General features: G+C 41.1%; 6 protein-coding genes across 6 annotated transcripts in view; 3 read left to right on the top strand and 3 right to left on the bottom strand. All coding sequences in view use genetic code 11, as the record gives it.

Moving 5' to 3' along the window:
- Positions 1-9,669, bottom strand: part of EGR_04279 (hypothetical protein) — a gene marked incomplete at both ends in the record, with an annotated part of 13,880 nt that extends 4,211 nt beyond the window's left edge. Inside the window, 7 exons of the mRNA XM_024493528.1 lie at positions 2-131; positions 1,061-1,248; positions 7,555-7,632; positions 8,635-8,675; positions 9,024-9,126; positions 9,274-9,460; positions 9,592-9,669. Of these exons, the coding sequence (XP_024352036.1) occupies positions 2-131; positions 1,061-1,248; positions 7,555-7,632; positions 8,635-8,675; positions 9,024-9,126; positions 9,274-9,460; positions 9,592-9,669 (805 nt within the window). The remainder of the gene's footprint in view (position 1; positions 132-1,060; positions 1,249-7,554; positions 7,633-8,634; positions 8,676-9,023; positions 9,127-9,273; positions 9,461-9,591) is intronic.
- Positions 9,670-15,271: 5,602 nt separating this feature from the next.
- On the top strand, positions 15,272-17,070 carry EGR_04278 (hypothetical protein; the record flags this gene model as incomplete). Its single annotated transcript, XM_024493527.1, has 2 exons — positions 15,272-15,337; positions 16,999-17,070. The coding sequence occupies 2 exons, from the start codon at positions 15,272-15,274 to the stop codon at positions 17,068-17,070; spliced, it is 138 nt and encodes a 45-aa protein (XP_024352035.1).
- A 4,338-nt stretch (positions 17,071-21,408) lies between these two features.
- EGR_04277 (Serine/threonine-protein kinase B-raf) lies at positions 21,409-33,764 on the top strand (the record flags this gene model as incomplete). The annotated part of the gene is made up of 9 exons (XM_024493526.1): positions 21,409-21,477; positions 21,560-22,302; positions 23,632-23,992; positions 24,489-24,653; positions 26,020-26,210; positions 26,937-27,113; positions 29,783-29,936; positions 32,099-32,365; positions 33,540-33,764. The coding sequence occupies 9 exons, from the start codon at positions 21,409-21,411 to the stop codon at positions 33,762-33,764; spliced, it is 2,352 nt and encodes a 783-aa protein (XP_024352034.1).
- Positions 33,765-35,771: 2,007 nt separating this feature from the next.
- Positions 35,772-40,039, bottom strand: EGR_04276 (Multiple inositol polyphosphate phosphatase; the record flags this gene model as incomplete). Its single annotated transcript, XM_024493525.1, has 8 exons — positions 35,772-35,968; positions 36,470-36,759; positions 37,852-37,976; positions 38,543-38,676; positions 38,730-38,931; positions 39,104-39,314; positions 39,348-39,634; positions 40,031-40,039. The coding sequence occupies 8 exons, from the start codon at positions 40,037-40,039 to the stop codon at positions 35,772-35,774; spliced, it is 1,455 nt and encodes a 484-aa protein (XP_024352033.1).
- A 1,275-nt stretch (positions 40,040-41,314) lies between these two features.
- Positions 41,315-46,650, top strand: EGR_04275 (Band 4.1-like protein; the record flags this gene model as incomplete). The annotated part of the gene is made up of 5 exons (XM_024493524.1): positions 41,315-41,471; positions 41,584-41,710; positions 42,495-42,567; positions 44,775-45,210; positions 46,553-46,650. 5 exons carry the CDS (start codon positions 41,315-41,317, stop codon positions 46,648-46,650), a joined length of 891 nt encoding a protein of 296 aa, XP_024352032.1.
- A 9,798-nt stretch (positions 46,651-56,448) lies between these two features.
- Positions 56,449-69,841, bottom strand: EGR_04274 (E3 ubiquitin-protein ligase RNF19A; the record flags this gene model as incomplete). Its single annotated transcript, XM_024493523.1, has 9 exons — positions 56,449-56,771; positions 57,797-57,890; positions 58,371-58,533; positions 59,982-60,123; positions 61,543-61,595; positions 63,279-63,326; positions 65,752-66,231; positions 68,731-69,301; positions 69,814-69,841. 9 exons carry the CDS (start codon positions 69,839-69,841, stop codon positions 56,449-56,451), a joined length of 1,902 nt encoding a protein of 633 aa, XP_024352031.1.
- Between the last annotated feature and the right edge of the window lie 2,248 nt (positions 69,842-72,089).

Here is a 72,089-nt window from a genome sequence, read left to right as displayed (position 1 = left end):
CATTTTTTGAACTCGCATTTGTCGACTTTGTCGATGGATATGGATGTCCCGATGCCCTGATATACAGGGCTGATGATGAAGAGCTTTTTATTTTCGATTGGGAAATGAATTGAATTGGGTAATAAATTATGCTATGGAAAGAAAGGAGTACGGCTAGGAGTTTCTTCACGAATTCTCAGGTAGCATGATTAATGCACGGTGTTGAGAGAGGGAATGTGTCCAGAAGTGAAGCGAGAATTTGATAAGCGGTAACCAGAACACACGTACTTGGTGTCAGAAATTTGCACTGGCTGTATATATGACTGAGGTTGTGGAGGGTAACCACTCTACTGCTGTCGATCACGGTTGACCGCCTTGAAGTTGGGAGGTATCTTCAGAAATTTAGGTTTGATGATATCTTCCCTTTCCACTAGGAACTAACTTGGAATTGAGCAACACAGTCTGCAGAATCATGCGGTTTTCAAGGATAGATGGAAAGTTAACTCGTAATTTGTCTATCTAGTAATGAGGGCAACTATTTGCTAATTCGTTCAGGCAAACGCCAAATGAGTGACGAAAGAGACTCCTACGCTCCGTCTACAGCCAGTTTAATTTTGTTTAATCGTAAACATTGTTAAGGGAGAGCAAAATACGCGTTCCTGCTCACCATTCAGTCAGTCATTTCTAACAAAAACCAGTCAGCGATCAAATGGAGACTAACAATTTCAGCCTGATTTGTTCACTGGGTGTGTGTATTACCTGGATGTCCGTGCCGCTTTCTACAGCAGGTTTCGTAGAACAGCCTACCGAGCAAGCCTCTCCTTCGCGTATCATTTTCGTAAAAGTCGACCAATGGTGAAACGGGCCAACTTAACCAGCATTAGTAGGACATGCTGCAGTCCGATATGTTGCTACTCTTGTCCATTTCCTAATCACCTCACTCTACACCTTAGCAATTGGTGGAAGGGAACAAAAGATAAATTGAGGAAATGTATTTCTCAAAATGTAGATACGCAAATTAGCTGCAGCCAACTGTGTCCTTTCACTAAGATCTAATGGGCTTCCAATTAGTTTTCCGAACCTCCAAAGCATGAATGCACGAGATTATGTACAATTTGTAAAAAGATTCCATGAATTTAAGATTTGGCTGATGTGACTGTGCAATTCCGGTTGTTTCTGCTTCTACACAATCTCTAGCCAAATGCAGAAAACTGTTACTTTCACTAAGTAAATGAATGATTTGAGGAAGATAGTCGAAGCGGAAATTCACTGAAGGCAAAATGCATAATGAAACTTTCTAATGACCTGTTTTCTAGTGTCCCAGCTGATAAATATTCCTTTGCAACTGTAAACTGCCGTCAGAGTTATTTTGAAAGCGGATTGGAGAGGAGGTGCAATTACAAGTACCATAATGGGCTCCACAGCTACAGTAGCTCCCTAACAACGTTTAGACATTCATATTGCTCGTGTGCATTTCTATGATTTAAACCTCCACGGATCCTACCTCTGCCATTTCTTGAACAACAAAGTAGTGGATGGAAGCAAATGCACTACTTGCGCTATAGCAACATACCCAACCTTAGTGGAAGGCAAGACCTATTGTGCTCATGGCTGACGGAAAGCATACTTGCCACTAATTTAGTGAAATAACCTTGGTTTAAAGAAATTAATTTGCTAGCCTTTAAGTCTCTTCCTCAACACTCTTCACCACTTCGTCCTCAGACGAAATATACATTACAGTATAGCTACAGCCTACAGTCAATCCGAAGGCTTTAAATAAATACTAAATATAGAAGCGAAGACAAATTGGAAATTTCGTCTTAATGCAGTAAGGAGAGGATACATCATTGTGATGTGCATGACTTAACGCTTAAGCACGGAAAACTCGGAGCGGATTACAGTGGAATAGCAAAACACAACAACGCTGTCGTAGATGCGCTAATTATGTTTAATATCACATAGCAAAGTCTTACCTTTGCCTTCCAACTACTCCATCACCCACATATGTAAAAACATAATAACAGCCAGTTTCCACAGAGTCCGCAGATTTGCTTTTTTATAACAGCCAATCTTTCTCCAATAGTCCGAATCACGAAATAGCATATTGCATAATGGTGTAGGGGTACTGCTCCACGGAACTGGCCTCTGTGTAGATGTCGCCCTCAAAATACTTGGCACACTGAGTTGCATGCTCCATTCCCAGAAAATGAAGGTCCGATATGCCAACTTCACTTCTTTGTCCCCTTGTCAGTATGATTTCGCGGTTTAATTGCCCGCCTTTTCTCTCGATTGGACAGAATCGCTATTCCAGTGCGTATTTCAAGGGTTCACACACTCCACACTGTCGGTCTTAACAACTGTCAAAATGGGTAGCAAGGTGAGTGGCGGGAGCACGTTGAGGCAGCTTATGGTTCACTCCTCCTGTACATTTCTCAATATGTCGATACACCTTGTGAATGTTGGGGCAGTGTGGATCGGTACGGGTTCTGGGTGATGTCCGCACTGTGAGACACCACTTAGCGTACAATAGGCGTCGAAGTTGTTCGCAAAGTATTTGCGTTCGCGTAATGCCACCGAGACTCCCACCAGTATCGCCAATTCTAGGAATCATTCGAGATGTGCCTTTATGCTGGAAAGAATGGAAAGCTTAGCTTGTATCAGTAGTTAAAGGGAAAGATAACAATTGGAGCCTTTATGGGTCTGCCAAAACACTCCGAATCGTAGGGCATCCAGAAAGATTCATAAGAATTTTTCTCAAATTTACCTCCTCCTTCTAACACAACTTTAAACCTCCTTCAACTCCCACTCCACCTAACTCATTCTCCAGCAAACAAACTGTTCTGGAGTTCCATTTTATCAATCATCGCCAATCCCTCCTTCTTTTTTAATGCTCATCAGCCATTGTTCACTTGCACTTTTACCTCAGTGCCAAGCGACAGGTAACATGATTGGATGATTAATGACTCATGTCACAGACCACATTAGTCGTAGACTAGACTAGACTACACGATGAAGTAGTTTGCTAATGACCACATTTTGCTTTAGTTTAGTCTTTTATATTCTAGAACTCACAATGAACTTTTTTTTCTTCCTTCATGGAACTCCAGTTTATTCCAAGCTACCCTGCAACGAATACACTTCCTCCTACACCAGCAACTCCTCCATTTGTCCCCTTGAAATTGAAGGTGGGCAACTTGATCCCAGTTCCTACTGTGCGATATATCGTCTGCACTTCGTAGTCAAGCTGAACTGCTACCTGCTCACCTCATTTATGGCTCTCCACAGAAACAGGCAAGAATGTGTACTTCCGTCGTTAACCCTTTTTTACTGTTTTTACTATGTCTGTCTGTCCATCTCTTCGTCTCTGAGTGTGTGTTTGTCCGAGTTCATGTGTCATTGCCCATTTCGGTTCCATGTCCATTTAAACAAGCGATTTAAGTAATGTCCCGCACAAACGGATAAAATTGTGCTCCTTTCTTCTCAATTCACATCACTGTTTTGTTGTGGTCACTGTGTGCGCATGTGTGCAGGTACATTCATCTCATCCTCTTCTCGTACCTAGACCTTCTAGTCGAATAGGTAGACAGCTTTAAATTGCACCGAGTAAGACTTTTTTCTGTCCGCTTGTCTTTTGAGTGCTTGCCTAGTATTTTGGTGCATTCATTTTACCTCACCACTTTGTCAAAACTCCACCATCCACCCACCTTTCCTCTTCCCTTCCGTTAGTCACCCTTCTCTTTCGTTTCCGATTGACTTGACCTCCTCATGTTGGGAACGATGAAGTGCCGAAAACTGGAAAGGCGTGCAACTCAATTAAAAACATTGAAGAAATAAAAGCTGAATGGTGGCACACTCGATAGGACGATGCATCGAAATGACAAATAACCCCGCGACAGATGAAGATGAACCGTCTCGAATGCAAAGCGCAGAGTTCTGTCAAACAGGGCGATGCAATGACAAGATCAACAGATAAACTTATAGTACTCCGAACCTAGCAGCTCCTCTCATGAGGCTGTATGTATCCTAAGGAAAAAAAAGAGCAACGAGCATACGGTAGAAATAGACGCAACAAATTACGATGTAAGCGATTGCGAAGGTAAAGGCGAAAGCTCGTATATTCACAAAAGTCTGGACGGCATGGCAATTATCTTTCTAGTAAAGGGGCTTCGCATTAATGCTCTCCCTTTTAGCCACTTCTTCATAAACATTGCAAATAGGTCCCAACTATAATTAGCACCATTAACTTTAATAGATGTAACCAACTTCTTATACCACAGTCTGGCTGTTGGAGGAGTATCATAGCGTGTATACGCCTCCAGATCACAACCAATACGGCTGACACATCCATTTTTCGTAGTCTCTTTGTTTTATACAATCCCGTTCTTTTCTTTGGCTTAACCATATACAACACATCAAATCATGTTTTTGTCATGATCAACATTGAAATTCACCTAAGAGGATACTTAGGATACACTTTGGAGGATTGCACTTCATCACGAAAATCACTTTACTTAGGCATGAAAAGCCATTTGAGTGTTAAAGATAGGCCACATACACACATTTCATTCGTGATTCTTCAAAAGTGGTAAATGCATTTTCTTCCAAAAGTTCAATAATGTACGCATTTTAAGAAAGCAGAACATTTGGCACAGGGAAAGGTGTTGGTGTGGTTGGATGGACAAAGGTTAGATGCATGCATGATGAAAGGATAGATGGAAAAGAGTGCTTATTTTCCTGATGCCACTTGATAGACCTCCTTCACTCATTCTACAGGTGGCTGCAGTAACCATTGCCCTGTCACAAATTAGGACAGGATTTACTAATATTTTTCAAAATGCTTAATTCTACAACTCACACTCAACGATGAAACCACTTCCAGCATATATAGAAAGCTTGTCATTGCACAACTCAACCAATTTTATCACAAGTGACTGCGGTAAATAAATGCCATCGTCTCCTCAACCACTGAATTTCTCCGTCGTCATTTTGACAGTGCCATCAAATACCAGAACCTGGAATACTTCACTGCCTCTGCGGCAAATGCTAGAGGGACTGTAATTTAGCAGAAAATAATCAAGCATTTACTTGTAATTCGGTCCAAATAAATTTACCTACGTCATACCAACAATCCTTACCATTGGTGCACAGGCATTCTTAAGACTTCATTGTTCACTAACAGTATCCATTGCTACAATTAATTTTATCTGCAAAGAAACGTATTGCAGTGCCTGATCTCATCCACAAAGCCGACCTTTGCCGAAAATTGCACGCAAAACCGCCATTCCACCACTTACAGTGCCAAAGTTGCAAATGCCTAAATGATTTATGTAAATTCGTCTTTGTGTTTAAATCAATGATATCTGGGCACGACTTAAAGTTAGTTGAGATTTATGCAATGTGGCAGCATGTACTAACAAGCAAGAAGTCAAGACATCAAGGGCCACATGGGATCTCCTGTAATCTATCTTCGATTCCCTCTATCATGAGATTGGATACTCGTTTCTATCTCACAGAGATGCAGCGACGCTGACTTTCAACGTCTCTTTCTTTCCTATCAGCCATCACAAGTGATCAGGTGGACTAAAATCAGCCGTGGTAGAGAAACAAGCATAAAACGCTCAATCTCCACATAGAAGGAGGACCATTTTTTTGTACCTCAACACAGTGACTTATGTGGGATTCTTACATAAGCAGTTCCTTGCTAGGTGAACTATTACTGCATCAAGTTAATGCATACATACTTCAATGTCGGTAGAGGCAGAAGCCCGCAGATTTCCATTTTTCAGATGCCCCTTTTATGCGGATTGCCACACAATCAATGGAGTGGGAACCAGAGACTATTAGGCCTTCCGTGACCTAGTCAGCAGTCTCATTTCATCTCAGCGTCTTTTCTCTTTAACTACTAAGATGTGAAGATTCAGCTAGAGATTCTGCTTCCGAAACAAGCACGCACATCACACAATAGCGTCTAATGTGCAGGCTGGAATGGAAAGGGCGGAACTCGACTAGGCCTTGTCACCGAGGAGCACGAGAGTGGGTTGAGGCACATCTGCAGCTTTGCGTTCCTCCTTGGTTGTGGCCATCGGGGTGGCATTGCTGTGACTAGCATAGCACTATTTCATCACATCCCTCCTCACATCCTTCACGTTGTGCCGAACCCCTCCACACGGCGTTGTATCGCACTACGCCACACAGTGCACGTACACACACATCTTCACCACGTCGCACCCTTCCTCTACCTCTCCCTCCAATTCTGCTTATAACTTTACTCCTCTTATGCCGACTTTAGTCTGTCTCACTGCCTGGGAGTCAATCCGTTTGACTGCTTGCATGACCAAATCTCTATACTTCTGAAGGCCCTTTTGTTTTCCCGTCGATTCGTCTCCTTCTCTCTCCTTCTTTTTTTCACCCTGTATCCATCCGCTGGCTAGCTGTTTCACTGAATGGCTGCAGATGATAGCAGTAAGCCTCTGGTGAATGGTGCAGATCGACATATTGCCGTGACGTACTGTCAGCTTTTCAGAAGCAGGTGGCTGTTGAGAGTTTGATAACTTGACTTTTAAGCGGCACAAATGTGAGTGTGAGATGCAACACTGCCATCCACGTGAATTGATTAGTTATGTCCATTTCTTCGATGTGACTTCGTAATTTGCAGTTCCACTGAAACGACTAATTGTAAGCTAACTGCCTCAACTTCCATAAGTCGTTATAAATATTTCTGTCAGACAGATAGACCTTAGTGGCGGATGTATTAAGCCGTGTTTTTGCAGCTGCTATCTTGAGTGCCACCTGTGGCTTCCATTAGTGGGGATTTGCTATAAGACAGGTCCTCTTCACTGAGCTATTCTTTTAGTTAACCTCATTACCGCTGGTGGCCAATAGAACATGTGCGTGTGAATGGTCCTAAATTTGTTCAATGGGAGGTGTTGAGCCCCACTTTGGAATATTTGGATCTTTGTCTTCCCAACTATTTGTCTCCACAATGTTTCGCTTGCTTAATTTGAGACCCAGGTTATTTTGTCGATGTACTTCGGATTGCCGCAAGCCGTTGCTTGCTGCTTCATTAGAGAATAGGTTTGGGTGGGCTCTGATTCTTTACAAGAGGTTGTTTATGTAATCCGTCGTTAGCATCTTATACTTGAATGTTTCGATTCGAGTTTGAAGGGGGAGCAAGCCTATGGATTCTAAAAAATGTTCTTATGCTACTTGTTTAAAGATCCTACACGATGCATTCTAAAAAAATGTCTTTAACATTGACAAAATGAATTGATGTACCTCTGGTCTACTGTTTTGGAGGCGGGAGTACTATTATTGTAGTGGTGCCATTGGAACGATGTGCATATGTCCCTTTTGGTAAAAGACTGACTTCCTGAATCTATCCCTTAAATGTTTTGTCAAATTTGGTTGTGGGCTTTGTTCTGCCGTTCTCGCTTTATCGCTTCTATTTTGGTTCCTAGGTAGAAATAAACAAGGCGATATTATTTGGGGGGAGGGACAATTGTGGAATGCTAGTGTGCTACTCTCCATTAGATTAGATGCTAAAAGAGTGATTAGTTTCCACTGACTTTGCAGTACCCGAGGAATTTAAAATGTTGCATTGTGAAAGCTTCCTAATAATAATATTTGAACCCATTTTATCAGGCGCAGCATTGTCTGTTTGTGATGTAAAATAACATTTCCTTGGTCACATTATCTCAAAACTATGCTAAAGCGCAAATAATTTCTCTTTGGATGTAGTAATTTCTTTCATGATAGGTTTCGGCTTTTGAATCGTATGAATAGAGTTACAATTTCTCAGACCACCAGAAAGTTAGTGCTAACCTAACGAGTACCCTGTGGCCTAAACCTAAAGGCAGGGGTGTTCAAATGGGATTTTAACCTATTAGTAACAATTAGTAAACCATTTGTAAATTTATTTGGGTAAAAACATTAATGGTATTATGCAATCGCTTCCCTCTGTAGCTAAATGGTCCCTTTTTCCGAATGGTTGCGATCTGCATCCCTTGATGGGGATAGAATTTACTATGAGTTTGAGCGATTGGCAAGTCATAAAGTCTTCTTACAGGCAACATGTGGCGAGATAGATTTATCCACATTTTTACTTTGTAAGGTGTTCGGGGTGTCCACATTCTATTCGTCTCTTAAGCTAGGGGAACATTTACCGTCAAGACACTGTTCCGTGAGTTGCGGTTATTTCGATTGGGAAAGTTTGTTCAGTTGTCTTCTCATTTGACTGCATTGTTACTGATTCCTCTAGATCACCAGTCTAACCACGTTTCAAGTTATAATAAAATGACAATTACTTAAAATTAGTTGCTAACACGAGTTACTCGGACAAATTTTTACACTGATTTTCGACACGAGGCAGATTCAGAACCAGACTTCCCTATTATGAAGAAAGTATATATTGTCACGCACACAACTGAAGTAAGAATTCTTGATTCTCAATCCCTTTTGTGAATGCCTTCTTTAGACATAATGTCTATGAATTAGTAAATTTGCTTCTGAGGCAGCTTGGTTGTTGAATTAGCCGCAACTACAAACTAGCATCCTTTTCAACGAGACAGTAACTTGCAATTTCTTCTCAAGTCATCTTTTTTTGCTTCAAAGGCAAACAAGCAAACGTGGGAGTATCCACTCATTTGTCTACCTCACCTTTATTACCAAGCATTCTGTACGATTTTGCACTTGATGATCTAATACCTAGAAAAGCTAATGACCAGTGCCTTGGCAATTGTGGATAAGGCATTACGAAAGATGAGAATGATGTGGTGCCCTCATCTTTATCTCTACTCACCACTCTCCCTCCTTCCCTCCCTCTTCCCTTCTTTCTCTCGCTTTTCCAACAGATCGGTTTTGCGGTATGCAGTACGAGTCATGAAATGTGAAATCTTGCGTTGCGCTGTATATAGGGGGTGTGAAGAGATCCTTCCTCCAGCTTCTTGACTAGTTCTAAGCGTTTTCGCAGGAGATGTAGTGTTGCTGTCACATAGCGGATCGGTCCCGAGTAGGTAAAGCTCAGTCGTAATTACCGTTTGGCCTACATCAAGTGAACTGTTGGGTCTCTCGTTATTACAAACAGCGTGGAAATATGTTTGCTCAACGGTGGAATGCAAGGGTCATTTTTATTGGATGTTTGGTGCCAAGCTGAAAAATGGAAATCAAACAAGCTGCAATTGCATCAGCTACCTTCAGCAGACACTATGCGGGTTCAAGCATGGTGAGAGGGTAGTGGAGAATCTTTTGAACGGCATCGTGCCAATAGAATGGACAACACATTTTTGTGCTTTTTACCCCGTGGATAAACAACTGCACGCATTTTATAAGCCTCTACGACTAAAAGTGAAACACTGCAGTTGCCTCTGCTGAAAACTGCTCTTGAAAGTTTATCCGCGAAACACTTAATGCTCGAGCAACATAAAATAGTGAGATTAAAAGTTGAGGTTAGTATTTTTAGCTCAAGTAAATAGCTAATAACGATCTATGAAGAGATGGTAGCCAGAAGGATTTTTGACCTCTTGGCCATTTGCCTATTTGATCCAACAAACAGACAGAATTGGAGTTTCTTGACAATCGTTGCCACGCAATTTGCTTGCTGTGTATCTTACTCACTGTCAGGAACTCATTTGTAAAGTATGAATACTGCATTTTTCTTAAGTATTTTAAACCAAACGTTTTGTGCATTTGCATTGGTCACTTGTGCATCATCTACTCCACTGAGTTAAGCTATGTGCTCTTAGGGAAACACGCAGTTCAACTTCACATTCTTTATCCGATTAGGGGCACTTTACTTAACTCTTCATCAAGACCGGTTTTTATGTGCTTCTTCTTCATCTGGCTCGTGGACCTCATCCCATTTCCAAACAGTAGTGTAGCTGGATTACACTGTGACGCCATCTGATGGGTTAAGTGCTGAGCTGTATGCTGTGATTTAAGTGGTGTGTTGGAAGGGTGACTGTGGTCAAACTTGAATGCACGTTTGCATAGCTAAGAAAAGGATACAATTTGTGAATACTTTGGTGATAAATGCAAATTATTCCGGCATTGTTCTACAGCCTCAGTAGCATTATGACGGCTCTCAGTCTTAAACCAAGCTCAAAAATAAATTTTGATGCTTTGTAGGTGAGCTTGAATTCGCTATGTGAGGCAAAATTCAAATGCTTAATGCAGTTGTGACATAAATGAGTACGACGTAGCTAGTGAATAACAGGGAGATTATTAGGGCAAAACTTAAATTTAAAACAGATGTCCATTTAAGCAAATGGATCCTATGCGCCTAAACTGGACACTGACGTGGCATTGACAGATCAGCAAACAAAGCATTTACTTGCATTTCCATATCACTTGATGTGCTCTTTTACTACTGCTAGTGTAAAACGGATATTCTGTGAAGCAGAAGTAGTGCATGTGTTCACTTGAATGCTTCTATGAGACAGTTTGATAAAAACACGTAAAAATGAGCAGTTCCGCAATTTTCTCATAATAGTCGACTCTTTCAACTACACAGTCAGTCAATCGCAGCAGTGGTCACATTTCTTAAAACTGACAATATTATATCTGAACAAAGACATTTTTGCGTCTCCTTAAATTGCTATGAAACACCTGTTGTTGCTATCATCTATGCGGTACTATTACCTAAGGATTATAAATATGAAGCGATGTGTGTAAGAAAAAGGAGGGCAGAGTGCAGAGCACTGAACGTCATATGAACACCATAACCGTACAGAACAACTTTGGTTTTGGGAAATGTGATATGAAACAATGGGAAAATGCAACTTGAGGAATGGATCACTTTTCCACCAACTTTGTGTTCCAAAGTGGGTCAGAATGCACTTCAACTCACTTACTCCTTTCACTCTGATACCCGAAAAGCTATGTCAAATAAGCAGTCAGAACTTATTTATCGGAAATATTTCAGTAATATCTCCTCAACGTCTGCAATTCCTAAGTGCTAAGTACTTTATGCACATAAGGGTGGCTTGCACACAAAATGTCGAACTTCATTTTGGTGTATACAGCATTGTCTACCAATTTAATCATCGTGGAATAGGTATGTATTCAAATTTACCATTAAATTTATTTATTTCCTGTGGAAAGTTTGCGGGTCTCTAAGTTCTCTTGCACAGTTAGTTTCTTCTGAATCATGCTAATTTCCACTTGCTCCATTGTGAAATTCCTTCGGTGTGGTAGTTTTATTGAAAGGTGACAGTAGGCCTGCCTTATGAGTCCAGACGTTTACTCACCTTCCCGCATCCAGTCAGCAGTAACGACCAGACTTTTATTAACATCATACCAACGGAAAGTATTGCATTTATCCCTGTTCGAAGAGCAGTGCCAACCTAAATATATGCGAATGCTCTGATCACATAGAAGGCAGTCTACACATTAGAAAAAGGAGGATAGAATGGAAGCAGCACATGCTCATGGGCAAGTGATGAACAATTGTACGCAAGTGCTGATTTGCCAGCATTGCTGGAAACAAGTTACACACCCCAAAATTGACTTTTTTCACCTTGAACACCGAATTGAATTTCTGTGTGTGCGAGTCCATCATGAAATCGAGAAAGTGGAAGTGATATCTTCAAGTCAATTTCATTTGTACGCAAAACATTTGATAACTATGCTTCCCGACTATACATTCCATCAACATTCAAGTAAATGAAGGACTTGGATTTTATATCATCCACATGGACCACACTGACCATAAGAAAATGTCGTTTTTCCCTATATGGTCTTCTCAGAATTTACGCTAATCACCTTTAGCTGGCTTCAACAAATACAATTTGGCACAAAGTGTGCTGTCGCAAATAGTGAATTTTCAGCCCATATTTCCAAAGCCTCCTGTTTTGATACGTCACACAGAGAGGTAGTATTACTTCCCATAACTACGCAGTGTTTTCCTATAGCGAAAAGCCAAGGTTTGTTCTATTCATCTTACCTTGTGCAAGCAGATGTTGTGCCTTTGATAAAGCTTCCAACAAAATTTATGATGCTCATTCACTGGTGAAACCGAAATGTTCCTTTATTAGAAGAGGCAAATTGTTAATGATGAAGGCTGAACTCAGGGAAGGGGAGCCATCAAAGATCTACCCACATTTATTCATTTGGTAGGCACTACCCCAGACTTCATCTTCAAGGCAACAATCGCCATTTTATACTTATTTCGGACCCCTTACCGTCTTTTAGCAATACCTTTATCACCTCTGATCAATCAAAAACATTCAAAGCGTGGACGCACTTGACTTGAGGCCAGAAGATGTCATGATTGGCCATGCATTATACATGGCGATCCAAAAGAAAAATGATAAGTGTGATGTAGATTCAGATCTCCAAGTAGCACTCGAGGAATCGGTTTTTATCATGTTGCAAAAGTATGGTTGCCTATGCAAATGCGTCAAGCATACGGTTTCTTTGGGGAAAAGAAAGTGCATTGATGGTGATGATCTCCTGGCATTTTAACAGTCCGAGGACCCCAAAACAGTAGATCTTCTTCTATTAAGAGGATATGGTAAAGTATGTAAATTTCACCGTTGTGGTTATACAGGTGCTCATATCATTTACGAGAGTAAAAGCAACTTTCGTAGGGACTGTACTTGCAGCTATTAGGAATTAAAAGGGCCTTTTTTTGCTTCAAAAATGAACTTATGTAAGAGAATCGTTGAAGAAGTACATGAAGTGCCACTATAAATATTAAAATGGTACTACTTATTTCAGATTGCACAACCAGTGAACAAGGCAAATGCAAGTGGGTTTCGCTTCTAATGTCTTATTTTGTAGATTTCCTGTCATTAAAACAGGCAACTTTCTTTTTATCTCGCCGCTTTGATAGTACCTAGTCACGAAATCTACAACGGATAAAAATTTATTGCTTCCAATCACGTATAGAGGCATCTCCTCACTTGAAGAGTTATGTTGACCTGCAACTGCACATGGAATATGGGCTGCCACTTTACGTCTACAAAAGTATTATAACACGAAAGAACTTTTCATTGTTTTGTCTTGCATGCTAACTGTCGAGTATGCGTTCATGCTAGTCTGGCAGCACATTATATTAGGAAAATAGCTGACCATTAATACCACTTCCAATGTTATACCTGGCAAAAGCTGCCTACATTGAAAGGTTAAACTTATTATTGATGCGTGCATAAGGTTATGACACATGGTAACAATCAACTAGAAATGAAGCCAAAATGGAGGAATGAACATGTATTCGCTCAAAAGGAGACAAAGAAAAGAACGGCGACAATTCTTAGCATGGTCCACATTTGTGGCTAGCGAAATGTCTTGTATGTATTCATATGCGCCCCAGTTTGACCTCGTCACTGTGGTTGGCTGATTTTGTGAAACCACAGTTATAACTGTGAACGGGAGACCTTTACCGTCGGATAACTCTCAATCGTGTTTATGCCAACAATGTGTAGGTGTAAGTCTGATGCTTACAGTAAGTTCTTGCAAGTTTAGTGCTTTCCTGCTTGGCAGAAACAACCAAGTGTTCATCGCAATTTTGACTCCAGTAAGTGTGCATGTTCCTGTGGTTGTCCTTGAAGACTGGTTTTCATAGAGTTGGAGATATTGTTAATGGACGTTTGGATTGTCTTCACATTACTTGGAAGGTAGGACTATCTGGGACAAGTGAATCGCAATGAATGACTGAAGGATTACTAGACCCTGGAACACCTGCACATTAGTAGTGCCATTTTAACCAATGCAGATCTGCAATCCATTGTATTCCGGTAGTCTGACCGACAAGGCACTTCAGAACACCTCCAAGGTCATTCAAATTCACCTGAGTATGTCCATGTGATTAAAAGCATTTACACAGAGAAATTACTTTTTTGCTTTTACCGTGATAACTTAAAGGACAAATTATTTCTCCTCAGACACGCGTGACACTAGGATGATGGTAAACAGGACGTGTAGCCTACATCAGAAGAAGTTGCAACACTAACATATATAGGGATGTAGGCATAAAATAACTAGACGTCTGCTAAAAATAATGTGGTGAGACTTGCAGCAAATATATGTATATATAATTAAGTCTATGAGCAAACTTACTACATGGAAGTAATTATTCAAATATCAAGCGACTGAGTCAGCTTTTCCAAATATTTGTATTTTACAAGGCCTGCAGTGATACAGACTTTCAAAGGTAAGACACGTTCCCATTTTTGAGATATGTCAGGCAAAACGGGTCGTTTGTGAAAAGTTTTGGAACAGGGGATTAATCAGATATCAAATGCTTTAGAGGAGCGAATATTTCCAATAATTTATTCCAATGGAACAACCACTCATCAATTTTGTTTTATCTATTCCAGTTAATTTATCAGCTTCATTTGCACAGATTTTGCATGATGTTAAAGCAGCATACTTCGCTCTACACTTTTTACGTCCAAAGGGCTTATTTTTTTAATTTATTTGATGTCTCTATTTTCAGGTGCTTTAGCTCTACTTCAGCCATCTTTGCACCACTGCTGGTATCCACACCATTGCCCATGCAACCATTTAAACCCCAAGCGTAACAAATGCATGTGGACTGCATACAAGCAACCGTAGTGGGAATTTTGTCTTTTCTCAAACCCATCAGCATTTTGTATGCTAAAAGTATATGTCAAATATATTTAAACTGTATCTCATTTTATGTACCATATGCGCGGTACTAACAGTAACATTGATGTTGTTCGCTTCCCTCCAAAAGCAACATGTTTCGAAGTGAATGGAAAGCGTGTATGCACTTAGAATGTTATTTGGAATTCATACTACTACCAATGGAGGATGCCTTCATCCGATCAGTCTACTCGTTCTTAGGAAAGGGATAAACACCGAACCTACTACACTAAGACAGTCTTGTAATGGGAGTAGCTCACATAGAATTATGGAAAGATTTTTGCTCTCTGCAATGCTGACAAACTAACTTGAAGCAGCAGATTCACAATCCAATCCTACAAAAGCACCATTTATTCGAGATGAATGATAAAAGGGTTGACAGTGTTTGGGTAGTGTCCAAAATGAACTGCAACATGGAAGGCACTCTGCTAAATAAGACCGCATTATCATCGCTTAAAATCAGAGAAAGAATTAAAAAGGCTAATCCATATACCTACATGGGGATTGTTCCCGAATGTTGCAGGAATTGTGAGGCAATAACAAGGTGATTCGTAGCAAGAACGGAGGTCGTGTTTTCACCTTTCTGTCATCCTATAAAGAGTGTGTCTGATGTTCACGAAGACCTGTTTTAGTGAGTGGATCTAGTCATGTTGTGATCCGATGGATTTGGCTTTCTGTGCCTGGCGCCATGTTCAACGGGAGTGCTGCTCATGCTTTTGAGGTCCGACACTCTGGGGATTCAGAGACAGATCAGGTCTCAGCATTGTGCCTACAACTACCTCTTTGTATTTTATGTGTCCACCTATGTCTCTGCACAAAATTGGTGTTTCATTCAAAGCTACAATGCACTGTTTTGTAAACGAACTCGTTGAGATCATCAGTCTAACCGTTATAATCCCTCTTTCTGCTGGCAGTGTGTTTGAGCACAACCAATGTTTTCCAACTTACTAGAAGGTATTGCTAAGTTGTTACAAAGATGTTTGTAATATAATAATCTCTCGGCTCATATTTGTGAAGTTCGTTTTTGAGTTTAGTATATTAATGTTCTTTGAATGCACCCTCTGAGAAATAAGAATTAATTGAAATGCTGCTTAAGAATTTGGGCTGCAAGGCAGGGTTTTTGTCAACTATGGACATACAGCAATTCAGTGATCAGGTTATCCTGTCAGTAATGGCATGTGGTGATTTTTCACTATCAACACGCTCGGCTTTACTAATCCCAAAAGATAATCGGCCATCAAAGCTTACAAGTCGCAGTATCCTAGTAGGACATAAACACTTGCCCTTCCAAAGTAACCGGTTTAACATGCTTTCTAGAATAGAGAAATGGGCTTAATCAAGACTAGAAATATTTTAAACCTGTCCTTTTATTCAATGTGATTTGGTACGACCATCTATAATTCACGGGTAAGGGTCACGTGTCATACATTTATAATGCCAAGCTGAAGTAGGCAATGTCAAGCGGCGCAGGTGTGTCGTGTCGGTTGCGAACAAGGTAAAGGTCACAAAATTTCCCTCCTGCTGCGTAGGAGACTGTATTAACAATAAGAATGAAATAAACAAATTTGTAAGTAAAAGTTAAGATTTGACGTGGACTTGTTATGGGAAAAATTGTGTATTTATCTGGCAGCTTGCTTGATGCTATGGGGTAAGGTGGCACAGTTGAGAATCTAACCAGATTGTGTGAAATAGAGCTCATTCTAATCCCATCAATCAGCATTAAATTGTGATCTATTGTCCATTTTGGTTACCAAGTAATGTTAAGCATTCCAAAGTTCCCTGCTTGCGCATACGTCGACGAAAAAGTTGGATGACAGTCCGGGTAGGCGACTCTAAACAGATATACAATTGAATTATGTACCTGAATAGCCTAGATGTTTAGTCTTCAGGTGGATCCAATGTACATCGGTCTACATGCAGGAGTATTTTTTCGCCTTTAACACTGCTCGTTCCCTTATACCACAATAGCTCCTTTTACCTGTCTTTTGGATGGTTTGCTATGCACAGCACCTGTTGGAATCCAAGTTTCCTGACTTTGAGGAAAGCTATGAACTTGGATGCTGTGGCGCTGTCTCTCCTTTAGCTGTCCTTTTGAACCCCTAAGACTCATCACTTTGAGGAAAGAATGAGCTGAGGCATTGTATGATGGTCAATGTGCGTGTAGAACAGACGTTGGAGGGGATGTCAATGTGCAGCATGATTGACAAATGCTTTGAAGGCTGGATGCGCTTAGCATATTACAGGGAAAACGAAGCAAACGCTTCTGACCAGGCCTGGAGGATTGTTATTAAATGCAGAAAGAGCTGGGAAGAGCTCAATTGGAAGGAAATTAGGAGTCCTGCTTACGAAAATTTTATTAGTAGTCTTGTTTTGAATGGGTCTACTACTGCTGCGGTTATTTATTTTGGTCTTTAGAGTGGTTCGACTGATGGATTGCCCACCCATATTCAAAATTTCACTCCACCACTTTTGGCAACTACTATGTAGATAGCTCACTAGTGGTTGAAAGCACATGAGAAAAGTTATTTCAATCACGAAAAGTAGATGATTGGCATGCTATAGGAGTCATGCTGTAATCCCTTGGTCGAGGCAACTGCAGCCTCGGTGAGCCCTGTCTGCCTTGATAAGACCACATGCAGTGTAATCCTCGACTGCACTGACAATTAATGGTAAGGTTAACTAATTGATCAGTCTTAGAACTGACTCTTCTCCTAAGATTAATAACCTATTTATTTTAGTTTTGCTTGAAGGATGTTTGTAGCAGCAATTTTGTCTGCAAAACTATCTCCTACCTCCAGTGATGGCAATCGTGATTAGCGATGGCGCAATGGATTTTCACGGCCCACTACCCACTTGGGCTCTACATGCAACTAGTGTAACCTGAAAATTTTGGTGTTATTTCCGGTAAGTGACAATATTCTCTCCACAGCACTGTGTAGCCTTATGCAATTTAGGCACTTATTTGGAAGCCACTAACCTGTCTTGACAGGACTTGACATTTACAAATCGACTATTTTGGCAATAGATGCACTGCAAGTCACTCTAATTGCAGCATTAATTGTAACCAGTTTGACTTATTCAACTGCAACGACGCAATCAGTGGGAATTGCCAAACTGTTGATTTCTCATTGAACAAGACCTACTAATTCAGCAACAGATTGTCAATTCTGTAAAAAAAGCAATTCATTCTGCGCCTTCTATTTATCTTTGGTGTTGAATCATGAGGCCTGTACGTGTGCTTATGAAGAATTGTACCGATGGGTAGAACTGCCAAACATCGCAATTAGCGTCTTCATAACGAACAATTTCCCAATACAAACACTACTGATCGTGGGTCTTCCTTACACCAGGCTTGAAAGAGGGAGCTTCAACATATGCTCGTCGGTAGATTAATAGCTATCACCTTACCAACCAGCATCTGCACTGCTTTTGCATCTCAGGCTAACGAGAATGAAGCCTTTGCACAGTCAGTTCTTAATTCGACTGACCGGGAAAAGTGTACACAAATAAATGAAGTTGTGAATTTTTCTACATCACGCAAATGGTCATTAATGAATTTATTAACGCTTACAGAACTGGCGAATTGTTAGCCTCCTGTATTCGGATCGTAATCGGTTAATTATTCGTTTAACTCTCGATTTTGGTACTGACACTTTGGGGCTCCACCATCGTGTTTCCTTTAGGCGGCAGCCTTTGGGCCGTAACGGAAACTACCAAGCCCTTCTGTAGGTCGACATTGCTGTATTATGTCTTCTTTTGTCTTCAGGGAAGTCCCGGGGCCTTACAATAGTGGAAAAGTAAAGCCAGCTCGGTCTTTTTAAACAACTATCCCGATTTCTACTGCTGAGTGATAAACCCTTAGTGAAGTGGAAGAAGTGCATATGCTGAGTAGGGCATCTGTGATGTCTCATAACAGAAGGACCGAAATTGACCTCTGCCCTTAACATTTACCCCAGTTCCGTGTTCTGCGGAGTGCTTTTAGCAGCTGAGGTGGCGTCAACCTTGAACTATTTGGAAAAGTCCGCTACGGAGCTGTCTACCGTTCCTGCACGAAGAAATCAGCTATGTGAACTCGCGATACCACCACTTTTCTACTAGCTTGATGGAACTCAGATAGATGTGGCTGTGCAGCTCTGAAGTGAGAACAAAGTGGCAAGAAAGAATGGGCACGAAATTTTTTCCCCAAGGAATGATTTTAAATCCCGTCTTGTGTTACATAACTCTGCGCTCCTACGACTAGTGATGGACACGCCTGTTGGCCAACACATTCTCCGTCCCCAATTTAGTTATCTTACAAGATGGAAGTCCAGATCCACTGGAATTTGCCAGGGGAGATAAGTGATGTTGCAGTCAGATATCTTCTCGCTTGCATGCAAATTCGATGATCGGTGCGTTAGGCTAGTGAATGCTCTTCTTGCAGCACTGATTACGTTGGGATGGCTGACAAGCGAGGTTTGCCAAGGGAGGTATTGAGGATGATGCTTAAAAATAGAAGGTGAATCATGTAATGCGTTAACTGTTTGGCCAACTCTAGGTTTTGGCATAGCACCACTTAGAGTCCCCCCATTGTACGTCATGCGGGTGGCCTGACCTTCAGGCTGTGCCAGTAAGGCCCCTAAGCCCTTCTATAAGTCAACAATACATACTCTTCCGGAATATTCTGTCTTCTTTCGTCTTCAGGGGAGTCTCGGGGTGCTAAATTGATCACCCCAAAACGAGCGGAAGAAAACAATGAAGATCGTGGCCAAGATACCTTAAGAACGAATCCTTAATAATTTATCCGATGCATTGTATGGGTCTCTTTTTTTGCTAAGGGGCATTTTTGTATTCCGTGATTGGAAAAAATCATGAAGTTTTTAATCTCAAGGTGATATATGGGACGCGATACCTGTTTGCCATTTGGCCAGACATCATCGACAGTAGCCATCATAGTCGATAATAAAAGTTTCCTAAGAAGAGGTTTATTGTTCAGTATTTACCTTCTTTGACCTAAAAAAATTAAAGACCTGATGTTTTTAAGACATACCTAATGTCGTGGCGAAAAAGCCCAATCGGTTTATTTGAAATTTAAAAGCAAGAATTCGTATTTTAAAACTAGTAAGTGCTTAACAAGTACTAGCATTTGATCCTAATGGGATGTTTTAATATAACTGTGAAAATATCGGTCCAGTGCCAGTGTCTGGCGAGTCCATCCATATCAATGACGTTCCTGTTGAAAACAGCTATAAAAGTCTGAGAACTCAGAAAACGGTTCCTCTCGCTCCCTCCGATTGGCCCATGTCACGCAAAAATGTACTATATGTGCCCCGACAATAACTCTAAGGGCAAGGTCAATCCATTCTTATAACCACAGTCAATGCAAACCACTGAGGAATATGCAGGCAGTGTCCGTCAACTAGCCTCCTACTTCCCTTCATCCACGTCTACGGATCATCTGGTTGGATGCTCAACATGGTCCAGCCCACTTGGGGATAAAACTTAATTCATAACAAAACCCTTCAATTCATTCTACAGAGAATATAAGGCATATTAGGGGCCAGGTTTTGTCTACGTCAAAACAATGTGAAACGGTAATACCTGGGAAAGAACGGTTTCCCTCATAAATTAATTTAATCTCAACTATGTACTCGACGGGCGCCTTCTGATGCAGAATTACCTTATTGTTCTTAAGGAATATTGTTAAAAGTGGTGTGATGAGTGCCTGTTGGGGTGATTTGGTATTTCGCCTATCTAGTTATTTAATTACGCGGGCATCCGAGTCTCCACGACGTGCAATTTCACCTGGGAATACAATCCTCTGGCCTAGTAAATGTCCTTACACTCCGTTGTTAAGTTGGGTTATTGAGACTTCTGGGGAGTTCCATGGCATTCCAATTCTATAAAAAAGTTAGCATTTAAAGACAGCTTGTGAAAAATTGCAACTTGAGCCCTATTATTAATTATTTTTCGTCATAATGCCCTTTTACAAAACCAGCGCAAGGGGCTTTTTAAAATCCACTTATTTTCTTATGTGCTAATCTTGCCACTGTGTATGCGAGAAGAAGTGGAGCGACAATGGTTGCAAGTATGAGATTTGGTCTGTCAAAAATCCCCTAGGTAAAACTTTACTAATACACACCAGCTTTATGTGTGTTTCCAATAATCCCGAAAAAACTTGCCATGCCACATTATTTCTGCTCTGTTCTGTTATGATAAACCAATGAGCAATGTTAAACTTGGGCAGTTGACTTTTATAAAGGTCGTTTGAAAGCGCGTCTAATGATTTGGTTGCTCTGGCTTGTCTTAGCATGTAGATGTGAGTTCCAGTTCATTTTGTCTGCATAATTGCTGCATTGGCGACATCCTATGCTTTAAAAGATTATTACCCTCAATTGCCTTCTCTTTTGTGGCCATACACATCAGACCTCATCAATGTTCGGCATTTTCACGCTGTTTTGTGCACACTACCCAAGATTATGCACCATCTTATTTGGACACGGACTTTTATTTGGATTTGTTAACAGGATATTAATACTGTTTTGCTATCAAAAGTTTTTTGCCTTTCGGAACCATCTTTTTTGCCGAGATTGCGTAGGAATTGGGATGACCCACCCTTTTTGCTGACCTTCTGGTCAATCCATAACTTTTCCTTAGTAGTTTACGAATTCTTGCTGGCCTTTTAATGTTTTATTCATAAGTGCACCTTTTTGGTATTTACTTGGACTGACCACATCTATGCACATCCGTTTGTGTGCCTACTTTTCTAGTTAACCGCGCGTCTCAAACAGTCTGAAGTAGTTCCAAGTGGAAATTGTTGATGTATCCCTCTTCTTTTTGTGCTAAATGATGGATCGACAAAGTTTTGACATTAATCTTAGCGCTATGGAGAAAAACTGTGATATGCTAAAAACGAAGGTTAGTTTTTCTACTCTCTCCCATCGCCAAATAAAGTGTTCTTTATCCCAACCCCCCCCCCCCCCCACTTTTCGTCCTTCAGATTGCTAACTTCCGCCTCATAAGCGACGTTCTGCAAGACAAGACGTACCAACTGTTGAATATCATTCGCAAAAAGGAGGATTTTTTCGGCATATTCACCCGTGAATATGATGAGGTCTCCAATGACATTAACTCCGTCCAAGCGGTTATCGAAATGTACTCCACCGAGTTAGAAGAGCTTGAGGCTGCAATTGACGAATGTAAGCGGGAGAACAGTGCGGCAGGCGCTTCTCGAGGTAAAAGCGGCCCGCACCAACCCAATAATGGCGATTCTACCACCCTAAGTCCACCACAACGTCGGCTGCCAATTCAGAAGTGCCAGCTGAGGGCACACCTTCCAGATAACCAGTTCACCGTGGTTGAGGTGCGTCCAGGACAGACGATACGTCAGGTGTTAGAGAAGAAGCTTTCCCATCGATGCTATCGCACTGAGGATCTCTCTGTCTATAGCGTCGGCTCAGGGAATCTTGTGTTGTGGGACGACGATGCAGCTGGAGTAGCTCTGGTCTCAGGGGACCTGGTTGTGGAGTTTAACGATGAGCAGACCCATCGGCGTCCAAAGCATGAGTTTCAGCGCAGAAGGTTCTTTGAGACTCAAATCTGCAGCATCTGTCAGAAGTTTGTCTTCTTTGGAATTACTTGCAAAATTTGCGGCTTGGCGTTTCATCAGAGGTGCGTTTCGCGGTTGGAGAAGCACCACTTGCAACCTACTGAAGAGGATAATTTCATTGAAATTCAGCGACTGTGAGTTCACTTTACTTCACTTGTGTTGACCTGTGCTACCTCGATCTCATTGATATAGCACGCTTTGAAAGCTTTTGTGAAATCTAAATTTGGACTGGTCTCATCTTGCTTCCGCCTAGTAAATTATCCTTCTGGTTCATTTTTCATTAAATCTTCCAGTTTTAGCCGTAAATTACTTGAATTCGTTTTGCCTAGGCGCATTGGGGTCCCTCAGAAATTTCGTTCAGTTCTCTAAGAGAAGACGTCCCACGTTCTCAGGTTTATAAAGTATGTGGAGTGTTGTGAAAATGCCAGTGCTAATTTCACTGCTTTGTTGGCTTACGAAAGCGTTTCCACTTTCATCATCATTTGAAAAAATGTTGCTGCAAGGAAAGATAGGACTTAACTTAACAACCGAAATCTGTCAGTGAAGGTGAGAATGCGTTAATTTAATGGCACCCTAACAATGCCATTTATAGTACAGAGCCCCGACCTCCAAGCTAATCCGATCTCCTCCTCATATCTAGCATAAGCTAACATTACCTGCCAGGTCTAGGCATTAAAAGAATTCTACTAAACATGATGTAAAAAACAGCTTTTGTTCGTCTCTCACCGACTGCCTATGCAATCTGTCACCAAGCTAATGAAACTGTTACTTTTATTTCGGGTGCACGATTTTCAACTAACCCTACTGCCACTTCAATAAATTTTTACCGGAGCCCTGGAGGAACATCGATTGTCACTACCCAGATACCCTATTGTTCTAATTTGGCACTACTTGATACTAATCTTGTTTCGCCCTTTTTAATTTGATCCTCTCCCGTCAGCTAACTGTAACATATTCGTGACGCTCGGGCTCAGGTGAGAAAGCCGGAACCTTAAGTACATGAGGAGATGGTAATAATCATGTTAAAATGTCAGCAAAATCCAGGCTTTTCTACAAGAACAATGCTCCTCTTTCAAACGGCATCGTGTAGTCGATGTCATGTAAAAAAGATATCAGGTGTTTACGTAGTCAGTATTTGTTAAGGAAAAAAGTTAACTGGTTTTCTTTGCGTTGTATGGACAATTCTCCTCGTTTTTTTACCAAATCTGTCATCGAAATATCCTTGAGCATTACTTTTATCGGCCTTATGAAATTATCCAAAACACCATTTTCATTAACATCCACCACGTCTACATCAATTATTGCCAGGCTAACAACCCTCGTTTTTTAGTATTTCATGTAATACACTAATGGGTCAAAGCATAACCTTTTACGCTCAATTACTCAGTAACTTGTTTGCATCACTTCACATTAGAAAGCGCCTCATCTCTTTACTTGTCCTTCCCTTTCTTCTTTTCCTTTAGCCTAAAGTGTAGCGGCCAGCGCAGTTCCAATTGGTTGGCAGTTCAGAACGGCTCGAGCGGTGCAATTTCCACCACAGGATCGACAACACCCACAACTGCGCAGGTCTGTGTCTACGAGGCGGCCACGGTGGCAGCGGCGGTGGTGGCTGCGGCTGCTGCGGCGGCAGCAGAGCAGCGAGGAAGCGGATCGGAGGCGGATCGCGGTGTCCGTGATGCAGTCACGGCTAGAATGCCCTCGGCCCATCTACTTACTGCTGTTACCCGTGAGCGCTCCTCCTCCAGTCCCAATGTCTGCCATCACATCAATCCCCAACAGCTACCCTCTTTCTCCAACCTTATTCCCTGGGCGGGTTCGGTTAAGGTATGTTCTAAAAATGGGGTGATTTTTGTCCCCTAATCAGTTTAACGATTAGGGCTAGGGCATCGTATCGTATCTTTGTAACGGTACTGGCTTACAAGATAAAATTACCTCCTTTTTTCTGAACAAAGGGGAAATTGATGCTTCGCAGACTCACGTAATTTATATTTTGGCATCATGGAAGAGGCTAACTTTTCATAAATTTTGATATAGTGTTTATTGTTTGTGGTCGAATCCCTTTACTGTTGACGATTTAAAGCACTTTCCAGGTCAAAATATTTAATGCTAAGTTATCATTTATTGGCAAAAAATGCAGTAATGACGATGGACACTTTCTGCTTGCTGTTGATAAACGGTTTTTGGTGCAAACGTTCGCCACCTGATCCATAGCCCTACCTCTTCAGTCCTCCAAAAATCTTGGAAAATTGTCTTCCTGTTGTATCTAAGTTTCACTGGTGCTGAGGAATGCGATTTCATGAAATTGTTGTCGACATTACAGTCCCACGATGGTAACCAGCCTTCTAATCCCTCCAATGCTGCCGTCGGTGGTGGTGACTCAAGTGAATTCAAGAGCCCTCTTCCATCCAATCTGGAGACAGAAGATCGTTTAAAATCGGCGACTGACGGGGGTGATGGAACCGCCTCTACACTTCGGCAACGCCAAGTAATATCTGAGCTACTTTTGTGCTACTGAAAGGAATTAAGTAAATGTGGTAGTGTTATGTGACTGCGATAGTAGCTAGGTTATCACAACGCTTTCAGTATGTGCGTCAATCCCAGTTAAGTGCCCTTTTATTAGCTTGATTTTCTGTAATAATAGGATAGGAGTCAAGAGATCACTTCATTGACGACTTGTGATAGGGCAAAAACCAATGGTTGAAGACTTTTCTGCCTAAAATTTATTGGCACTTGAGGCAAATGTCGTCTCGCTGATTATTCAACTGCAGTTTTGCATGCATCTGCTTTCGCCACAGTTCAAGATCCTTATCATTTAGCCCCCATGTGACTCATTTTCATGGTTCGATTTATCTTAACATAATTTACCCAACTGTTGGATGACGCCCTATATTAGTTGAGCACTGGCTGATTCACCGTTTCACTATTCAACTTCAAAATCCGCATTTTTCTTAATGAAAAATGAGTGGTGCCAAATGCAAACATCAGAGGTATTGGCATTCTAAAATTAGTGGTTAGAATTGGTTGGTTCATATTTTGAGAATATAATGTTTTAAACTTCACCTTCAAACTGACAAGCCTTAATAGCAGTAGAAATTTTAATATTTACGTTGGATATGTTAGATCCTGAGATGATATATTCGGGGATGGCAAGTTCGTTAGCCCTAGTGTTAGGACCTGCCTTCCAACGTGCACAAAAGGGCCGCTTTTCCTTATTCTCTGTCGATTCTCGTAGGAACCATTTATTGGTTGTTATGTCAGATCAATTGGATTCGTCAGCATCAGTATTGAAATTAGAGTTTTTCACATTTCATTCAGCTTTCGCTGTCGGCTGTGACTTCCCAGCGTGTTATCACACTGCCAACAACTTTGTCGCATCATTGGAAGACTAATGAATTCGACTGTTAATCATGTTGGGTATTGTTCATCAACAATAACGGGTCGCGAAAATTTTGTGCTTATTTTCGTGCAGTCTATCCCTTAATCCAGTCACTAACACATAGCTAATACGGTTCCAAACAACGTGCTAGGTGTTTTTAAATAAAGGTAATGCATCTGTCAAGACAAAGGGAAGCGCTCTCAGACATCAATCTACATGCTTATAATATAGCGTTCGAGTTATCCGTAAAGAGGCTACAAAGCGCACGAATCGAGAAATTTTGCCAATTGCAGAAGGGGTGAATAGCCATTGGCTCAGTCTACATGAATGGTTTTGTCTACTACCAGTGCGGAAACTGAATCGCAGAATATTTGAACAACCCGTGTAGTCAAATCTACTAATAAAGGCGACATTATTTTTCCAGACTAAACTATGGAATTGAAACTAATTTTTGCTTTCTTGTCTTGCATCTCAGCGCCTTGACTCCAGTGACAAGTGGGAGATTCCCGCAGAGGAGATCCAGAGGGGTCCACGCATCGGATCGGGCTCTTTTGGCACGGTTTTCAAGGGCTACTGGCACGGGGATGTTGCCATCAAGGAGCTCAATGTTGTTGATCCTACTGCAACCCAGTTAAAGGCGTTCAAGAATGAGGTTAATGTTCTCAGGTGCGATTCCTTTTGCTAGCCTACTTCCGTCTCCACTTTGTCTGCAGTGTCAATTCCGCTCAATTTTGCTTATTGAATCTTGCTTTTATGTTATTTCGACTTGGTACTTGTGAGGAGCCCGTCAAATACACACTGCTTCTCAGATTCATGATTCTTTGCAAAAATAGTGAAGAGAACCCATTTCTTAGATCAAATGGGATTGAAGAAGATCTTGAATTGTCTAAACAATCGTATGCTTCCAGCAACTACCCTCCTGGGCTAGTCATCGCAACAGCTTTGGAGTGAATCGGCTACAAATGGGCTTCCATTACGTCAAGGAGACTTCATGTAGAGTTCACGAGTTATACTGAAGAACCCGCCTTGATAGGTATATCTTCAATATTGTGTTTTGCTTTAGTGTGTTCGCAATTTGGCCGATTGTCGAAGGATTCAATCTGGTAGTCCACTGGCGATTCTTGCTCTCTTGACACTGCGCAGCCTTCTGTCTGAATTCTTCTGCACTTATCGTAATCTCTTGGGTTATAAAATGAGCATAATTTCAATAAATCTTCTATTATGCGTCTCCACCGCTTTATTTGAGGGTGAATCTTTTAGGTACTACCGCAGAGAAGGGCTGAAAAGCTGTCAGAATTGATGATATAGCCCGAGTTCTGTATTACAATCGTAGAGGGTGGATTGTGGGTCACTAAATGTGCCATTCCAGTACCTTCAGCAATTTTTTTTCAGAAAAACAAGTCATGCCAATATTCTCCTCTTCATGGGCGTCGTCTCGAAGCCGCGATTAGCCATCATCACGCAGTGGTGCGAGGGCTCTAGTCTCTACAAACACATTCATGTGCACGAACGTCACTTCGATGTGGAGGAGATGGTCGATGTTGCTCGTCAAACCACTCAGGGCATGGAGTAAGTTGTTTTGAGCAGTTATGCAGCACTAACAACAATCATGGAATTCTGACTCTTCTTGTACAGTTTCTAGGTATTATTTGTAAAGGTATTACATCTTCTATTTTGCGTTGTTGAATGGCCTGCAGCAATGGAAGAATTTGCCCAAAGCATGCCGATTCCAGCCTAAATATATATGTAAGTCGTGTAGAATAGTTCCACAGTAGCAATCCACATCCGAGGCTCCTGGAGTTTAGTTCTTCCAAGGCATCTAAGTCCTCTCTAAAATGACTTTAAATTCTCCGTTTGGCGTGAGTCGTACCTAGTGTTTTCTCACCACTAGCAATGAAATTGTACTGTTCAGGAGCTTGGGAACCGAATTCGTGCAAGAACCTCAGGTCCGGTTTAAAATGCCAGCTCTTGCATTTAGTTCTAGGATTAGGCTAAAATTGATGTTTGCCTCGTCAATGTGACAAAAATTCACCAAAAACCTATCAACACTGACTTAAATGTGTGGTCTTGGTCCGATTTATTGTAGGTTTACAACTAGCGCAACTTCAGTAACCCTTTTTTGGTGAGCAAGGAGGTTACCAGGTCGCATCCACTTCATGCCACCTTTAATAATTTTACTTCATTTCAATTTATGGGGTAGTTAATAGTGGGATATTAGGTGAATGTCGCGATAATATACCTGGCGAATCCAAACTAGAGGCTTAATTGAGGTGTCGGTGAGTAATAAATTATTGAATGCAAAAGCATTTCCTGCGCAACTTTTTTTTTCAACCAAACGTTTAAAGGCGCGTTAGTGACAAGCAGGTAATGTTCTCTGAAGGGTAATAAATGCATTCTTTTGCCTCATGAATAAGTCAACAATGGTCCGACGCTAGTAAGTGTGGTTTATAGCCAGTGTAAAATTGTGCACAATAGTTACACTGTGCTTGTACTATTTTTTTGTGCTATGGTTGTAAAATGTAAAACGTACGTAAATGTGAGGGCGGCTGTGAACAACTTCTGACGGACTGTAAATGACATTATAGGTACAAAATTTAGAACCCAGGTACGTATGGTTAATGGGAGTGTTCATGAATTCCCTTATAAATTATCAAGATGGAAATGGGATTAAATGGTAATGTTTCAATTTCTTGCGGTTGAATAACTCGATGTTTTCAATTTGTTGAAATCGGCTCCTGCTCTAGTAATGATTTTTTCGCAGAACTCGAAGTTAGGGCCTTTGTGAAATTCTACGGTTTGTCTATCCCTCTGTAGTGAGCCTCCACAGGTTTATCCATACACAGTTTCGGTTTGGTGACCCTGCAACAAAATCGCGTTTCCTTTTTATTTGAATAGCCTTCACTAATGTATCGCTTCGAGTGACCTTCGAAGGCGTACTAAGACACCAGTGTCGAAAGTTCATAGCCACCGCGCAAAAGACAGAGACGTTATGGACATTGACGAAGCCGTTTGTGGAGCTCTTGATGTCTGACAAGCCCGTGTGGTTAAACACACACTTAAGTGTCGTTTGATACGCTCAGCACTAATTCGGAAGTATGTAAAGCTTTAGCATAGGCAATTTAACATGACAAAATGGCAACAATGGATTTATTTTCAACAGTTCTTCTGTTGAGTTACCACAACAAATGCATTATGTGACGTCTGGGCTTGGTGTGTAGAGATTTTATGTGCATAGGACATGTGAGGCTGACTGCAATTTCGCCACAAGTATTAAGAGGAGTTTGTTGGTCGTTAAAAAAATTGGTAGATGTGGCGCCTTGAGACTTTCCTGAAGACAAGAGAAGGTATAATGCTTTGGGGAGAATATGTATTGTTGACATAGAGAAGGGCTGGGGGCTACTTGCATGGTCCGGATGTCATACCCCCCCCCCCAGCAAAAGTATATTGGCGGAGTCTTAGGTGTCCTTGAAACCTAAACTAAGAGATAAACAAATCATCAAAGTATTCCACAATGAACGGAACCCTATGTCACCATAATGGAATCGGAAACCACCAAGACTGAAGAGTCTGAGTAGTTAATTATGCATTTAAAACAAAAATCACCTTTTTTCTCTATTTGATATGGTTTGGGAACTTGTTTGAAAGGGAGAGATTCTCCCCATTTCGTAAATCATACAAAGCCTAAAACAAATAAGCCAGTTTGTTTTATTTTTCAGGGATGATGTAAGGTACTTGTGGACAGTCGCTCTATCGCATCAAACGCGGGTGTAGGCTCTTTCACCCAACTAAGCACTGTATACTTCTCAACTTCGAATGCTGAATGAGAGTGTATTTGGTGCCAGATCTTTCACGAGCTAGCATGCGATAATCTCATAGTTGGAACCCTCGTGGCATCATTCTTGCATTCATCAAATGCGTCGGTTTGGGCTGGGACATTTTGCTCCACAACTCACAATTCCATTGCATGCAGAAGTCGTGTTAGGCTTTCAATCGCAAACTTCTTCGTCCTTTTGAGGCACTTTTAAAGCACTTTTTCGCAAGGAAGTAGCATTAAGCAACTTTGAGTTCCCTTTGTGCACGTTCTTATTTTTACTTTATATGATCAACAGACAATTTGTTCGCTTTCCAGTCTTTTGTATTCGATAAATGAAGGTGGTACGGTTCAAGTTCTACAATTTCTGGGAATAAAAAGTGTCAATTTTTCGATTATAATTGCTCACTTTCTTCTCCATTTTCAGTTACCTACACGCGAAGAAAATTCTTCACCGTGACCTCAAATCCAGCAACATATTTCTGCACGAACGGATTGTGAAGATTGGTGATTTTGGCCTGGCCACGATGAAAACGTGGAAGGGCGGTTCGCGTCAGCCTACTGGCTCTATCTTTTGGATGGTAGGCTTCGTATCTTTTCAGGATTTAAATATTATTAAGTCTTGCTTTTTGAGCCCTTGGCTCCATTACTTTTTCCGCATTTGTGACTGCTCCTTTGAAGCATTTCTTCCGGATTGATTTCATTCATTTTTGGGCAAAATCAGTCAAACATCGTATAGCATTCCGAGACTTCGCAATGTAATCGGTACCGTAAGGCAACACCAACGAGTCATCGAATTCTAATGCAATTGGGAAGATACTTAGCCCCAATGTCACCGATCCCTCTTGGCAATTCTACTGAATCTGGAGTTTTGCCCTGTTTAGAAACTGTGTTGGGAGATGGAGGAAGGTGTAGCCTTTAGTCAGTCGTGGGAACACCGGCCGAGAAGAAGAGTAATGTAACAAAGGACGGGATTTAATGTAATGTTGTGGGGATAGGATTTCGCTTCTATTCCTCCTCGTCACTCCTCATCTCACTACTGCTCAGCCATATCTATCCAGGTTTTATCCAGCTAATGGGGAAGTGGCTGTGGTATTACGAGTTTACATGACTTATTTCTTCATACGGGAATGGTGAACACTCCATGACGGACTTTTCTTGAAGGTCCACTGCCATTGTCGCTTCAGTTGTTGATACCTTTCCTATATATTACGGGACTAGGGTAGTTACTGAACGTTAACTTCAATTTCAGCCCTTCTGTTATGGATTGTGACCGATCATCCCATCCGCAGCATATTTACTTCTTCCACCCCACTACCCATCCGTAGAAATCAGGGTAGGTGCCCCATACAATCGGATTTGTTTTTCATTGCCAATAATGCAGCACTCTGAGACTTCTCCAGAGGCAAAAGGTGACATAAGACTTGGGCAGAATATATATGTATTTAACATCAGCAGAGTTTGGAGTTATTTTCATGGTTTGGAGGCCAGCCCACCCGGTGGAGGTACAATGGAAGAGACCCAAAGTGATCCCTTTGCCAAAAGCGATAGTTAAACAAACAACCAACGTATTACAATTGGTGCAATTTTGGAATATGACTTTCATCGTACAATCACATATTCTGGGAAGTTTCATTCAGCTGGGCAGTCTTATCCTCCGACTCCACTTCCATAGGCTATTTCATGCTTGTATCCACCATCCGTTATTTAAGTTAAAGCGCCTCATTTTCATGGGTTGTGAATTTGAGGCTTAGTATCTATGTATTTCTTCACTTTTAATTCCTTTCCATCTCGGTTTCTATCATCATTATGTACCTATGATATTTTTGGTATATTGATGTATCATTTCGAATGAGTTGGTGGAAAAGTTGTGATGCTTTTTAAACTGGATGTCTTCGTAGGACCAATCCAGTGGCCCAGAAAATTCGAAGGATCAAGGAGCGATGCTTTTGGCCAAGGTTTATGTGCAGTATAGTTTGAGAAGTCCTGTCTCTGAGGTTAGGTGGAATTATACCTTTTGAATTTAGCGTAAAAGCTGTAGTGAAGTTGGCTATTGTCTCTACCCCGCTGGATCGTTTGCAATCTAAGCAATGTTTTAAGACTGGATGAATTCTGTGTTGAATGGATCAGTGGCGGTTAAAAATTACTACTCAAAGTCCATCCTTGTTTAAATCTTTGCATTGTTTCATGGGATTGATATACGGTGGTACTGAAACGCAATCCAAAATTGCAAAGCATAACGTTTTGGAATTTGAGACATCCAAAACTCTTCGCTTTGACTATTTCAGGTTTCACTTATTTGCTTTAAGATTATCTTTCAAGCAATTCTTCAAGGTGATTTTTTATGCTTCTGGGCGATTTAGAGTTTAGTGTCATTTCCGAATGAGTTTCATTGCATTGTGATGGTACAGACAGTTCAAAATGTTAACCGCTTATGTGCGTTATCAATGAGATTGAGCCACTTATGAGGATTTGGTGGTAGGTGTTTCCAGACAACCGTAAACATTCATTTTGGTGACCGAATATATGCGTCTAAAAGTGAAGTTTCAACTCCGAGGGCTACAGCTGTTTGGTTTTAGTTAGTTACCTCGACTGTTCGTTCATTTTGATGTCTATTGAAGACTGTGATGGGTGCGGAATGCTCAGATGTCAATATCTCGCATCTGAAGCACTCGATTTTTGATAATATCGGTAACAAAACGTTTTGAATGTAAATTCAAATTTGGCATTTTACAATTTACAGGCGCCGGAGGTGATGCGCATGGAGGGTGAGACACCATACACAAATCTCTCGGACGTCTACGCCTTCGGAATTGTATTGTATGAGCTAATCACTGGTCAACTGCCCTTCCGTGGGCACAACAGCCGTGAACAAATCCTCTTTCTCGTCGGTAAAGGCATCCTCCGACCCGACATGTCGGCTATTCGCTCCGACGTGCCCACCGAGTTGCGCCGTGTAGTCATCGAGTCCTGCGAGTTTTCGCGCGATGCTCGACCAAATTTTTCTCAGGTAGGGCACTCTATGCGCTCGTTCTTCTGGTGATTTCGATGTTCAGTTGTATCTACCAGTTTTTATTGAACATTCTTCAGATATTTTATTGAAGTAGAAAAAAAAACGTACTGATTCAGAGATGTGTCTCAGTTATTGCTCGATGATGATGGATACACTGCTTTGACATCACAATTGGAACGGAAAACACAATTTAATTATTCATCTGCCAATGAAGCGAAGCTCCATTCCTCTGTTGACGGGGATATGGTATCAAAGAACCTTGTACCTCATTTCCTGTTCGCCACTTATGATGGTAGTCAGTGGTCTATTTTAAATTAGAGCTTTATTTTCTCGCCGGTTTATTCGTACTACGTCATCTCTGTATTCTTAGAGCTACCCCTCAGTGCTGAATTCCAATATCCTATTCCCTAATCTCAATCTGGGTGCTGCTTTTTTTCAAATTCATTACAATCATTTGGTTTGTCAGTTTCAACGATTTAACACGAAGTTTAGCATAACTTGTCACAGGTCAGGGTGCGAAACACGAGGTCGTAGTGTTTGCCAAAAGTGGACGCGACCTCGACCGTCCTACTGTGGGTCGTCTTTGCAGATTCAGTCATTCTTAGCAGATGACCTGAAACAAAATTTTTTATTTTCCCCTGAAGTACGACTCTACTCGCTGTTATCAATATAGTGCCTGCATCCTACCTGAAGGCGTTGGTTGAAAATCAAAAACTAAGCATACAAATTTGTAGCTAAACATTACAAATCAAGCAAATATCTTCACAGAACATTAGAGGTACCTCTCCATAAATTTCTCGATGGGACACCGGAATGGTGTGCATTGTTTTACAGACATTGCAGTTATCGCATTTCTTAATCCCGTATTTTCCCGTTTATAGTCTCTTACTAGTTGTGGTAACTTTCGATGCAGTGGGTATCTGATAGATGAGCATCTATGCTGATTGGAGCTATTCATCTTTACTACTAAGGCGTATTATGTTCCATCCAAAGTTGGGCTTAATTGCCTTACTACGCCAAGTTTTGATGCTCTGCTTAACAACACACGTGCTCAAGTCCAGGTGGCACCATTGTTGCGTGTTTTAATTGCATCACACAAGGTCAGTCTGTTGCACCAACTAGACATTGGAAGCTTCAAAAATATTTTCAGTTTCTGTCTACTTGTTCCAAGTTGCACCAACGTCTGGACGATCTCTACCGCCGACTGCGAAAACTTCCACGCTGCTCCTCGGAACCGAACTTGCGCAAGTACTGGGGTCGCTGCGGTGTAGGAGAGGACTGCGCCGGTCAACTGCCGCCACCACCACCGCCGCAACCGCTCCCGTTCCCACCCCCACCCCCTCCTCCTCCTACTTATTCTCCCCTCATCGAAGATGTGACTGTTAAGGTCCAATGAAAATAATGAGTATGAATCCACTAAACTGGTTTCCATATCGTTGAATTCCTGTTATTTCAATCAGTGTTTGTCTGTTCGTGAAACGTCGAAACAATGCAATTTTTACAGTTCCAAGTTTTAGTTAAGTATTTTGGTTCTCAGTTATGGATTTCCTAGAGAAAAACGAAGGCGGCTGGTGGAAATGGGTAATTAAAGCTAGAAGCCCTCATGAAAACAAAGTTATAATCAAGATTTTTTCCAAAGTGGCTGTCTGTCCTACGATCGCGTTGCCGATCGGGTTATATCCATCCACAAAACAGAAATGGAACTAGAACCTCCGTTGACGTGCTTTTTCAGGTGAAGAGTGTTTGTACATTATCCAAAGACACCCATTTTAACGAAGACTCGAACGCAGAATGACTTGCTAGTCTGCTACGAGTCCCTTAACTGTGCTGTGCAATTGGCACTGTTTTACTGAAAAGGGAACGAGGACAAGGGGTCAAATCGAAGGGACATTTGAGGACTACAATGAAGCATTTATGTCATTTATTCTTTGACGTTGCGGAATTCTTTCTGTTACATCGGTTTTTTCAGAAGAAGAATAGCAATATGAACATGATTCTACGAACAGTGGTCCCTTGGCTTGAACTCTCGCTTGCTTTTGGGTCTTAAAAAGGAAATGGAGATTACGGATCGTCTAAAAGTGGTATGTGTAAGACCTTGAGTTTTCCAACTTATCTGCAGGAAGTAAATCTCCAGTCAGCTCTGGTTATGGTGTAATACTTTTCCAGTAGAACTCATTTTACTGAACTCTTCACATGGTAGCTCTTTAAATGAAGGAAACGAGAACCGGAAATAATGTAGACGGAGTAGTTTTTATTAATGTGCCTAATGCCACTAAAGCGTTAGGTAAAGGTTGTTGCAAACGATCAAGAAATCGTCTAATTCTTGCTCTATTGCCGCATCTCCTAAGAGATGCCATTTACATAGTGTGTGTTTATCTCGTAACGATCTACAGGCTTGAGGCCTCTTTGTGAGCAACGACCCTGGCGTAAAGTTCATCTTGATGCTTGAGTAAGAAGACAAAAAAAAGCACCTGAAATTGGGGAGAATTTTGTACTGAACTGAATGTTATTATACTATCAGGGCGGAAGCTAAGCGATGAACCCGTTTTTAAATCAAATCCCTTCTCCTACAGTGAAGAAGTAAACGGCTTTGGATTTGAACTGAGACTATAGGATTTAACTTAGTGTTAGGAAAGGAATTAAGAATGACATTCCCAATAGGGACGAGGTAGCATTCAAGCCTATATGGAAGATTGACTTCAAATTGAATTATTGAGGTTCTGTTGTAGTGGTGTGTCTACAAGGCGTGCAGACTCGCAGTTGATCTGTGGACGAGGATCTCGTGACGTTTACCTGCTATTCTCTTATTACTTTTGGAAAGCAAATTTTAACCAACTATTGAAAAATTATCAACACACCAACAGCTTCGTAACCAGGAAATTGACTATCAGTAATTTCTTGCGCGACGCGATAGGATGCATGCGCTGAAATCCCGATCGGGAATTTGGAGTAATTACGTAGATCAGTAGACAACGGCTGCCATCGAGCTATTGTGTATCAGGTAAGATTCTTGGCGGCTAAATATACCACAAAAAACTGCTTTAAATGATTAAGAAAAGTAATTCATACCTGATTGGTTCCTTTAATGATTATTAATAGAAATGTCTATTGATTTTAAAAACTGTTACATGTTCTGGCAATAAGATGTTCGGCACAATTAAATGAGTGGTTTACACCGTTTTTGAACTGGACGATGAAGGAAAATTTCCCATGCTTAACCTTCACCAAACTGCCAAACCACTGAACCCCTCAAAATGACACATTTAGTCAGACACGAACGAACGCCTCTTCATAATACTTGATACGTTTCTTTGAAAAATAATCATAGAACGATCCACAAGTCTACTGCGAGTTAGGCGTAAACAAAAATGCATGCACACACATTTACGTAGTTTATCAAAATTCACGCCGAAGGCGGAGAGCTGAGAGGTCGATCACAAAGGGCTGTTTTGTTGTACGCCGAGGGCAGACAACTCTCGAAATGCGCCAGCACTTGGGGTAGCCGCAGAGGTCGTGGCAATCCATCCGCCTGGGGTATTATCTCCACTACTTGCTCGTTCAGTCGCACTTCCAGACAGTAGTCGTTCAACGAGGGCTCCTCTGTAAAAAGAGAAAAAGTACAATAAACCTAACACCTTCTCACCTTGTCCGTAGGAAAATAAGACACGAACTAAGTGGGCTGCTAGGATAGTTCCATAAAGTCATCCAATCCGTTTGCTAGTAGTGTGAAAAAGAAATAAACCACCACAGCCAAAATTTAAAAACAATTATCCTCAAATCAAGAGCATTATACGCCCGTTTCATTATCTTCAACTCAGTCAAATCAAGGACACATGGCTTGGTGTGATCGGTTATCGTAAATTGGCAAAAAAAACATTTAGCACACTTTAAAAGTCCAGGTAATATCACAGGACCGTAAAAATGAGTGCTTTCTATAAATTTCGTAAATGCAGAGTGTCAGTTACGAAAACCCTATGGATACCCAATAACTACGTATTGTAAACACTACTAAGAGGTCAAGGTACAGTATTGACCCTCCTAAACAGAAAATACACCTCAGCTAAAAATAATTCAAAGGGCCTAGGGACCCACACCACTCACCATTAAGATTGGGACAGTAGAAGAGGAAGAAGGCTATGTTTCCAGCAAAAGGAATGATATGCGAGGAGCGGAAGAGATTCGGCACTGGCAGCTCCTCCAGTTGAAGTCGTCTCAAACGCGACTGGAAGCCCGCGGCGGTCAAGTGCTCCCCGCCACCGAACTCCGAGGAGACGGACTCGTTGAAGAGATTCAACTTCGTCACTAGTGGCAGCAGGGTTTCCGCATGACCGAACCAAAAGACACTGCGGTGGGAGGACTTCTTCTCCAGCTTACTCACATCGTATCCGTCTCTGGGAAGAAGTTAGTCAGTAAGATGGACTGATTCTTTCTGCATTCATAAGGTCCCAACAAATGCATTGTCGATACTGCCCGCACCTTGGGTGCCATTTAAGATGTTTGAGTCAGCGGTAGAAAGGATAAAGATAACCACTTGATGTCCAGAATATATTTTTCAAAGTATTTTCACGCATTTCATATGAAAATGATTATAAATCTAACGGTTTCAAATAACGTATTGTTACCTTCCTCCGACAGAAAAAAATTACAACTATGAAATTCAAATTTCAGTAAAAACTAAAAGTGAAAAAATATATATCTAAAGATTGCTTCACTTTTGACAATAAACTTTCATTATTGATATGCTCCGGAGGTTAAAGTGGGCATGTACCTCAAATTAACTTTAACATGGGGGATTTCACTAGTGAGGATTAAAACTTGGCAAAAGTTATTAAAGTACCTTCTAGACACAAATAAACTGTCCAAATAACCACTACAGCTACGCAAATAGTCTTTCAAATTATTTGGTTCGAGCATTGACAATAATGTCACGGGTGGCGATGTAAATATAGTCGCCATGCTAACACATCGCCAAAGTGTGACCTGGGGGTCATGGCCACCAAAAAAAAGAATTGGTCAAAATCGCATAACAATAGGTCAAGTAGTGGTTTAACCCCTGTATCAGTCAATGCTGAAGTAAGGGCGGATTAAGGACACGGACTGAAGTTCAGTTAAGATCATGTAACACCAAGTCACCTAATCCATTCAATGGTTTCAAGCCTACCCCACCCGGGAATGCAAATCATGTCACAAGTTCAAGCTTAAAAATGTTGTTAAGCTAAGGCTGAGTCCAAATAAAATTCAAATGACATCAAGTCACGTAGCGATCCAGTCCATACGCCAGTCACTGCCAAAGTAGGGGTAGAATAGGAGCGCTGACCAAAGCTCAATAAAGATTATCTGATGCCGAGTCAAACATCCCATTCATTCACAAGTTCAGGCTTAAAAATGTCGTATTAAGAAGTGGTCCAATCCAAATGCAAAATCAAGCCATCCAAAATGTGGCTCATTAAAAAAGCGTAATTGCGAGCCTTTAATCAACTCACCGTTTAGCGATGACCATGTCTCGGTCGTGTGTGGCAGCCTTCACCATGTCCTCCATAATGGCACCCCAGAGAGGGCAGACCTGCTCATAGCTCAGTGGGAATGCATTTCCTTTCGTCCAGTACTGCTGATAATTGAAGAGAGAAGATAAAGATAGGTGTCATTAAGTCGTCTAGAAGGCAATACTCCAGACGTTCGCAACTGGCCAGATTTAGCACCTCATAAAGCTCAAGAGCCCACTCGATCGGGAAGTAGGGTTTGTTCATAAAAGGTCATTTGTTGGAACCGAAAAAGCAGGACGGATTTTGTTTTCATTCTGTCTACACAGTGTATGACGGGTGAAATCCCAGATACAAAAATACGGCGCGGTGGAATCGCGTTGGAAATTTGCAAAAAAACATGGCGACGATAGTGTTGTGACAATAAGCTTCGAAAACCAATTTAAGTATTTCAATTTCCCTATTTAAATAATTGGTTTATTTAAAATGCTCTTTATTCGACGGCTTAAATGTCGCAGTTTTAACTTAGACAAGGGAAAGGAGGACATTTCAGAACAAGCAGATAGTACCACTCCTTTTTAAATTAGCGTATGAAGGGCAGGTTATCAAATCCAGATTGCTGAAGATAAGCGACCGAGAGTTTTGTTAAATCCACAATAAAATAAGTATGTACCGTCAATGCTACAAAACATACTTTTAGGTCATGAAGATACTCCAAAACATATAGATGTTCCGGTCTAAAGAGCTGAACCCATCCGGGGAGTGGCGAGCCCTCTTCCATAGCGGCGACTTCATAAGCGGCTACTTTATATAAGTTTTCGATATCCGCTGTACAGGGAAAGAATTGATTTGTTAAAAGCTAGGAAGGAAAAAGAACCTACTTGTTGTTAGTTGAAGGTCCTCCAAGCCGTGGTCACTGACCACCTCTTGCAGTACCCGCTGCATCTCTTTGCCATCCCGAAACTTGTAAAACTCTTTTCTCGCAATCTCGCTCGATCGAACAGCTGAGATATAATTGTTGCAGTCAGCAAAGAATCGAATCCTTCTAAAGTCCTCTGTGATGGTTACATTGTCATCTGTGTACTACAGGAAAGGAGTGACAAAATGGCTAGGTGATCTGCTCGAAAAAACACTTTCACTCATAATAAACAATAACCAGTGACAAAGGGAAGTAACTAAATCGCATCCAACTTAGGACATATAATTTACCAGTTTTTAAAAAGGGTATAAATAACAAATAGGCAAGAGTTCGTACCGTGGAAAGAAAAGCCTTCGCACTGTCAATAGTACGCTCGGTTTCACTGGAAATTACAAGCATGTTGGACGCGTGCCGAAATTCATTGGGAACGATCGCACGCAGACGACGACCAAGATCTTCGATCTCCTTAACTCCAGATGATAACAGAACCTTGTCGCCTTTTCCACATGACTTTACAGAAAAGTCCACGTCTGGGAGACTACAATTGCTGTGTTAACAAATTAATGCAAGGTAGACATACGCTTTTAGAAGTCTAGCTCGTATTTTTTCCACCTTCTTCGAGAATTTGCTATCAGGAGAACGCGTCCCATGACGGATGAGAGCGTTTACATGAACGAAACGCCTGCGGTTGAGTAGAGACGGAAGTACAGATTTAAGACCGTTATTTTTGTATGCAGTTTTTGATCCAAATGCAGTGAGGCTGTAGCCATCAATGAGATGTTCGTCGTAGTATGGTGAAGACGAGAAAAAGAAGTAAATTATTACTCCAATGGATAAGATAATTAGTCCAGGAATGTCAACAAAAATCTAAAAATAATAAAAAAATTCCTTAATAGGGACACAAATGTGCATTAAAGTGAATATACATCGAATTTATCGCAATTAGAAGTACCATAACCAAGCATACGACATTACGGAAAGGAATCAAGCGCCTTAAGCAATATATCCATAAAATGAGAAAATGAGTCAAGTGAAAAAAAGGGTATTTTATTACCAAGTAATATGAATACACATGCAAAAGATCTACGAGAAAATTACCGATCATGGGATGTGTCAAAGGGGTATAAACTGGACAAACTGGTGATGCAACAAAGAACTCACGCATCCAACTCAAATGATCAACTAAAAGATCTATTTCCTGTAAAGTTTACCTACACTAAAATAAATATTATAAGTTTTCGATTAACCCTGCGGTTAACTCACATGCGACATATCAATGGACCTAATCTACACAGCCCGCCAAAGGATATAGTCATGCATGGCAAAAGACCTTGACCCAGAGGATATAAAAAACAACAACAAAAATAATTGAAAAATTCTACATTTGTTTGCACAAAAACAGAGCGTAACGTCAGTAAAAATTTTTGTTTTGAAGTAAATTACAGGTGTCTGCATTTTGCTGGGACAGTAAATTATTTCTTAAATATGCCTCTAATTTGAAAAAACGGTTTTTCTTTAATCTACACTTTTAATACTCTCGACAAACAAAAATTAAACCAATAGTTTTAAAGCAAGCCAATTCTGTGTACTTGACGTGCGCATTCTAGAAAAATTACTGTTTGGAGCCTCCTCTAAAACTGAGCCAAAACATATCAGCGTAGGCAAGGCGTAGTGCTGACTTGTAACGCACTAAGAGGCCTAAGTTGGGCCGCAATTCATGCTAATGATTGTAAGTTATGCAAGGGAGGAAAGAATTACCCTGCATTTAGTCAAACCATCAAGAAACTCTGATCTTTTGCAAGTTTACCGTGCTAACTGTAGCTAGATAGATTGAACTTCTATTTTTTTTCCTAATTTCTGGCAAGCACATCTGAAAATCAGCGCAACCTTTCCAGTTTTTAATAAGGGTGCGCCTTACCTGTTGGCAAGCTTCTTGCATATTCCTTGATTCCGTTTGTATTAGGGTTAAGTTTTCGCGACTAAAAGTAATAGTGAGGCAAGCAAAGTGCAACATTACTTTGATTTTAACGGCCTTGAAATGTTTGTTCTAGCTCTTTACGTAAATAAATCAAAAGGCGCTGGCACTAAATATCCCGATATAAGTGGATGGAGTCGCTTATTCGGTTTTTCATTCGAAGGTGGAGAAAAAGTAGGCGGAGGCCAGAGCATAGTGGTGTGGCAGAAATGTCACATACCTCCTTTGACGGAAGTAGAAAAAAGTCAACGGATATAGAATGTATTGTTGAATACATAGATGGGACTTGCACAACATTCTTTTTTCCTGTAAGGAACTACTTTGTTAATGGTTTAGAAAAATTCCGAAGGCAGTAAATTGTACGACCTGGCGTTTGCATTTATCGGTCTTAATGATGAGCGTGAGTACTTCGGGCTTCGCATTGATAATAAATTAAAGGTGAGGACTTGGTTCACACTAATTATTGGTATAGCCCTGGGTTGATCCAACAAAACTTATTCGAAAGCAATGTCGAGGTTACATATTTGTTGTGCTTAATCTTTTGCTTAGTGGGCCCTCCCTTTCGGTTCCTAATGCGGGTGAAATTTTTCTCTGCGGAACCTCAAAAACTGCGAGATGAATACACCCGCTACCTCTACGTTCTTCAACTGCGAAAGCAGCTGGAACATGGAATCCTTCAATGCACAGATGATCGGATGGCGGCCGAATTAGCTGCATTCCTTCTACAAGGTACTACCTTTTTGGATAATTAATCTTTCGTGAATACAAATATGTAGTCATATTGAGTGATATTACTACTAGGTGATCCTATGACCAAATTTCATCTCGCAATTTTTTAAAGGTGAATTTGGTGCCTATGACTCCCGGCAACACACACCAGCTTTTGTATCAACTATACCATTCTACCCTCCCGAACGTCAAACGGAAACACTTGAACTTGCTATTCTTCATGAATACCAAAAACTGAGGTACATGTGCCCTCGTTCACATTTCACCAACAAAATCAATTTTACTATTTTTTTATTTAACCTAGAAATCGGGAGTGGACACCAGAGGAAGCTGATATGATGTTTTTGGATCGGATTAGATTTTTGCCAAACTATGGTGTCGACATGCATTTAGTTAAGGTACTTGCTCCTACTTTTATTTGTAAGAGCATAATTAAAATAAAATTAAAAGCATCCTTTTATCTAGGGCAAAGACAGTGAGAATTACACTCTAGGACTTACACCCACTGGAATACTTGTTTATGAAGGAGAACAAAAAATCGGATTATTTGTGTGGTGCGTAAATGTGGTTCCTTTTTAATTTTAATACTTGAACCTCATAGAACTCTTGCAAAGAAATGGAAACTTGCCGAAAAGAGAGCTGTTTTAATAAAGACATATCATAAAATGGCAAAAAAAGCACTGAGTTCTAGGTGTATCGTAGGTTCGTTTCCCCATCCAACATATTACATTGGTGCTTTAAGAATTTTTGCCATGATAATAAGCTCCAATAAATTATTAGAGGGTTTTTTGGACTACAAAGCAGCTTATTTCCACACATCAGTTAAATTCATCTTTGTAAGCTTATTTTACTTTATCTGTCATGCCATACTGCTTGATTAATACCTGGAGATCACTTTGTTCAACGTCTCAAACAATCTACTTGATATGCATAGAAATTCCGAATGGAATTCCCAAACATGTTTCTCACTCATTTTTTACATTTATGCCTAAACACCTTTTATATTTTGAATTCTGTTTATAGGTCCATGATTCTAAAATTGGATATGCATGGCAAGAAATTGAAGCTGGTTGTTGCTGAAGAGAATGAGCAGGCAGTGAGTTATTTGCCTATTGCTTCTCTAGCACGCAGAATTATTTACATTGGACAGAATCAACAAATCGGCTAAGTACTTACAAAGTAATGTTGTAGGATATCTAAATAAGTTCGAGCTGTATCTCGTAGGAAAGTACAGAAAGCCTCTTATAATATTCTGCGCTAAAACAGTAGGCATTAAGGTTAATAGTCTTCCCCCTACCACGATACAGGCTTACTTCAGATTCCATAAATACTGAGCAATTTACCTCCAAAAGTAAAAACCTAACCTAATCTTTTGAAAATGGGCTTCTGCGTAAAGGTGTGAGATAAGTGTATTGCTAGGGAATATCCTGTGGTGTGTTCGTTTTTATAACCCATTTTCTCCATTTCTTTTCGCAGGTCATAATAATATTCATTCAGCAATGTGCGTTTTCATAAACTATATGAAAAGCGGTGAAATTCAAATTGACAGTCTTCCAACTTCACTCTCACCTGTTGTTAAAACACGCGGGTGGGAACCATTTGCTTTGCTATTTCTATAAATTCACCATTACTATTGTTACTAGGTATGAATCAATTATCTCGTTATTACCCGCTTCGAATATGACTTAAAGTTTTCCCTGTCAATGTCGCCCTCCATTTTTTCAACATGCCATCAGCGATACGTGCGTCCTCGTGATGAAAATAGAGAGTCCCTCTGAACGTAGGGTAGCGTCTATCTTTGAGTAGGTCACCAAAAGTACCGCATTATCTAAATCGTTTCTAGGTCTCATGTTCTGCCATTCTTGCTGCAAACTTCAACAACAAATTGGTCGAAAAACTTTTGAGGCTGTGGAACTGACTCGATTCAACTAGCTCCTTCTAGGTCCAATCACATCAACCAGGCACAACCAACACGATACGTATGAGACCACAAAATACGTGGAAATGGGTGCGGAGCACAGTAGCGAGTACTGCACCAACAGATGGATAGACCGACGCCTTATTGTAAATGCATTCAATCAACTGTATACAGCTTACAAGTACGAGTCACCTCAAAAAAGTGTGTTGAAATATCGCACGAAGTTATTTGGCTACCCTAGGACATTATTTGTACTAGTCTTCGTAGTACCTCTCCTTGAAAACCGAGTATCCAGCTATAAGGCGTCAGAGCACAGGCTATAGTTACAATTTATTGGTTCTTGGCTATATGGTGCTAGAGTGCTTGCCTTTCGCATCGGCTTGGCACTCACTGTTTGCGCACAGTCATAGGTGCAGAATAAAGCAGCCTACACACACACACGTACAAATGCTGCCTCTCAGATTGAGCACGCAAATACCGAGAAGCAGCGCCCAACAACTACACACCAGAGCGCGCACCATACACAGTAGGACGGTCTCTTTGACTCACTGTAAGGCATTTTGTCAGTGACAGCGGTAGTTTTGCTCAAAGATTTGGCTTTGTTTAAACAAGCTGTGTCACCGAAGGTCAATAACTTTGGTACCTCTCTTAGCCACATGCAAATACACATGCCCACACATACCTACGAATACTTGCATATGCAAGTCGGTGCTACAAATGGGATTATGTAACCTATGCAACCATCAATGTCGAGGATTTCTTGTGTCGGCCTAGCTTCTGTCTATTTGCCTCTCTTTTTTTTAAAAAAGTGTTTTATATGAATGTGACAATTACTGTATAGGGGTTGCTAGGATGTGACGTACTAGTGACATTTATTCGGTGTTTTTAACCGCCAAACTCCTAAGTAACGTCTTCTCAGACGGCGTTCTCTAAGGCAGGTGCCTCATGGAGAAGTACTTTTTTCTATTGAAGAGTGAAACTAGTGGGGATTAAAGCGGCATCCTCTACTGATAAATTACTTGGTCTACGCCTTCCTCAAATGGGAAGGCAATGGCATGGAAGCTGAGAGGACCAAACGGATTCTACTCACATAAATTAATCGGCGAAAGTAGGCCTCAAAGACTACACAGCTCTTATTAGCTCCTGCCATCTGCTGCTTAAAAAGTCCCCCCCCCCCGCTCTTCCACATTTCAGACTGTTCATTGACTGACTTGCGTATTTAATTGTGATGAGAAGCGAGCTCTGGGTACCAACTTTCGTTGAGCGAATGAAGATGCTATTAGGTTGCCCTCAAGCAACCCACTCATTGTCCCAAACACTGACTGATAATCCTTTCCACTGAGGGATTTGACTTTGAATTTGGCTTTCTTTTTCACCTTCGGCAGCGCAAAGTCATGGAGCACACCTTTGTTTTTGTCCTGCCCGATACTCGATCGTGCAAGCATCTATGGAAGTGTGCAGTGGAGCACCACGCCTTCTTCCGTCTTCGCGGTATCCCTAAACCTCCAACTAAATTGCAGCAGTTCTTCCGTCTTAAATCTCGTTTCTATGCCAGTTTTCGTACGGAGCACCAACTGGCGCAGGAGAACAGCTATGGCAGTAGCTCTTTCCGTCGTCGCAACACCTCTACCGGCCAGTCTTTGCGCTCTGAAGCCAGTGAAAAATCCCTCAGTCGTCCCAATAGTGGAACCGAGGTCAGACGTGGCAAATCCAGTTTTAAACGTGTCTCAACACGACGTGTGGCTGCCAGACCAAGTTTTGTTGGACGACCAAGTGGACCACGACTTTCACAACCCCCTGCGCCAGTCCCCTCTCCCACCGGTGGGTCGCCAACTCCTCGACAGCCTAGGCTAGGGACTAGGCCCGTGGTTGAAGACACCCGTGCTCATAGTCCTTTCAATGCTAAATCTGATTAGTAAGTGATATATAGGCTTTGGTATCGTCTTCCAAAGTTATATTTTTCCAATCTTTCTTATTCACAGACCTGTCACTGATAGTCACAAGGTGTCGAGGGAATATGACTTGCCAATAGTAGAACGCATTATGTCAAGTCAGTATTATCATCAAAATATGTGACCAAATTCTCGAGGTTGCATAATTGAAATGATGTGTTTCTACTGTTGTTATTTTAAGCCACTTTCTTGCTTAGATTTGTGTAATATGATACAAAGGGTCATGATCAGCTCCATAATTGATAGACTTGGTCGACTCTGTTAAGCCAAATCGCACTCACAACAACTTTGCAATGACAGCATCACTTAGGCCCGATTCTGATTGTCTAATTTTACAAGCAACCATGCACTCATACACAAAGACACACATCTACAGGGTATGAAATCATAGTCTCAGGTCATTTGTGGTCTACCTATCATTGTCATGAACCATAAGTTTGGTTTCTTCAACCTTTAAAACTTAGAAATTCTGGCACATCCCCATCTCTAAGTTGTCAGGAGCCCAACAACCACCGAAATTACTGCATTAAGAGAAAACAACTCCCACGTTTTTAAATTCAGAGTTTACAAGTAACCAAGATGACTTTATTGTCATTTATGATCCCCAGGGCTTACCTGTTTTACATCTGTGTCGAACATCCCGTAGTCCGTCCTCATTTCCTCGCTATCATCATCATCCCACCTTGTTTAAATGGCATTTTTATTTTAAGCTCCTAGCAAACCGCTAATCTGGACCGCCGACAGTCGAAGTGAGAAGATGCGGGCTAATCTAATACCTTAACTTGTTTCAACGAGCTGCAGTTCCATTCACAACTTCTGCCATACCAATACATTTGGAATAAGGCTTTCTGTGGCTAACTGGAAGAGTTTTCTGAGTGCCTTAACATAAATTAGAGTTGGTTTTGAATTTTTAAATAAGAAGTACGCATGCCTGATTCTCCGTTTGAGGAATGAAATCCACTCTGTCGCAATCAAAATAAGATTGCATCACTTAACTGAGGTCGTGGATACTTTCTTAACTATCCGGTAGTTCCAAAAAATTGATTTATTATTAAGCTAACCCGACATTATCATCTAATTTGAGAGGTTCCAGTGCATGGCCTCTTCTTCCGAACGTTTGTGGACATTGCACGTTCTCCCTTACTTTGAAACCTACGCAAAGGCGAGAGAAGACATAATACTCGGGCGGAGTATATGATGTCGGCGTGTAGAAGGGTTTAAGGGCTACCGACACGGCTCGGAGGCCGTACCACCGGGCGGTAACACAAAAGCGAAGCCTCAAATGTCCGAGAAACGAAAACGTGGTTAAACAAATGCCCGAAGCATTACAGAACGACTGGATTCTCACATGATTTGTTACTGATGCGTCTACGCCATAAAATCGACTTCTTGGCTCCTTCGATACTTTGTTTGAACTTTGAAGAGCAGATGGTTTCGTGCTATATATGGAGTTACCACTTCCAGAAGTTGGAACGTCCAGTAAAGTACGCAAAGTAGATACTATCAATCCCGTAAGCAATAAACCCCGAGATTTGTAAGAGTTTTGATATTGTAAGTTTAAATTTAAAACACCTTCCAATTTTAAGTGAATAAATTGTTTTCATGAGATCGGAGTAATTTATTTCCGTCTGGGTCCTTATCCTCGTTCCTCGTCAATCATTAAAGTCGCCTTTTCTGGAGATAAACACACTAAGGGCTCATAAATAGTGTTGGTAACTTGTCCACTCCATTAAAGGTGGCATGACGGCTTGAAAAGACGTTGATTTGATGCCTGTAATGGAGCCCGGTTGATGTGGCACCAGTGATTCATTTCCACCTCGTCCCTCTCACCTCCTCGTTAAGGCAGACGAGAGAGCACGTTTCCTGCATAAATCAGTTCTGCCTGAGTTTAACACGCAAAGTATCACTTTTTACCCACTCGATAATTTGCATAGCATAATAGCTTTCTCTCTTTCTCTCTCTCGGTGGCAGTTTGCCTGTTCCTCAATCAAGACTGAAGTTGCAATGCTAATTAAGCCAGGCAGTCGTCAGTCTGTGTTATTAACATACAATGACCTTCACCCTCTGTTTTTGTTCAGTCTGTTCTCAGTTGTCGTCAGCCCTTTGTGAGGTTCCTTCTGTTTCTCCTTAACTAAGTAGTCTGCTGTTTGCCTTGACAAGCAGATTAAACAAACCAGTGAATAAAGTTGGCCGATTCTTTAGAAAAAAAAGGTTCGGGTGGATTTAAAGAGGTGTCAGCATCCATAATTAACCTTCCGCCTTTTGTTTTTAGTTTCGAATATACCGTATGAGGAGTTAATGTTTATTTTAACAATGAAATCATCTAATCAACCTCGGAATGCCTTCCATCGTCCGATCAATGTGCTGTGAACATTCTACTGGTCCTTTTAACTCCCATTTTCCTTTTAATAATGCCTTATAAGTGTGTGCGTGTGTGTGTGTTTCACACTTTTTCCCAGCGTTTCTATGCGATACCTAAATCTGTACAAAATTACAGTTCTTTGATTCGCTTTACATTGCTCGTTTTTTTCTTTGAAAAGGGGTATATAGTCATGGCGGGGTAAGGGGAGGGTTCATTCAAATAAAAAAACAAATGAAAGAGTTCTTTATCTATTTCAGGTAAACATTTGTGGACTTTGATCTTTCACAAATCTCATCTCTAATAGGAGCCACCGCATGGTGCGTTTTGTGGGTGCAATCCGGTGAAGTTAGACTCTTGCAACTTCCTGAGAATCGTTTACGTGGGAGATTCAATTCTGTAACATTATACCTACCTACGGAGACATTTTTAGGTCCTAATATTGCTGTTCTGAACACCAAAGGGTGGAAATATTATGCGACCATAGTAGACTTACTTCAGATGAATTCATGAGGTGTACAATTTTGAGGTTAGCTACAATGTTAGCAGGTAAAAGGGATCGGACACGTGAGGCGTAGGTGGCATCATCAGAGCTCCATCCCACCAAGCGTCCGACAAACCAAATCAAGGGGCACTTAAAACGCTTTCTTAAAAACTCTTGTTTACAACTCCTTGTAGCTTATTGTAATCAATTCTTCTTGTGGGGCACAACAGCCCCTTCAAATGTTCTGTGCATGAGTTCGGGATGGTGTCCAAAAGTCAGGCTCTTAGCGGCCTTTGTGTTATGCGTCTGCGTAGGTTGAATTGTCTGCAGTAAACGTCGATTCTTACCTACCTTTAGGAGTAGTCACCTACCAGTCCATTCAGTCATTCCCTTTTTAAACTTGGGGGAACATCTCGCCGCACCGCAGCCAATACAATAGACTAAGCACCCTTAAGCGTAGTTTAGGCATGCTATTAAGGAACTACTTTTATTTTAAATAAAATGAAGGTATCCATATTGCCTGATTCGCCTTTGAATGCTCTATAAGGCACATTAATCGTGAAGCGGATCTAGTGTCAACATGAAGAACAACTGGGAGACCAGTGGCAGGGGTGACATTAGGAAGGTCAAATATAATAGACACCGAGGCTGAATCACGGGGATAGACATCAGTCGGTTATTTTGGTGCTCACTTTAGTATTCATAAGCCCAAGCGGTCATCCCAAATGTGCAATCATTTAGTTTCTCACAAATTAGAAAATCTACAAGGTTTATTCATTGAGGTTCGTTGACCATCAATTTAGAAATGTGTAACCTGCGCCACAAGTATGCGAAAATGACCCCAAAATATGATTTACTCGTTTATTTCATCACTAAAACTCCCTCTAGGTCATGTGAATTTTGCGCAACTCGAAGGTGTAATTGAGTGATCCCGCCAACTAGACGCAATCAGTTCTGTGGACATTCAAATACAAGTACACGACTTGGGACTGATTGACTCAGTTCCGAAGACTTGGCAGCTTTGTTAAAAAAAGGTAATTAAGTGGATTATGGCTGTGGTAAATTTCCATTCAAGATGTTCCCGCAGAACCAGAATATGGGATTGACTTAAATCGCTGTCTGCTGCAAAAAAAAATCGAAGAATAAAGGGAGTCTTTTAAGCATTTGGTAATTTAATACTTTCTTAAGAAAGACAACATGTAATAATATATTCGTTAGACTTGATCCAATTAGTAGAACAAGAATGATTTCATTGCTCGAGTTTGATTCCACGGATAAATGTCGTTTATAAATTGCATTTAATTAACAAGGGTTGTTTTATGACTACGAGTAAATAATGCTGCATTTGATTGAGTGAAATATCCAATAGTCGTGGCAGAATTTACGCGGAAACTCATTAGGCACGCAGAATGCATATTTAATGATGCTCGTATCTAACTAGGCAAGGTGGTGAAACCTGCACTCTTTGCAATGCCAAGCACCTAAATAAGCGTATGCACCCTCATTATAAGATAAAATTAGGTAGCTGCATGGAGTGCCTAAAATATCAACTTCTTTGGAATAATCAACATGGAGGTCTTCGTTTGCCTCCAAAAGAGATGCGTGTTGGCAAAATTTTAGCTTAGCGTTTATTTTATATTTTAAGACTAAATTTTGCCTTTATTTCTGTCAAAATATGGCAATTCTAATGTCCAGCCTATTTTGCATACCTTCGCGTAGAAATGGTCACGATTACATAACGAATGAGGCAAGCTATTACCGCTCCAATTTCTTTTTATTGTAAGCCTTAAACCATTCTGCTAGTGAATTTTTTGACAGTTTGGATCTTCACAAGTGTAAGAAGCGGGTTTTATTCACTGATACACTAATCCTCATTGTTTTTCTTGCACACCTGCGCCACGTTGTATCGACAAGATGAGCCTTAACTTCAGCAAGCGATCAAATGTATCCGCAGTGCACCACATACTAGCACACTTAGTATGCATGGTCTCGGAAGTATGAGGTGGTTCGTGTCTTCGAGTTGTGTGTGGGTGGGGTGGTGAGTGGACCGTTTTAAGACAACCAATGATGCATTCGTTCGCCTAACAAGAGCCATTTCTCATCACCAGTTTAGCGTTGAGTCAGTCATTCATTCAGCAACCTAAATCAGGCGTTTTGCATTACATGTGAAAGAAGCGAAGACCACACTCTCTCTTTGAAGCCTATCGTCTCTCATCTGTTGTTGGTACATGTGAGCGAGACCCAGTTTCTATGTTGCTTCCATAACTTCACCATTGCTGCTCACGCTGGTAAAAATCAATTTTCTTGCCATTGCTGGCTTCAAATATAACTAAAGTGTTATCCTGTCACTTGCGCCTCCCATTCTTTCAACGTGCCAGTAGCAGCACTTACGTCTTCGTGAATAAAAACAGATAGCCCCCCTAAACGTGTTGCATCTATCCTGGAGCGAAACTCATGAGAAAGATATTCCTCCAATTTATTCCTAAGTAGAATGTTTTACTAACTCTGCTGCATACTACACCCTCTTCGAAGGTTCTACAGCAAAATGAACGAGACGCCTTTGCAGCTTTGGGGCTGACTCGGCTAGATTAGCTTCAGCTGTGTTCAATCACATCAACCAGGTACCAACGACATTCTATGTGTGTGAGTACAAATGTGTAAAAAGTAGTAGAGGGCATAATAAAGGGTACCGTGTGGGCAGATTGGTGAGTTGATGCATATCAATGACTCAATTTTGCATGACATTAGGGCTGACCATATCGAATGGCACGCCATCTTTTTGTTCACCTAATATAATATAATAAGGTGCAGAGGTGTAACTTAATTGAAAAATCACTGTATCTAGTTGATACCTTTGCTCTAGCATATGCATATTGCTCTAATAAATCTTCTTCCCCCATGTACACATGTTTTTCTCAATCGAAAACGAGTAAACATTGACACCGCAACAAAGAGACCAAAACCATCTCGTGGAAATAGTTTATGCTCTCGCTCTCCTTGGCAAACATTTAGTTTTCCCAGTTTTATTACTTCCACTCAAACTTTTTTACTTAGAATTGGCTAAATATCAGATTACCTGCTGAAATTCGACGCTTGTTTGAAAGATACTGTTACGGCCTTATCCTTATTAGTTCCACTTATCTATTCATAGGTTTTCTCATTCATCTCAAATAGCAAATTTTTTTCAACACAAATGCGTGTTCGCTGTCCTAAGAGAATTAAATTCTCAAATGTGTAAAGTGAAACACGAAAGACAGCAGAATGTGGAGACATTTTTTTCTTCCATTTGATCCAAAAACTTGCATAACTACATCACAGGCGTGTAGCGGTTCTCTCAAACTCCAAATGTATCAGTTCTATATATTGGCCACATCAAATTTCGCAACAACAGACGTAAGGTGACTGGATGCGTGTTCTGCCACTTTTATTTTAAGCAAAGCACTTTTTTAAGAAGCGGACCTCTGTGTGAGTGGTTGGTTAAAGCTTATCCCTCGTTGACTTAAAATATTATGCACAGCCATCCAAATGCCTGTTCATAGCTCAACAAGTAAGTAGCTGCCTCTATTAGCCCTACTAAAATTTTCGACGTTGGCACGATGATGCTACTCACACTGTACAGTAGCATTTACAATTTAAAAAATCATACGGTATGGATTTATCGCCTGTTTTAAACAAGTATGATAACGTATTTCTAAGAGTTAGTTCTTGCAGCTTAGTCCCTTTAAAGTCTTCCAGTTTGGTTGTTTTAATTTTACTCAGCCCTAGTAGCAATCGAGAGGTAGTTGCCTGTCCTCAATTTCTCAGGATTTTGTCAGCTTTTATCATAGGGGTGGAAAGGAGAAGCTTTAGGCTTCGATAACTAATAATCCTGTGTGGTTAAATAAAATTGTGACGAGGCTAAGTAGTTTATTTTACTTCAAAGGAAAAGTTGCTTTCATTAGCTAAGTACCTCATTTATCTAATAGCATGTACTGAACCAATTCATCATAATAATGACAAAATGTTTTCGATATCTATTAACCTTATCATTTCTTAAAGGAAGACTTTAAGCCAGCAGGCAAACCTGGTCCTGCTAAGAACAATCATTATTACATTTGTTAGGTACTGAATTTAATCGTCAAAAAGGGAATCATCTGCTGTGATTGACTGCATCTTTGGGGCTCACTATGAAAGAGTTAAAGTGGAGTCGAATTCAGGCAAATGTCAAACTTCGACTTTGCAAGAGGACTCCCAAAGGGGGCTAGGTGAAAAACGAAGAAGGCTTTTAACACCCCTCTAAAACTATGCTGTTATTTCTTTCTCATGTTGCCCCTAGACGACTGTTACTAAGATGTGCGATTAGCTTACATTACAAACTTGCTGTCAAACATCATCTGGCCTTTGGCTCAATCCGCCAAATAATTCTCATCTGATAGAGTTATCCTTGTAGGAAGCTCATTATTTAAGGAAATCATCCAGATCTATGGCTTTCTTTTTATGAGGCAAATTCATTGGATTATTTTTGGTCCTGTCTCGCCTTTTATTATGGAAGAGGCATAAGAGTGAACACTGGTAGCTTCAGGAAAAACTCCCAAAGAAAGGAGAGCTAGGCAGTAAACTTATATTTTTAAATGAATCTTGAAATTTGCAAGCCCATTAATATCCATGGGTTGTGTCCCAGCTTCGGCGGTATAAACTTTAGCTGTGCCCATATACTAGACTTTCTGCAAAACCTTAATTATTCAGCCCTCGGCTTTGGTGCCGGGACACTTGGTGCCTTAACTATTGTGCCTTCGCCGTGAGGGCTAACTAGCTGGCTGGCATCAAGGCTATGCCGGTAGCTCCGAATCCCACCGTATTGCCTTCTTTCGAAATTAGGAAAGTCCAGAGGCGCTACCGATTCTATTCGATGTGTCCTGATACAGCTTAAGAGAAGACTCAAGGTGCCACTGTAACCCATTATAGCAAGTCATAATTGCTGAATCGGTTTTTACTCAGTTTTCACAATTGCATAGACGACACAAAAATTCCGGCAAATTACATATTAAAATATAACGGTTAAATTGTTATCAAAATCGAAAGAATAATTGCCCTTGAAATAAATTGTGACCCTTAAGAATTAGTAGAGGCATTGTTATTTTGGCTTTTTGACTTCAGAATTACATTTTCTTTAAGCCCATATTATACTTTTACTTTTTTGGTCAAAGCAGCTTCAACCCACTTTTTCCTACTACGTAGACCCTAAATCTATAAACTATGTATCTTAAATCTTGTCAACGATTGATACGTCTGCTTTATAAACCCTGCCTTAAAAAGACGTGGTTTTGAAACTACCTTTGCCCTTGGCGCTTAGCGTAAACCGGTTAGTTGTGTATGTGTTTCGGGCAGGTACCTCTGCTAGATTTCACAAGCACGTAACTTAAATAAATATGGAACTTATTCGCGCAATTTGCCTTGATATATGTGAGTAGGAGGTCCCGAATTGCGTTTTCGAGTAATTTTTGGGTCGGGGCAACTTAGGTGCTTGTCTGAGTTCCAAAACTTTTGACTAAAGGTGGTGAAAACAAGACAATTGCTTCCACTAGTTGGTCTTGTAGGAATTTTTGAGTTTCTTACTCACGAGTTTAAAAGCTGATGACTAAGGAGGTGGGTATTTCGTTGACCTAACGTATTTTTGTACGGCTGGAATTGTGATTTGGGGAATAATGGTGTTGTTCCACTCATGCGCTTATTACCCAAAAATGGAATAAATCAAACCTCTGCTATAGTTTGTTACGTGTACGTGCCCTCAATCAAGGTTGAAAGCAGCGACTCCCGATACGTAGCCGTTGAATTTGTCCACCTTTGACTATGCACAGATTCCGTCTCTAGCACATTATAAAGAGAGACTTCAAATGGACTGCATCTTTGTTAGGACAAACTCTAGGTGAATAACGCCAACTTTAGTGCCTTACATCTATGTGTGAGCGAACTTTGTTTTGCCCATAGCCCCGTTTGTGAATATTCAACCTTTAACCTACCGATTTACATTGTAGATGCAAAATTTATTCTCTGGTCCGATCACCTCAAGTCCTCCTGAAAGCAAGTCGAGGTCAACGTTTACCATTATTACTGTGTATATTTTACGTAATTCTTGAGTGCATCCTTCACCTAATGGGACTTTTCGCCTTCTCATCATTTCATACTTCCAACGGTAGTGCCATACCCTCAAACCACATGTAGGAAAGGGGGGTGCCCGTGATCCTTAAACCAGTCAGTAAAACAAAACAAATCTTGGCCAATCGCAATCTGAACCCTTTTCCTCTAAGCGGCATGTGCTTGCATTTTCCTGATCTGCTGTCTCAGTGGAAGCCTAAGTGTGTAGTGGGCAGGATCAAATAACGAATTGGCTTACCAATCGCCAGCAGCAGTGGAGGGTTCGACCCCACACAGCATGCATGCGCTCCGTAAGCTAATAGTAAATGAGTGGGAGCGACTGGTTAGGCGACACTCTTAGGTGTTCATTTGTGACATTGCACTTCCTCATAATGTCTTTTTTGACACTTGTCAATTTTCACTTCTTCAATATATCCCGCAGTAGCTACATTCATCCTTCACGATTCTTACCTCATTAAATCGGATTTCATGATAACTTTAGAACACGCCCAAATAGTACCCGATTAAGCAGCGTCGATACCACTTGATAAGGGTATTTTTCCCATAATTTTATCAATTACTACTCCCACTTGCTACTGACCTGGTACCGCATTCCATGTGATCTCCAGTTCAAATTATTTATAAGACTTGATGTATTAAACCATTGTGACTAAAAAGTGGTATTATAGGTGTCACAACTACCCGTCACTTTACGGCAATACCTAACCGTCCGTTAACTGTTTAATCCCATCCAAAGCGTACACTTCTACACGATTTTTTACAATAAATTTCCCGTTCCGAACTTGCCATAACGCTCTGCACCCAACGCTTCCAACATGTCTCGGAAAAACAATGACCGATTCTAGCGAGGTGAGACAAGAAGTCCATTCCCAGCCAGGAAACAGTAGCTCCCTTGCCATTGCATACAACTAGTCGAGTCTCAGTTTTTGAAGTGCTTTTGTGGGTCGGTGTAGAGAGTGAATCCATAACCTCCTACTTCACTCTTCCACACCGAATGAATTCATCGAGTTGGCGTCTTGAATGATCTTTCGATGACGCCTCTGTTTCAGTCATTTCAAATCAAATATGTGTCATGCTTACGTCAGAATTGGTGAGTTACTTGCCAAAAATGCTTTTCGTGCAGAGCCTGCGTCAAATTGTGCAATAGAGTGCAGACAAACTTGCATACAAAACCATTTTCCCGGGGTAAATCACTTACTGAGTCACTCTCTCGTCCCTCGCATTGTTTTCTCCCTATAATGACGAAGCCAGTTGTGTCATACACCTCATCGTGTGGTACTATCTTATCAAACAAAGGCTTTATATGATTTAAATGAAAGCTACTGTCCTTACCGGTTTCAGTATGATCACTTTTTGTCCCAAATTCCAATGTTACCATCTTTCTGTTCAAACTTTTATTGGAAATAAGTATTCATGCCTTCACTACTTCATTAAGTCCTCGGATTTGTGATGTTATCCATCATCTGCTTTAAACTGACTCCATAGGTCTGAGAGACTACCCTTTTCATTTGATTACACCAAATGAACACAGGCTCAGCACATCTGCGACCCCTCTGAACTTTCTATTACGGTAAATCGCATAATCGGTACTTCAAGCACCCCTGTACAAAAACACGGGCTGTACTACCCACGATTGCTGAATACGGCAGTCAAATTGGCGAGTTAATCAGGTCTTACACAAACTTACTAATTTGTAGTTTCGTCTTTTACATCTCCGGGTTTATTTAATGCCAGCCGACCTAAAAAAAAGTGAGTCAAGAAGGTGGAATTAGCAACGTATTGAAGCATAGCATGACATGTCGCACTTTAAGCTTCATTCATAGAAAACAATTTTTTAGTTGAATAGCTTGCCGCAGCAACTTTTCTTCCTCTCTCTCCGAAAAAAACAAACCTGACAATTCGTGAAACACACTAGGAAAATAAAGCCGAATAAAACAGTCATTTATCGTAACAAAAGCGAAATAAGGTAAAGCCCGCAGGCATTCTGCTCCTCGGTGGGTGGCTGGCCGCCGACTCGTTATGCCGGCAGACACGTCAGTAATTGAATGGAGGAGACTGGGAGAGGGTAGAATCTGTCTCAACACGAATAGAGGCATCGGTGAGGATATCTACCTGTGGCAGGACAGCATTCACGGATCAAACTCCGCCGCTCTCTCGTGGAGCACTTCAAGGGACTTTGTGGACCGTGCTTGGGCATGTTTGGAGGCCTTTGTCGTCTTGGGACTGTCGTCCGGTGCCGAGGTATCGACGGAAGCAGTGACAGTAGAGGAGGAGGTAGAGGCGGACTCGCCTACGCGATCCCAGTTGATCTTGAACCCTACCTCTGGGTCAACGTCCGGGGCATTCGTCGAGTCCGTACTGAGGCGCACTTTCAGTTCGGAGAAGAGGGTGATAGGCATGAAGATGTAGACGTAGATCAGCACCAGGGGAATACCGAAGAGAGCCACCAGTCCTGATAGAAGAAGGTGTATGGGTCACAATGACGAATTTTTTGTGGGTTCAAATGGCACCTACGTGTCGGTTAGATTGTGTGTTTGATCATTGTCTGCATTGGTTTCCCACGCAACCCAGTTCTAGCAACGAAGTGACTTGTCAGCTTGAAGCTACTCACACAAACAAACGATCGAACTCTTTACTCGTGTCCCAGTGTCACGACGAAACTCCAATTCGAAAATAGTCCGAACTTCTCGAATCAATAGCGAGTCGAAACAGTCCAAGTTGAAGGCAGGAACAGCTGTCAGGGCTTGATGGAGTTGTTAGCTGGGAGTTCCTGCAGGGCTACCATTTTGAAAATTCTAACTCAAAACATGAACCAAATTTTCAAACTGTGCGCGGAGCAACATCCTCTGGCTTGACGGCAAAATTTGTACTTGAAAATAGCTTGGCTACTTACTTACTCATCCTTCAAAAAAGGCCGAAATGGTGAATGAACGCGAATGTCCGATTGTTCTGGGGGTGGCTGCAATCCCCAGAAGTGACGCTTCCGTCCCGAAGTTTTAGAATTTTCCGCAAATTTTCTTTTCTCGAGCGCTCTGGCTGAGTCCTCCTCGATTGGTCAATATCGATATGGGGACACCCTAAGTAGGCTAATATCCACAATGAGATCACAGGCCACCGGCTCATGTCTCAGTGTCCAGTCCTGAGGGGGGGAATGCTGATGCGGAGTTCTGGTTGTAAGTTGGCATTAAGGATCTCCTTTCCTGTAGCCGTTGTCTCCCGATTACTCTCACAGCTTGATAATGTCTGCGCTCACGCATAAATCATTTAATGTCAAGTTAAAATAAAGAATGATGACTGATGGCAGCAGTTTGCTTTTGCATCGGACCCCACAATTCAAATTCTGCGTTTGGTACATTTCATTCAGAGATTATCTGATTGCAATTTTACGCGGATGTTTTCGCAGCATGTAATGAACTTTGAGTCCTCCGTGAAGGAAAGGGAAAACATTAATGACAATAACACCGTGAGGGGGCTTACCTGCAATTATTGGGGAAACCAAGAGACCTCCGAAGAAAGACAAAGTTTTGAGAAGAAGACGTTTCCATTTTCTACCCTTTACATTTTGACCCACCTAAAAAGTCAGGAAAAATACTGAAAATTTAAGTAACCATTATAAAACTGACTACTAGGGTTTCTGGGGAAAATTGACCACCACAGACCACAACGTAGCTATTCTCTAGAATACACTTTACACTATTATTTTAAAATTAACTAATCTGCTTAATACACAACCTAGTGCAACCGGTTACCATGACGTGGTAAAGAATACGTCGCATGTGACGCTAGTAGTGAAGATGTTTACGAGATAACCAATTGGAATAGTACCAAATGATGAGCAAAGAAGAGGCCCACAAGTTCAAACTTCAAGATACGACTTTAATAAGAGCCACACTTTAAAGTATTAAAACTAGTGTATTTCGACCAGTAATGCAAAGGCATTTCGCTCTATAGGTTAAGCTTTATATCAATGATTTATGCGTAAAACCAACTACTTGTTTTATTTCAGCGAGCACATTAGCAAAAGTTAAATACCGATGGGGAGTAAAATGACCTTGTAAACAAGGTAGGCAGGAAAGCCGATTGCTATGCCGGGCATAGCGAGTGCGGTTACTATGGCGAGGATGAAGGGAGTACCGAAGGCGGCCAACAGCATTGCGCAAATTCGTCGACGGAAAGGCCATCGCTTACGGCCCCAAAAGGTGCAGCCTGTGGGACTTTAAGGGAAAAGAAAGCCGATTCATGATGAATCTATCCCACCTACTTTCGACTAGGTGTTGTTGCCATTTCAGGCTAATGATTTTTGAATGATTCGGTTTGATGTTCTACCAGGCCTTTATTCTAACTCAAAAAGTGGCCTCTTTTAAAATTGACCATGCATTGGCCCGCGTAATTGAAACGAATCCCAACATTTGGTCCTCTCGACCACAAGTATGGCAAAGTGAAAATTTAAAGAAAATACCAGTGAAATTACGAGTCCATGTAACATCTAACTAGGGACAGAGATAGGCAACCCGTGCTACATTGCAACGAAAGTGGATTCTAGCAGGCAAATACATTCACACTGCTGTAAATTGACCATTACTGGGAGCCCATTTAGCAGCATTACTACATCTAGATCGTTGGTTATTACATTCACTTGGACGATGTTAAACCCATCATTTGGGAGCACAGCAACGAACGTTTGGCCTGAAGATAACGCACAAAGTGACTGTGAATTTGTGGATTAAAATTTCTACATTTGATTCCACTTCTGCAAAGCTGGTAATGACTGACATTTCACCTTGAAAAATTCAGTTCAGCATTCTAGATTAGAAGTCTATGTAATTGGCAGTTATGCATTTTCGGGTTTCAATTTGCAGCAAACAGCTTAAAAATAGCTTTTAATTAAAACCAATTGGGATTTCAAATGCCAGAAGATAGTCCACACCCGAATGCGTCCCCACGTGTTTTTTTTGGGCGAGAAACTTAAGGGTATGAAAATACGTGATTTTATACAATGCCTCATGCGTCATCCACTCATGATAAGCCTCTAAGGTGACACAAAGTAAGTCAAAATAGGCCACTAACACATGCCTCTTCCACGGAATGAGTTAGAATAAAAGCCTGGTAGAACATCAAGCCGAATCATTCAAAAATCACTAGCCTGAAATGGCAACAACACCTAGTCGAAAGTAGGTGGGATAGATTCATCATGAATCGGTTTTATCGAAACAAAAGATCGTCCTATGTGCCCTTTTGCTAAGCTCAAACTATAAATCCACCGTTCTTGGCTCTTGGAAAGTTGATTCACAGCAAAAAAAACCCACGACTTGGTAAAATGAGTATCGTGAAACCTCCTTCATGCGTGGGGCATGCACACTTCAATTCGTTACCACGAGAAGGCCATGAGAGCATTGAGAGGAAGGGTTGATTAAAAAGGCAGTCCTGCTTTAACAATACCAAAGAGGTCATTTATCTCATTCAAAATAAACTCATTCTAGAACAGCTGGTCTCGAGTTTTGGTCCTGTTTTTATTTGTTCTAAATAATTAGTTGTTTCTTGCAACAAAATAACCCCTAAAAAGATCGTATTTATTTTAAGACATCACTTCAAGATCACATGAGATTGATTTAATAACAATTCAGGGTAAAATGTAGGCACATTTGGAGTGGGAACTGTTTACCTAAGAAAGTGGGTGTCTCGAACCTCACGAAGACAAAGCCAACAGAATTCACAACCGCAGATGAAACAGCTCATGTGATTGCACGATCCATCATCGAGTTTCAGCAGCAAGGTTTTACACCGAGGACACGCTTTTACTTGACCTGCAAACACAAGGAAGCAGCATTACGCATTCATTCAAAGGTGGAAGGGATCGGTATAGCAACGCCCAATGGTGCGCAACACGGAAGAAGCAATGCCCAATCGGACCCATTAAATCGGTGAATTTCAAATGAACAGTTTCACTGGTCAGAGGTTTCCAGTTTGCATCTGAAGAAAATAGGTCTGGTAGGGTGTACTTTTGGGCCAATATAAATTCAATGCGCAATTATTAAAAAGGGAAAGGAACAACGGCTATCTCCGCCCCTCCCTTATCCAACTACCCAAGAGACAAGGCGCAGCGCAAAGCTATTTATATTCACCCAGAAAGAATAGTCGACGCATGGGAGAGTAACTGGGATTGTCGATGACACTAACGCGATTGCAAACGCATGAAAACGAGGGCTTTAAATGGAGACGATAAAAAGTCGAAAAAAGACTTCTTTTTCTCCTCAATGGAGGTAAAATCCAACCGACGACTACTTTTCAAGCCTTGTTACTGGCTTATTCACGAGCTGTTTTTCGCCACAAACGAATAAAGGAGGCGCAGGAGGTGTGAACTGAGTCGAATTTGTTTGCCTGTCCCTTTTTTCCATGCAAATGTTGCCCAATGACTTAAAAGTCAGCTCACCATTTATCCTATAAGAATTAAAATGAGATGAAAAGCCATTTAAATCTGCCATCTGTGACTGTAACAAATTCACTCATCACACAGGGACGTTTGTATAGCTTCCCTTTGCACAGGAATGAATAAGTTGGTGGTGCGTGGATACAATCACATGACAAGTGAGGCTCCACTTCAGTGAAAGTACGCCATTCTAACCTCAACTGTTGCTGACGCGCAAACGATAGAAACTAAGTAGCGAAACGTTCGATCCCCTTTATGACAACTCGATTTGAGCGTTGACTGTTGTCAAGTTTTATGATCCGGATTGCACAATCCTGAGTTGTGATTGGTGAATTTTCATTGAAAAATATGCAGACTAATCGAACTATCACGAATGGTATAGTTGTCCGTTGAAGAGAGCTACTAATTAACCCAAACGTCAACACGCTGACTCATTGTTTGAGTGATAAAGTTCCAACTTAGTTGTCGATTTTAAACCTTCACAAAGGTTAAAATGGATAACGTTAGACCGGAACCGCACAGTTTGACAGAGTCAACTACTCCAGCAATGCTAAAGTAACTGAAACAAATCAGGGATGGGTTCTCCCCACACGGATTAAGCAAGCGGACCCTTGCGAGGCACTCGAGTATAGGTGGAAATAACAGTGGCAGATGACATGCCAAATACTTAACAAAAGTCAAATGAAATTAGTTGCTACACCTTTGAAGGGTATCATAGGATTTCAACAAACAATTTTTGAAAATGTTAATTATTTTCTTACCTGAAACACGTATGATAAAGCAATTCGCCACTCACCGTTTAAATTATCGGGGAGTTCCAGTTCGACCTTCGATATATCTACGTCAGATCTGGAATGGAATGGAGCCATAAAAAAGAAATGTAAGTATGCAGAAAGACACTTTCTCTTGACCTTAAAAAATAAAAAAAAACCATCCCTTGGGGGTAAGTATGACTGTAAACCAATAGTTTAATAGTTGTGTAACAAGTGCATAAGCACACTTAGTGTCACATTGCTTTTATCTACGAAATAGTTGGAGAGGCGATTTCAACACCTCGGGGTACTTGTAGATGAGGTGACTCTCGTAAGGTTTGGCGGTTCAAGCGCGCAACATTAACACACATACACTTGTCTGTTTATTTCAGAGCTAAAAACAAGCCTAAGTTATAAGAATAACATCTTTTGTGCCTTTTGACAAGTCGTAAACTGATAAGGAGCGGACACTGTGCTACTGCAGAGCCATAACAAATTACCCTTTTGAATGATGCCCCTAGTTTGCGCACAAAATCACCTTCCACGAGTGTTTGTAGCACAATCAGTAACACAACATCCCTGCGATTCGTTGGTACTTGGTGAATTAGGCGTTTTCGCCTACGAGACGTGATACAATGGCTTCAGGTCCTGACGGGGCTTTGCCTCCTTATTACGGTTTCTAAGCAAATGCAGTCGATGAAACGATTTGCCGTTGCTACTACAAATCAAGGTGTTTGTGTGAATTCCAGTTTTCTGAAATGTCACCAGATGGCAACTTTTTATGATAGGGAATTTCTCCTTACCGACATTTACATGTTACTAAAAATATGGCATTTATGCAATGAGGACAAGATATCGTCAAAAAAATTCGGAACAAATAAACAAGAACCGTATCGTGTTCCGTAGTTTTTTCCCACAAGGTCGTAAGATCATTCAGATGCTAAAGGTCACCCATGGTGGACCTCAAGTGTTTCCGTTGGACTTGGCTACTTTGCAAGACGCAGAAATGATAATTATTTTATGTTAACTCCTCTAGGTCTTATTTGGACCACTTAGACCAATGTGTATGGAGTTTCGTTAAGAGGATTGCCAACAAGTATAGCTGTGATATGACAATCCATCCCTACTCACAGCGTTACAGAAGAAACATCGCCATAAGCCTTGAAGAAGACTAAGATCTACCGTTTGACGAACGAATCACTAAAGCATTTGGGCTACAGTATCGGTCTCGAGTTGATTGCATTACTTACCAACAATGTGCATTATCAACTCCTTTCCCTACTTCATTCGCGGTTCGGTGTTTTGGTGACGCACACACATATCTTCACAAACAGACATGCTTGTGAAAAGTGATTTGGCAAGCCTTCACTTTTCCATCACGTTTTCAGTCAACTAGCAACACGCAGCTTTACACTTGAAACCTACCGCTTTTTAAACCATTACTTTTCGTGCGTGTGCATAATGGTTGGTAATTTTAAACACTATAGATTAACCAATGAATCAACTATACTTAACGGGATAAATGAATATATCAGCATAGCAATTACAATGGGAACGTGGGCATCATGTGGTAAAGCACCTACACGAAGCCAAGACTAACCAAAATCATATGAATACATGGGGAAATAGTTAATATTTGGCATTCAATGACAAAAAAGGCATTCTTATAGTGGCACTAATGACAGGTATGGGGATTGTCGGCTAAAATAATATCAAATCATCTGGCGACGCGCAACTCAACCGCACGCCCCGCGCCTTTGTCTTTCACCACTTGACCTACCGGTAGTACTTTAAGTAGGGGTTTGTTTTCTCCTCTGCCTCGAGAATGCTATAGGTAAGGTAAGGTAAGGACAATTCAGGCTCAGCTTTCTCAATACTCCCACGTGCTGCCATTTTGTTGTAACAAAAAGCAATTCTCCGGGTGGTATAGTAAGAATGTAAAAGAACAGACGCTGGTCAGTGGGAGACGTAAATATGGTTGGATATTCCAAAGATCAAGGGTACACAACAATTCAAACACACCGTCAGTTGTCAGTTATTGACCTAAAGGCGTTCAGAGGTACAGGGACAGACGTCCCTGAACTTTCATCCCTGCCTAATGCTGAGAGACAAAGTATGAGACATCTGCATAAAGCTTAAGGCAATGAGCTTCATAATTCGCATTGTAATCTGGAAGAAAATATCCTGAAAAGCCCATATGTGATCGGTTAAAAACAGATTTATTGTGTTAATAACAACAACTAATGAACTGTACCTGGAGAGAAGGAAAAGGGTGCTTCACCAATGAATGATCGAGAGAAAAAAGAGGGATTTTGGTGAGATGCAAATACTTTAACTACATCAGGTATTCATCCAAAAAAATATGCGCTTCAGTTTACGATAACAGACTTTCCCTTTTTCGATGTGTTCGGACCTGAGTTTCATCATGGAGTCACAATGCCGCAATGTAAGTAGATGGAAACCTTAAAGGGATATTGCTTGATGACAGGCATAACTAACAGATTAAGTAAGAAGTCCTGTTCTTAAAAATATGTCAACCGTGTGAGAAAAAGTACTCTAGAGCCAAAAACAGCAGCAATAGAAAGGAAACATCAAGATTTGACGTTCCTACTTCAGCAACATTGATCCATCAAAAATTATCCGCAGTTCTAGATGGATTAGAAGAGTCGGCACAAAAAACAGCTTATTTTTATGTGCAGCTAAAAGTGATTCTTATAAATTTAAAATAATATCAATTTTGATGTACCAACCACCTGAACAACAGTACTAGACTTTCTTGTCGAATCCACTGTCAAGCATGTCATATTTGATGAAATAATGGTATAGGTTTCATCCATAACGCGAATTAATCCCTCGTTTCACTGCAGTCTGTTCAGCCTCCTACCTGTCTTCTGTACCTTCCCAGCATGTATAATAAAACTACTTCCAAACTATTGGGCTCTAAAATGTTTTTGGGCACTGTAGATCTTGTTTTTTCATAAGTCCAAGGCGAAACCACTCGCTCGAGCATGGCTCTCACGGAGGTAGGAACTGGTCAAGTGTGTCTGTTTATGACACAGCCCAGAGCCGGAAGTTTATTTTGGATGTTTATTGTAAAAAAAAGTCAGTTTGTGCGTGGGTGTGCGTGAACACACGCTAAAGCACACAATGGGACATGGTTATGGATGAAAATCAAACACACTGCCACACAACATCATCAGCATCATCCAGAAAAAGGCTTTTTAACTAAATTGGCGTTCTTGCCATATTTAGCTTGCCTTAGCTTACAGCGTGTTCTATGCTTGCGGGAGTGTGTGTATGTGTTTGTGTAGAAAAATCACTTTAAAATTCCTGCCTTCTTTCACATTGTGAATTCTCTACCTCTCAATTACACTCACTTCCCCAGTTCGTCACATCAAATAGTATGACGGCTCTGATTGGCTGATTTCAATGCTAAATACGCATACTTTCCACAAGTCTACTCTAGAAAAAATGAATATAAAGAAATTGTAAAATAAGTAGGGGTATGATAAGATCTACGATTGATCACTGACAGCTAATCATTTACGCATCAAGTTGTGTTTACCAGTGTTTTAAACAAGAATGTGAAGTGCCAAGTGGACTATTCTTACGCTTTAACGACTAATGAGATTCACTTTAATGCTAAGTCAATCCAGACGTTTTGAAATTTAATGAGGGACCATTTATACGGCAAGCGACCTGTCTTGATACAATAAGCTTCCGTTTAGTTGTTATCTGATATCCTATTGGGAAAATTACTTGGATTGATCGGTTAGTTGAGTGGAAATTGCGAATTTCTTTTGGGAAGAAATATTTTAATAAAAATTTGCACACGATTAACAAGAACGATCATACGATAAATTAGTATGAGAATCCAAACTTTGTAATGATAGGCATGGTCAATCATTCCCCCAGAATGGTTAGTTAAACAGGCGAATTTTGCAACTAGTAGGGCACAGAGGTAAACATATCAATGTACTTTAAGTTTCTTTTTTCAGGTATCTTAAGTGACCACCCCATTTTACTGAGGCGTAGGGTAACCAAGACTTCAAATTATGAGAAGCACAGCTTGTTCAAAGTTCAAATTCGAATCTGGTTGCACAAAGATAAACAGTAAACCTGCGGACACTGAAGCGCAAAATTTAATTAAACCAGCACTAGAAAACACAGGAAAGCTTATTTCCGTGGCCAGAGATCACGAAAATAGCGTTTCAAACCTTTGTGCGTTGAAGTAGGTAATATAGAATACTTACTCTTGATCCACTGGCCCATTATCATCTTCATCGTCGGTGTTCACACCAATAGCATCAGCAGCCTGGACCGGTATAGCGGGCGTGGAGAAGCGCCGTTCCGAGAGACGTCGAACCTGACTCCCTGAACCCTCCTTGGAATCACCACTTGTATCCGCTTCCGTTTTTGGTTGAGCACCTCCACCCGCTACTGTCACCACTACTGCGGCGTCCATAGGGGCTGCAACGGCACCAGAGAGGCGGAACAGTTGTTGGAGTCGTGAGAGCAGAGATCGATGGTTGTCGATGAGGTTATTGGTGCCTTCGGTCCCACCTCCAACAGATGTAGAAGCGGCAGTATTTGGCTTATGACAGATGTGATCACAACCATCAGTGCTCCAGGGCCCTCGGCACTTGTAGCAGAAGGCCGCATTCGGGCAGTCAGAGTTACTGCATTCAATTCGGGGACAGGCTCGAAATTTGTGGCTCGCAAGCACTGCGTATCTTTAACGGGATAAGAAGAGAAATGCTTCACTACGTGCTTTCTCCTCTCCCCATCACCCAGGGTTGAAGTAATCAAGGAAAAATAACGAATAGAATGAGCAATTGAGCCTAGTAACCCATGCATACATACGTGCATACACGTATGCGCAGATCCCCTCCAACAAGCACGAAAATACCCATTTTGGCATTTCATAATGCGGGAATGAACAAAATGAGCCGCGGTCAATGTTTAGCACCAATGGACAAACGCAGTAATGGCGCATTCTTGTATAATCAATCCTGTAGGGTAGAGTGACTCCAGAAAAGGAAATAACTGCAACTGAATCCCGACTTAAAGTACGGGATGAGAGATATGGGAAGTCGCAGAGTGGTGTGAAATTCTTACCCAGCAATAATCTCACATCACTACTCCACTGCTATAGTTTATTATGCATCGCTGAAGGCTGTAAAGTGTTTGGTGATCGTATTGTTTTGGCTAAGTCACTACGTCTGGGGGCTCTTCACCAATTTTATACTGGTCATCCTGACGTCAGCCGCATGAAGTCCATCGCCAAGTTTTATTTATTGACTACACATGGACAAAAATGTCACCAATTTTGTTAAAGCCCATCGGCATTGTCAGCAAGCAGTAAAGAACTCGCAAAAATTCCCACCGGTACCTTGGCCTAAGCCAGAAAAGTTCCGGTTACAACTTCACCTCGACACCAAATCGACAGAGCCTCTCACTTCGTCATGGTGGATGCCCTTTCAAAGTAGCCGGAGGTACCACCTGCGCTCCCACCTACAGACTCTGCTCTACAGAAAATGATTCGGGTTGATTTGTTTTGTGCACTAAGATGGCAGTTTGCTAAGTGAGGGGGAACAACGGAAAGATTGCAAGTCAACTTTGGGAAAGGTCGTTAATGACTTCCACGAGGAGTGCTGGGATGCCTGCGGTTTCAGAAATAACGTTCTTGTTCTCAAGCTCTATACTTGCCTACGTATTCCTTCTCTCTGGTGTTCTAGAGCATTTCACAGCGCTCCCACCGAGACCATCCTGACTGGTCAATAATTAAGGCCATTCCCAATCTAGATGGCATAAATAAGCAGAAATGGACCAGTCCATAACTCAGCAGTTCACCCAATAAACGCACACGCAGGTGAAGTATTGTGGTTGTACATATGTGGTTGGCACTAAGGTCCTTGTTTTCCTTGTTTTTCTTCATTACTCCGACGGAGATCTCAACACAACCCAAGATCGCGCTCATGAACTTGAGGCTATAACAAGTGCAAGTATCGACAGCAACAGAATCGAGAACAACGACAAGGTTCTTTTCGAAAAATTGCACTCCACGTACCCATGTGACCTTAATAAGCGGTTCACATAGCTAAAAATAACTTTTGTCTTGACAAAGTATTCAGTAATCGAATCTATGTATATCAATCTCACTCTAGTGGATTTGAAGCACAGTTTGAAAGACGATGTCAGCAGTAAGAAAGGCTAAAATTGTAAAACATAAAGCACCATCTACTGAGTACAGGCATTAAGATTGATCAAATTTAAGAAGATGAAACGATGCAGGATGTTCTTGGTCCATAAGATGTTTTTTTATTTTTGAGCAGCACACCACTAAAGGGAACATATCCCTTCGGAGTTTTTGTGGCCGATATTCCTCTCAGATCCTAACAGCAAATGTTTTTCATTTGCCACCTCCTCTCTGCTATACTATCATACTAACAATGTGGTAATTTCTCGCGAGGCACCGCAAATGAAACGAATCGGTAAGTGCTCCAGTCAATCCTGTGGTGTAAATTTCAAGCTTATCTAAGAATGTCGCAATCAGGGTAGCATTCGTGGGAGTGGGGTAAAAATCATAAATCTATATGATGACAAAAAAACAGGAGGTCCGACTAATTGCATGGGCTTTCCAATTAAATTGGTAAAGTGCTCCAGTAATATTGTGCTCCTTTTCTCAACCACTTGAAGATTGGTCATGCATACAATGATGTGCTCGAATAGTGAAATCGCCCTTTTTAAATGACATTTCCGCAAATTCTGTGAGTGCTTTGCTTTCTTTCCTATAACTAATTACCATGCAAACTATGGAAGTACTCAGATGCCTGAACCGAGCGAAGAGACTGTGAACGATCAAATACTAGCGCATCGGGAATAAGCCGGATCGAAGTATATGTTTAGTAATTGCAGTACTTACAAGTAATTGAAATCATTAAAGATCCCCATTTAATTAGGACTAAAAGCTAAAACAAGCGGTGAGGATTTCAGCTGAAGCAGAGTTCGCGTAACCTTGAAGGACATTCAATGTGACAATGTGCATGGCCTCAGCGCACATTTACCTCATGACGGCGTATCAATACATCGGGGTAGGGGAGATCGAGCAGCCTAACAAAGTTCAGATGATACATGAAGATTGCAAACCGAACCTCGTATGTGTGCATGATAAGTCAGTCACGTGCTTCGAAGCCGCCCACGCACATATGGGGTAAATTCATGAAGCTCACCCACAACCACGGGGACACCAACGCGTCCTTTTATCGTGTATGAGGTATTGATGAAGAAGAAAGTCTTCATATCGCTGGTACAACTTTGCCGCAGATGCCTGCTGCCCGGCCGAAAAGGCGACATAGGCGTTCTGAGTAAATGAGGTTTCGGAGTGAGACTGATGAGGAGGTCTGAGGAGCTGAAGAGTGAGAGCTCTTGACAGCCGACAGTTACAGGCTATGCAGGTAATATGGGCCATGGCAAAGGAGGATACTTGGGAGGCCACGAAGGCGCGCCAGCAATCGAGGCAGGCCCGGTGGCCGCACTTTTGCAGCGCGTAGAGGCTATCCACGTCATTGGCGCAGACAACACAGGAATCGTCCGCAGGCACTCGCAGCAAACCCGGGTATAACACGACCGACGCCGTGTCCGAGCCGACTTCCGATATTGCTGCTGCTGCTGCTGGCACGGATTCTACTTCCGCACTCTTTTGGACCTTCGTGCGCCTACGCCGATGTGGCCATTTATATCGAATGCTGCCTGAACTACTAGAAATCACCGATGTGTCGGTGCGCGGCTTACGTTGATTACCTTAATTTCGTAGAAGAAAAGCAAATAAACCATGTGTTCACGCAGTGATTACGTGTAACGCGTTCAAGAGTAACACTAAGGATAAAAGACGTCGGAAAAAGTTTTGTTAAGTATTCTGCGACCAATTATCGCAATCAAAGCAAAACTGCCTGAGACAACAAATCTGGTATTACCATGGTGTTAGGAGAGTCATTAGGATTACTAAAATACTCATGATTGGGTGAATTTGCTCCCGCGGTTTCGGTAGTTAAGGGAAATGTTGGAGAAAAAGTCCACTCTATCAAGCTTTGGCATTATAAACCACGGTGTCAAAACCAACTAAAGCGTTTAATTAACTCGTCCTGTACTAACTACTTCGCACTTACCACCAGAATAAATGACGAACTAGGAATTTCGATTAAAAAGCGGACTATTTGGGGCGACCCAAATCATAAGTAGTTGGGCATGCAAAATACATAACCAAACTTCTGAAGTCGAATTTAACCCTAGTATTGGTGGGAATGAGGGCTTACCAGCAAGTAAATTGTTTATAACCTCCATAAGGCGAAAAGTAGTTCAGGCAGACATGATCAGACAGGTTGACTTGGTGTGGTAGGGAATTCAAATATGGCTGCTGATTTTGACTTCAATTAACTGCACTCACTATAGCCTATTATGATTTAAATATAATATTCACAACAAACACCTGTGGCTTAGACTTAACTTTAATCCGTTATAACTAGATATATTATTTCGATCCTAGATTTTGGTGTTCAGAATTTGGAGCCCTTAAGGCTTTTAACATTTTTACATCCATAAAAGTTATCTTATGAAACCACATGGTATACAACCCAGTTAAAATATTAAATCGCTCTCTTATTTATATCAGAGGTTGCAATCACCCATACCAGAGTTAAGGTTCTATTAGTAGCATAAGAAGAACTGTTAGGCTAGGGGCTTGCCTGAAAAGCTATACTGCCATGCCGGAAGTACAAACTGCGGGGGTTGAAGGGCTCATTTGATGAATTTGCATCACTTAATTTACATTGAATCACTACACAATCCCATCCCTTTAAGTGGCGTCCTTATCACTTTGTAGTCAGTCATTTTAACACAGCCCATAGATCCGGATAAATATTCATTAAGTTTTCGTAGCAGCGAGAACAAATCTGATCTTAGTATCTTTTATAAATCATGGGGATCCCATTTGACCTCCTTTGTAAACAATGTTAAAATAAGACTCAATGGTTTCATAATGCTTGAAACTGGACGTTGCTCTAGAAGGGGTACGATTCATATGACGTTTGTCATTTGGAGAAATATTGAACTGGGAGCAGGGCTAGTTAATGGGACAACTTCTAATAACTTTGCACAGCTAAAATTGAGTATCTATTCTACTTGGCCACCTTATTCTCATTCTAATTCACCCGAGTTCTGTGTAGGTGTTCGATGAGCAGATACTCCCCAGTTTTCGTGGAAATCACAATTCTTCATATTACTACGGACAATTCCACAATAAATTTTTGCAGATCTTCCAAATCCAGTGTCGCTCCAACCACTTACACCCTTCTTTGCAGAACACGAGATTGAGTTGATTGGCATAAAATATACTTGACTTCTACAGCCATCCCGAAGTGACTCTGCGGATTAGGTCATTCATAGTGGGTACCTACTTTCTGCGCCATTTAGATTTGGTAATCGGCAAAAGGAACTGGGACTGCTCTTTACTCGGAACGGGTACACCTACAGGTATTATTAAGCAAAACCCTCTGATCACTCCTCCTTTCAACACAAGCCAGACCGGTGTATAAGCAGTTTATTTTTACCATGCATGAAGGTCTGAGAGGGTATATGTACCACCGGAATAAAATTTATTTAAACTAACTTATTGTGACATTTAGGAGGAGAGACTTTTTGCATTTTGTGAAACTGAGGTTAACCCTTCAAGCTGAGTCGTTTTGCCACCTTCTATCTTGTATTCTGCAAAACAACGAGTGTTACTTTAAAACGTGTCAGTTATTCGGTATAGGGCTCTCTTTCCTGGCAAAATTAATGGCCTTGGTAATTTCCAATGGGTTAATTATTTTAAGCACGAATTATTTTATACCAATAATCTTTTTCCGATAAATGCTCCTGTATTATAAGTGATACTAAAACATCTAAAGCATATTACCTCTCGCAGTTTTTACCCAACTTTCCTTGATTTGTAAGCCTTTTATCCCATTTCCAAACCAAGTTTTTTGTGCAAAACCCAATTCGAAAAATTTATTCATGCATTTCAAGCATCAGTTGTCGCAAAAGTCCTTCCTACTCTTCGCTCTTGGCTTTTGATTTTTTTGGTCCCACTGCTCTAAGCCATCCCTAAAGCGAATATCTTCTCAAAGTACTATCCAAATTCTTGGTAAATGAAGAGTTTTTCCTCCCACTTATTACCACCCTTTTTAAAAGCATAACCAACCAGTATAATTAACGGCCGTTCTTCTCGGAGCCCGCAGAATTTATCATCTAAAAATGCAAAACACGCGGCTTAAATCTACATAATTCACGAGTAGATCCTTCCAGCTCAAAAGTTACTTCCGAATTCTTACCAAGGCCCGACAAAAGGCTATCTAATGCCATTTTCCCCCTTGCACTTAGTAGTTATAAATTGGGCAGGGGAGGACCTCGATGGATGGGATTCTTGTTATTCTCTATCCTGATTTTATCCACAATCATGTGCATTCATCAAGTGAGACATCCGATCGTTATTTAGCAAGTACCTACAGGGAGGAATCTCGTAGTCCCTAAATTCTAATTTGTGCTAAGACGA

The sequence above is a fragment of the Echinococcus granulosus genome (assembly GCF_000524195.1).
Source record: "Echinococcus granulosus chromosome Unknown EG_S00026, whole genome shotgun sequence".
In the NCBI taxonomy this organism is placed as follows: domain Eukaryota; kingdom Metazoa; phylum Platyhelminthes; class Cestoda; order Cyclophyllidea; family Taeniidae; genus Echinococcus; species Echinococcus granulosus.
This window is presented reverse-complemented; position numbering and strand designations above follow the sequence as displayed.